This window comes from Gastrolobium bilobum, unplaced genomic scaffold, assembly GCF_033153095.1.
Source record: "Gastrolobium bilobum isolate Gb01-03AN ecotype WA unplaced genomic scaffold, APGP_CSIRO_Gbil_v1 utg45939, whole genome shotgun sequence".
Taxonomy (NCBI): domain Eukaryota; kingdom Viridiplantae; phylum Streptophyta; class Magnoliopsida; order Fabales; family Fabaceae; genus Gastrolobium; species Gastrolobium bilobum.
Window position 1 is genome coordinate 210,242 of NW_026897233.1, and position 72,089 is coordinate 282,330.

Consider the following 72,089-nt stretch of genomic DNA (forward strand, 5'->3'; position numbering starts at 1 on the left):
GCACTTTGTATTTTGGAACATCCCCCCTACAAGTTTTGATAACCAAAAATATAAAGGCCCGATACCAAAACCTTCGGTTCTTTGTTTTTATCCCCAAGTACCATATAAACAACCTCCAAGCCATGCCATGATTTGTGTGAAATGAAAAGACCAAATGCAATCGCCAAAAAACTTCTGGACTAATAGTCATTACGCACAAAGGATTTCATCTAGTTTTTCAATGTGCATTTTTTTTTCTTTGCAATCTTCTTGCCCAGACAGTATCGCCAAATCCAATTTGGACAGTGCCCAAAACAATAGCTCTTGTTTTGTCCTTGCTTTTTCAAATAGCTGCTCCCCATTGTTTATTTCTGTGTTAGCTTCCTCCAACAATTTATGAACTAATCCAGCAGTCTTTTTGCTTTATTTCTTGACTTAATCAAAGCGTTCTTGGACGCTATTTCTCTTTTCAACAAATGTGTCCTCCTTCTTCTGAAGGTCTTCAACAAAATTATTGAAGCAGCAAGGATAATGTAATTGATCTACTGCTCCTCCCACCAAATAAATATCTTGCAATTGCAGAAGCAAAGCAGGAAAGCCACTCCGTCAATTTCCTCCACCGAAGGCAACTTAATTCACCTGAACTGTAGAGATGAACATACAATAATGAATTAGAAAAATTCAACAAGTACATCATTTTTGATTCTGTATATATTGGATTTAAAGATATGGCAAAGTGTTGAGGATGTGAATATTGACTCCAATTCTATTTGGTGAAGGGTTGGTTACCGATGTGCTAATGGAAGAAATAATCTCAGAATTTGTTCATTTTCTTGCAATTCACACACTAGCCAGCTTGCAATTCTTTTTTGGATCCTTTGCACTTGTACAGTACTAGAGACAACCACAATGACCATTTCGTCAAAAAGTTCCCCTTCCTTTGCTCTCTTCCCAACTTCAATTTTTAAAGTGGTTTTACTTTTACCACAACCCCCATACCATACAATCCAATCATGTTAACCTCTTCAGCTTTCAGCATATTGTCTACTCTCAAACTTAAAACATCTTCCCCAAGAAAAATATCCTAAGCCTGGAAGTGAAGCAAGGTGTTCAGTTTTGGGTATAGTTACTCTCTGCTAACTTCTTCCCCAGACGGTATCACCTCACGCGCTCCAGCCCAGCATCATCCTTTTTTTTTATCTAATTGTTCATGACTACAATCCACACTATGTATCTAACTGGCTCCAACTAAATCATCCATGTATCCAAATCACAAGCCCCTCGTATCCAATTGCCTAAACCTTGTACTATATAATAAATGCAGGTTGTCTATAACAGTCTGAATCATTCCGCTGCTCCAGGATTTTACGTCATACTCATAAGTCATAATTCTAGCATGAACTACAATTATTTTGTGTAATGATTTTATAATTTTTATCATGCAATATCTAAACCACCCTAAGCAAGAACGAGGATAAACCCCTCAATATCAGAATGCAATTTAAGAAATCTAGCCGTTGGTTGATTACTGGTTCAGTGAGCTCCAGGACCACATAAAAGCATACAGAATAGACATATTCAACAAAATAAAATCACTGACAGAAAGAACCGCAAACACTCTGCAAGTCCAACACTAATATCCTGCTCTCTGAAAGAACGCTCCGGAAATAGGTTTTCATTTGTGAATGAATGAGATAATTTCATGTAACATGAAAGTAATATTCTTCATTAATTACTTCTTGCATGATCAAATTTTATTGAATTTGCATAGTCAGAGTAGCAATGGAAATAGAGACCATGGACGTCTGGACCATTGGATTCACCAACGGTTCTGAAAAGGAGGATCAGTCACATCAAAAAAACAATTTTCTGCATAGATTTGCATACAATCCAATAGCTCTCTTCATTTTTTTTTTTTGTCTCTATTAAAGTTGTTGAATTTAAAATTGGTTTCAGCCTTTAATTGAATCGATTCTTTCCCAGTAAAAACTGGTCAGAAATACAGTTACAAGAAGGCAGGCCCAATGCCAATCTGTCCTGAACTCTTGCAATGAGTTACCCCTCCTATGGCAAGAAGAAACTTTACTGAACAGGCAATCACTAGATCTTAAAGTCTAAACAACTGTTACAAGATAAAATTTCACCCTCTAAAACATCCGTGGTTAATGTCTCGTTGGTCTCTAACCAAGTTGACATAGTGTACTGTTAAATCTAAAATGTTGTGGGAAGAATGCTAAAAAGCAACCCAAATAATTGTTTCACCAATGCATGACCTACAAAGCGTTTGCTTCTGCAGCAGCATGAAGAAGCTCATCAGGAGTTGCAGCAGGGTCAAGGTCCCAACATCGTTCAGGCAAATTGCTTGCCTCCCCCTTCAGCAACCAAGAAGGAACTTGGTGTGAAAAACGTAACATTTCTCTTCTTGGTATCCATTTTATGGCACTTTTGTCTGTATTCCTCTTATATACTGTTTTAAATCCAGCCAATTTAATAAGGGGAGTAACACAAACACCAAGTTCCTCGGAGTAATCATCCAGCACCTCCACCATTTCATATTGATGCCTCACTTCGTCTGGAGTAGATCTGTTCCACTCCGGTGACCAATTTCGATAAACAGCCCAAATATCTCCACTTCTGGGATATATGCGAACACAACCGCCTCGACCAGCCTTCTCCTGGCTTAGAACATGAGAAAATATGTTAACTTGGTCAACAACATCAGAATTCCAAGCCCGGAAATTTCCGCAAGATTTGGTAAAACCAGAATCAAGCCAGTTTACTGAGCCAAACTCACTATCAGTTTTGGAACTCAAGTAACTTATATGAATCTTAAATGGATTAACAGATACAACCTCACGGATCAGACAATACAATCGTGGCATGCCATCTTCCTCATCATAGAGGGCCCATATCTGCTTCGGCCTGAAGCATTCCTCTGACCTATCTTTATCAAAGTCATGAAAGTCAGGATCTGGAACAGTTATTGAGATTGGACTAGTTTTCCCGTGCTCTAATTGAAGACCAGAAACATTCAGAACTGCTCTTCTACATGTCTCTCTTTTAACTTGACCAACTTCAGCTTGTGATTTTTCTCTCTTATTCACAGTTGCAACTACTGCAGCTGCAGATGAAAACTTCATCTCTTCCAGTTTCTTCCTAATTTCTGTCCTGGCTTTCTCAATCAATAATTTTCTCGCATCAAATGCTGGTGCCGTGGAGCACTGCTTGGTTTGTACTTCACTTGTGCCGGAAAGCTTTTGGTCAAGTCCAATGATATCATTTCCATTGGCCACTACTGATTCTGAAGCACATTTTGACCCCTTTTCTTCATAGCCATTTCTGAAACTGGCTCCCACAACAACTTTACGTTTCTTGTCAGGTCTACTTGGCTTAACTTCCTGTGGTTCATTACAGGACAATGATACATCTGAATTTATATTGACCACAGTCCTATCAGCTCCTGATTTAACTTTTGGTCTTCCCCTCTTCACATTTCCATTGGCCTGACAAACAGAATCAGCAGGTAAGGTAGTTGATCCATTTTGATTGACGAGCCCAGCAGAGCCCCACTGAAATGAGACATTTGAAGCATACTCATATCCATGTCCAGAATGGTATCCTGAGACCCCATTCCCATTGAAATAGGTGGCACTAGTTGGAACATATGTAACTCCATCAAATGAATGACTTCCATACCCATTTCCTGGCACATATGACCCAGGACAATATGGAAATGAACCATTTGCCGGGGCTGCCCCAGTTTCAACAGCGATGAAAGTACCACGGCAGTTCTTACAAGAGAGTCTTTTATTCACATACTTGCGCATATACTCATACTGAACCTTACAAGAGGTGCAAATTGTCCAAAAGGTGTCAAGCCTACCACGAGAGGTTGACAAATTGGAACATTTGTCATAACCTGTAGCCCCTGTGACATGGACAGATGACAAATTCATCTGATTAATCCCACCCAACTGTGCATTTCTCTTGAGATCGTAAGACCTACGCATAGCACTATCTGATAGCCAAGTCCATGCCTCGGAAACAAGCTTAAATGCCCCATCAGCTCCCACACATTTGTTCTTATCTGGATGAAGCAACACTGCCATCTTCTTGTACTGTTTCTTGACAGCCTCTTTATCTGCAGAAGGTTTTAATCCAAGAATCGAATAATAATCTAGTTCACCATTATGTTTGACCTCAGAAGCGATGTATACTTCGAAAGTGGCCACCATTTGAGATATACCCTCCAATCCCGGACAAAGCATTTTAGCCTTTACAGCATAGTTTTTTGCACTTAAGAAGTCTCTCTGAGCAAATCGCTTCTCAGCAATCTCTATTGCTTTAAGTGCTTCCTCGTTGTTTGCTTCCATGTAGGAACCAAAACACTTCACAACTGAACTCTTGAAACAAAAGCTATGACCAGCCCAACATCGTTTCCAATATTATATATAACCTCGTTTCCATGCCTGCTGACAGTTTTGAAATGAAAGAAAAAGTAAAAGTTAATATTGGTTTTAAAGCTGAAAAAACTCTCATCTGAGATCCAAGAACACAAACGCCAAGACTAACTAGAATTCATACTCTACAGTTGCTGAGAAACCAAGTGCAGCCCAAACACCCAAACTGTGGAGACAGATCATGGCATTCAGTTTATTAAAACACAATTTTCCATCTTCAACATAAAATTCATAAAACATTTAACTTTACTTTCTCTTCTTTTTCCTGAATCTTGTAATAAGCCAAACACTTCCAATTTCAAAATCAATAAACCAACTATCTCTTGAAACCACTCGAAAGCATGACCCAACTTTCAATCAGCACCCAATTCAGCTAAATTTCATAAAATCTAAAACATCTGCACAGAGATCGAAAATTTATAACCAAAAGCCCCAAGATTTATACTCATAAAAGAAATAAAAAAAGCCCCACAGATGCAATAAAAATAAGCACAACAATTAAGGAAGGAAAAAAAAAAACTTACTGAAAGGCAGACCCAGATCGACACGTGTACTTGGGAGCTGGAGCAAAATTTAGTTGAACTAACTCTGAATCTCACTGCACTAAAAACAGGGAAACACAGAACCCGATTTGTTCGGACAGAGTGGTGTTCGGTAAATGGTAAAGGTCAAGGCTTTCTTACTGGGAAAGTGGGATTTGAATGGCTCCCGGATCCGGGTTGAGAAGAATCCGAAGTGGGTCCGATCCGGGCCACGGTGGCGGCGATGAATAGGAGCTTCCGACAATCGCCGATCAGAAAGAGAAGGTAGGAAATAAAATAGGAATTATTATAAATAAAATGATTATTTTCAAGGCAAGTAAACGCTGTTATTACAGAGATGGTTGGAACAAGCTAACGTGCACCGTTGGTGCGTAATGGCTTCATAGGAAATTCCCCTTTTTCTCTCTCTATTTTTTTTTTATTTTTATTTCCCCTTGTTTTATATTTTATTCTTTATTGCTGCATAAATTTTTTATTTTTATTTTTTTGCGGCAGTTAGAAGTTATAATAAGTCTTATGCAGTTGCCTAGTTGGTGCGAAGTTAAATAATGGTTTGGGGAATTAACAGTGATAGCCACCCTGTTAAATCTCCACAATTGTCATTGAATTTCTGCCATACAATATTTGTTTCCTTTTGTTAGAATAAAAAAGAATGAAACTACCTTCTATTTTTAACCGATTATTTATTAAATGTTTCCTCTTCAAGAACCAAAGTCCATGTTATTACTATTTGAATTTGAATTCAAAATTTTAAGCGATTTTGAGCAGTTGAACTTCCAGGGTTTTTGGTTGAGTTCTACTTATGACTTAAAGTTCTGACATTGATTTGAAGTTGTCACTGTCGAATAATTTGGACTTAACTCGCAAAGCTGTGTGGGTGGATAAAGGTCCCGCCAACCATAACCAAATCTAAAACATTTATTTGGGCTAACGCGAAAGGCCCAATGACGTTTTTCTTTGAAAAGAAGCTACGACTAAAATGAATGTAACGATTGAGATTTTAGTTGAGTACTTGAATCCAACGGACAACAGTTGAAACTCGACAATTCTTGTTATGCCAAAATTTGAAGTGGTTGGGTTGGGATAATGGATAGGATTCATATTTATATATTTTGAGTCAATGGTCTCATTCACATGTTTGTCTGTCCATTGAGTTGATTTTGTTTGCTCTGTCTTAATCAATAAGAAGGGCATTGTTTTCTTTTTTCTTATTTTTATACTTGAATACTCTTGAGTATAAAAAATATATCTTATATGGAGGTGAATTGCCCAGCGAAGAAGGTGGAAGTTTTCGATTTCGACATTTGAAATTTTTATGGCCTTACCTCCTCAGCAAAATACACCATTCAGAAAAAATAAAAAATAAAAAATTCCATACATATTGATTTTCCTCCTTCTAGTTTGTAGGATTATCTTGCTCTTTGACCTGATTAGTGTTTTGTGAGTCAATAACACTAGTTTGAGTACATGGGAAACATATTTTCATGGGATAGAATTCATTTACAAATTTTTTTTTGCAAATCACACTAAGTACGACCGGTCACACACTGCATAATTAAAATATATCGTACTTAGTGTAGTATGTAAGAATTTATAAACAAAAAAGTTTCTAAATATAACATGCTCTTATTTTCATACGAGAATGGTCAATGTTGCGATCTCCTCCCATTTTCACTTTTTATTTTTTGTCCGTCGCAATCATGTGTGCTGTGTGGGAAGAGGGTCCCCGCACCCTAAAAAAAAGTCATATCCACCAATTTCTATTCCCTTCTTATATCCGCCAATTAATTCTTCTACCACTCAAAACAACAAAATTTAAAGTTCTATATTTGTGCTTGAGAAATATTTTTTATCTTTCTATATAAGGGAAAAAATATTTGTCCTTTTAAATGACGTCATTTATGTCATTTTACTCTTGCAAAGAGGTGAAATCTATACCTTTATATTTTTTTGTCAACTCTCTCTCAATATATTTGGTGTCATTTTAATCATTATGTCATTTTAATCTTTTAAATGACATAATGATTAAATAATAAGTTTGATTCCCAATAAATGATAACCATTGATTTGCGAAAATCAACGATTAATATTTGGGGTCAAATTTTAAAGTTTGACTACGGTGTCAAAGGATCCTGCCCTGTATATATATATATATATATATATATATATATATATATATATATATATATATATATATATATATATAAAGAAAAATATTTCTTTATATCCGTCTACGCCAAAACTATTTCGTTTTGTTTATATGTATATAGGGCTTATCGTTTCTCAAGTTACTTGATATAACTTTATCTCCGGTTAGTAAACTAAACCGTACAAAGATAGATCAATGGTGATAAAGGAAGAGAGAGAAAATGAGAATTATAACAATTCAAAGGTGAATCAATTAATATAAGAAAATAAATAAACAAAACGACGTAGTTTTAGATTAAATGGAGATAAATATATCTCAAGTAAATTGAAAAATATTTTTCTCATATATATAGGGTAAATGATTTTCCTAGTCAATGGAGATAAGTTATCTCCAATGAGCCCAAAACGAAGTCGTTTTGGGGCGGAAATCAATGTATTTTTGTAATTATAATATATTGCAGGGTTATATTAGTCTTTATCATTATAATTTTTTTAATCTTATAATCCTAAACGACGTCATTTTCAGCTCACTGGAGATAACTTTATCTCCGATGACTGGAGAAATAGTTTTCCAATATATATATATATATATATTATGTCGTATGAGATAAAATTATCCCCTACACACATATAAAAATGTGTAGATTTCATACTTTTTCTTTTTCTTTCTTCTCTTCACATAAAACTGCACAGGCTTTATACATTTTTATATATGTGTAGGGGATAAAATAAAATTATAAACAGGAGATAAATTTATCTCCTTCAACATGAGAAATATTAAACTCATATATATATGGGAAAAGTGTGTTTCATTTAAAAGGATGTAAAGTTTTGTCATTTTAAGTGAGAGAAATATATATATATATATAAAGGGTGAGAGAGAGTGAACAAAAAAAATTCAAGGTATGGGTCCCACCTCTCTGTGAGAGTGAAATAATATAAGTTATGTCATTTAAAAGGACAAACATTTTTCCCTATATATATATATATATATATATATATATATATATATATATATATATATATATATATATATATATATATATATATATATATATATATATATATATATACAAGGAAAAATGTTTGTCATTTTAAATAATACAACTTATGTCATTTCACTCTCACAAAGAGGTGAGACCCACTTTTTTGTTTTTGTCCACTCTCTGTCCCCTGTGATCTATCTCTTTCTCTCTCTTAAAATAACACGACTTTGCATCATTTAAAATAACATACATTTTTCCCATATATATAACCCAATAAAAATGTATTAAATATGCACCTACTCACTTAAGTGATCCGGAAACAAGAGGCAACTAATAGGATATACTATATGTGTGTGTAATATTCTCCAAAATATATATATATACATATATATATATATATATATATATGGGTAATATATTTGTTATGTAACTGGAAAACAAAAAAATTTGCAGCACATACAACAATTGAGGTGGGGCCCGTTAATTTTTGTTTCTCTCTCTTCATAATTGTTCATCTCTCTTAATTGTTGTTTGTGCAGGAAAACTATTTGTTTTCCTGTTACATAACAAATGTATTACCCTATATATATATATATATATATATATATATATATATATATATATATATATATTTACATTTCTGCAGCTGCTGTACGTGCAACAATTAAATATTTGCCATAAATACTCGAAAGCATTAAATGTGGGAAATCGTAACCATACAAATGATGAAAACATTAAATGAGAGGAATCATAACTATACATCTGTCGTTGTTGTACGTAAAACGACTGCAGAAATAATTTTACCATATATGTGTAAACATACAAGTTGCTGCTCATGTGAATTAATTCCTCCACATTCAAAAAATATTAATTTTTAGACGGTTAATTTTTAGTAATTAATTAGTAAAAATTATTGAATAATGAATGATTGATGAAATATATTTAGTTGTTAGTATTTTTAATCATTATTTACTAGTAATAATTAAATATTAATTAATAATCACAGTAGTTTGTAAATTATAATTACTCACTTTAAAGTTAATTATATAATATTTAGGTTATTAGTATTATATTTTGTAATTTTTTATTAGTAATTTATAAGTTATGAATAAATTTAGATTAATAATCGATCGGTGTTTAGACTGCATGAGCAACATATTATTGACCGCAAGATCAGGATAAAGACATCTCTCCGGAGGAACATCGGATGTCATAACTAATAAATATATCTAACAAAAACTAATAAAATTAACATAATATAACAATTAATTTTTTTCATAATTTATAAATTTTATTTATGAAAAAGTTCATTTAGGATGAGCAGCAGCTTCAGATTACTTATGCGGCCATGTGAATATTTGATATCTTCTTATTAAATTGAGGGTTATTATATGAAAAAAATGGGAATTGGATGAACACCACTATATTTTTTTTAATATTCATTTTTAGAATGTTGCGACCCCTTTCTCGCAGCAATCACCTGAATGCATCATATGACACATCCCAATCCTAGGAGTGTTCCAGTGAAGGGTCATGACACCTTTAAAATAAAATAAAAAGGTAAAAAGTGAATATGCGAGGATATCATAACAGTGGCCACCCTCAAATAAATATGTTTTTCATCCATCCAAATTAAAAACACTAGTTGGGTCAATCTATTGGCACAAGTTATATTAGATAACACTGATATTTAATAAAAAAAATATTATATTAGAAAAAACCAGATGGATTGCATTTTGGTAAATGTATTGGCACAGGATAAAATGCAACATATAAGTTTTATTTTTATTTGGTATATTTTAAAAAGAGAATATAATAGTTAAATAATAATGCAATTTTCTTTTACTAAAAGAAGATAATATAAAATAAATCAGGATTATTATATTTCATTCTATTTGGGCGTAAACAATGATTATTATAACTAAAAAAATGAGTAAATTAATTTAGAGTATAAATATAACAGCACTGCTAAAATGGTAATAAGCTCCCAGATTGCTTTGTTATCGCTAAATCTTAGATGTCGTAGTTGAACAAAATCGCGCTGTTCCAATGTTAGAAGAAGACAAGAGAAATTAAGAAAATCTTAAAAAGATGCTTACCATGTTGTATTGCTTTTGAATTTTGCTGAAAAAATGTTTTTTTTTTTTTAAAGAAGAAAGAAACGAGGGCCAAATATAATAAAAGGAAAAGGTTAAAATAAAATAAAATTGTAATAAATTAAAGAAGGGGAAGAAAGAGGAAAAGAAGGAAAGTTGCTAGGCAATATTTCAATCAGAAAATAAACTAATTCAAATATTATATATGTTAAAGAACAAGATGACAAGCGACATCAAAATGAATGCTCTGAAGATCTTAATTGATGAAGAGCTACATATAAATGAAAGATAAGAATCTATGCTATAAGATTTTATTAATATATTTGACTATAACAACAATATGAGGAGGAAAAAACAAAAAACAAAGAGATAAGAATAAACAAACAAACCGCTGAATGGTGATATTTTAATTTGGTGTATGATAGACAAATAACTACCCGGGCAGTGATTCTTATTTTGATATTAATCACTGATTTTGTATCTGAGTTCGGAAACGAATGGTAAATGCAAAAGGTCAATAAATCAAACGTTGACGGGGTTGCAGAGGAACATGAGCGACGATGCGGACGCGTCACTTGTAAGCCTTCCACTCCCAAGCCTCTCGTAGCTGTCAATGCAAAACAAGGAGAGGGAGAGCTGCACCTCGTGCCGAGTCCAAACTTGCTTCCTGACCCGCTCCGAGTCTCCGAGTCGACTCAGCACGGGTCTCACGCACACCATGTAGAGCCGCTTATACCCACCGAGGGCAACCACCACGGACCGAACGGACGGCGGCGGCGGAGTGGACACGTGGCGAAAGCAGAGGTGCTCCCAGAGGGAGTCGTCGTTGCGGGTGAGGCTGCACCAGAGACGGCACACAGAGGCGGCGACACCCAGCGAGGGACCGTCGAGTCGTTTAAGGATTTCCCTGAGAATGTCAATGTTGTCGTTTATGAAGAACTTGGGTCGTTTTTCTTGCTCTTCTGAACTGCTTCTTCTCTCCTGCATGTTTTCATGGTGATGCTGGTGCAGGTGCACCATAGTGAGAGAGAGAGACAGAGAGAGAGAGAGAGAGAGAGAAAGATTGTGTAGGGAGTTGAAATGGAAATGGTGGGTTCAAGAAAGAAATGGTATGTGTGAGCCTGTGAGGTGAAGGAACATAGGTGTGGGGTTTTAACTTTTAAGGGTGTGAGTGTGAGAAATATTGACTTTGGGGAAATATTAAGAAACGTGAACTTCTCAAAGGGTAAGTCGACCGTGCAAGAGATTTTTTATTTGTTAATTACTACATTACATTGTTAGATTAATTGTTCTTATAGTTGGACTTAATTGTGCATGTAGAGAGAGAGAGAGAGAGAGAGTGATTGTGAGTATCGAGGGGGAAGAGAAAGAGCCAAAAGAAAGGTCCAAAGCAAAGAACTGGAACCAATGCTATGCTTTTTTCCTCTTGTTGCTTTTCTATATAGGTTTCGGGGTAAGCAGATTTGGTGTTTGTTGTTTTTGTTGTTGTTTGCATTCTTTCCAATACCTTGGATGAGGACCGTTGTGAGAGAGAGAGAAGAAAGAGTTCACTAACTTTGAAGATCTAGTATGGCTGATCGCGCTGTATGTTGCATGAATTGTCACCGAGTATATGCAGAGTTTTATGGTTTTTTGTGGAGAGTTTGGACCATTTTTTTATGAAGAGACGAGAGGTTAAAGTCAAGTACTATTATTATTATTATTATTTATTATAAAAATATCTAGGGAGTGTTTGATTTTTAAAAATTAAAGAACATATTATAAAAAATTATAATTTGCTTGATTCCTTAAATAATATAACTACTCGGCAAAAAAAAATTATGGAACTATACAAATATCTAAATTTTTACTTTAGACTAGATTAAGTTATAAAATCAATCCACAATACAAAAAATAAAAAAGACCATACAAAATAATTTCCACATAATTAATTTTATTTATGATAAAATTTATTTTATTTATTAATAGATATATATATATATATATATATATATATATATCACAAAATTTGTAAACATCAGCATTAGTCATCAAAAAATTAACAACTCTAAAAATTATCCTGTAACTCAATCACTTGTGTTGTACAATGTGTAGTGTGGTATGTTTGATTTTTATTTTATTTTATTTTTGAAGAAAGCATGTTAGATTTTGGAAATTTATATAGTATGCAATAATGCAGATATTACTGCTATTTACTTATTTGCATAAATACCATTGCAAAAGTGAGGCTACTGTAACGTGTATCGACATTCATTTATACCTAACGGATAAGTTCGGCAAGTGCGCTGAGAAGGTTAGAAAACTTAACGTTAATTTCACGCGATGCTTAGTAATTCCAATATCAGGCTAGGGTTGACCCTCTATGGTCATAGTATCAGACCTCTTATCTTTTTATAACGTTTTTTTCTCTTCCAACGTTCGAAGCAAAACTTAGGATTCCATATCAGTTTACATAATTTGGTTAATTTATCGTTTTACATTTTTGACTTATGCTCTGGACTGTTTCTACCAAATCATATTTATTTAATTTAAATACGAAAACAATGTGTACACCCAAAGAAGATAACTAGTGGGCTAATTATAATGCAACAAATATATGTGGTGATGCTAACAATTTCCTTAGAAGAAAGAAAGATGCTGTATTTGCTTAAAGACAATAAGATGAGTTTTTATTTCCCATTCCAATCGAGTTGGCAATTGAGCATCAACAGTGCATTTTCAGAAACAAAAAGAGAATGCACTGAGGCAACCAGAACAACAATGAAATTTTGCTTATGAATCCTTTCAATAAATGGTAACGAAAGGAGGATGAATAATGCTGCACCAAAATTGCCTCGAAACTTTTTCCTTCCCTAGCTAGGCACACCAATAGAAAAGTCACACCACAAGCATTTTATGTTTTTCCACCTTGAAAAAAATTGATGTGAATTTGAATACCAACAAAGAAAAAGGCGGAACTTTCAGATCATGGTCAGGCAATCACTATTGAAATATCTAATGGGGTTGGATTTTCTCCCCACAAAGGAAAACCCCCAAGTCCTTTGAGACAGAAAGCATAAAATATAATATTATTTTAGTTACGGCACTTTGAAATTGACATTTGATTTATTAATTAGGCTTCTGAGGAGGGACTAGACCCCACTCTGCAATTTAGAGAGTGTGTCATAAGGTGTTGTTTTTATTGGGTTGGACTTGTTCGTTGGACACACTTGAGGGAAGCACTGTTCCCTATTCTTGCTCTTAGCAACTCGATAAGTGCAAAACTACAAGGAGATAGATACCCGTAAAGTTTGCAACCAAAAATTTCACCAATTTTTTTTTTTTTTTTTTTTTTTTTTTATCTCACTTCTTTGCTTTCTCCTCCAACAACTATCCTTTGTACTTTGTTGTTGTAAAGTTGTGCCCACATATTAATTGGTCAACTAGCTAGCATATCAGAGATTCTACCATTGTCATGACCATACGTCAACAAATACATATCCAGAGCAGAGTTCAATTATAGAGCCAATTATCTGTGCACCGTGGTCCATTATTACTGTGACCATACAATGAAATAATTTCATCTTTTCACTTAGCTTGTATTGGTTCCTTGTTTTCTTTATCATTGAGGAATTGTTCAATCGTCACATATATTAACACACCGGTGAACAAAAAATTTGAGGGAGTTATAAGAATATTTAATATAGATTAATTTATAATTTTTTTTAATAAAATTATATTTAAAGAAAAGTCATATACTCATATTATACTAAAAATATAAAAGAAAAGGTCAAAATGTGCTTTTTACATTTGAAGATCGCCAGTGGATCATGCTTATTTTGCGCAAAAATTAATTCAACTGGCATTCTTCTTCTTGTGTAGCACTCCTTAATTAAAAATATATATATTACAAAAAAAAATATTGTGCGTAAAAATGTTGTATAAATAATATACTAAATAATAAAATCTAGATAAAAGATATACTTTAATGATTTGTGATCACAATATTAGCACAAGTCCCTTGTGAAAAAAACTTTAAACAACATCCATAGAACAAACAAACAAGCAGGTAAAAGGTAAACAGAAAGAAGGATCGGAAAGCAAACAATGCAATGACAGCCAGTGTTCTAAATCAACGCTATAGATCATGACATTTTTCTCCTAACTACTCTCTTAGCTATAAGTGGGAAACAGTGGAATCTGATCCCTTATTTTGAAAAATTAGCTAATGGGTTGTATTTTTTTCCTTGTGCCTTTGCTTTTGCATGGGATTGAGGACTTTGTTGTTCATTAAATTCCTTGTTTCACGGGGAAGAAACTTCTTCAATCTGGAATTAAATTCCTAACTTCTAGCCTGCTATCAGAAATTTTAGATGAAAAGCTCTGACAAAGGCATCTTTGAACTGTGATATTTGAACATAAAAACAAATAACTAACTAGCTCATAGGATGCAAACAAATAATAACAAGCACAAGGGAAGAAGTTACTATTAGTGGATACAAAATTAAACTTTGTTAACATAAAATTATATCATTAGTCTTACATGAGAGTCAAACTTGCTATTACATACTTTATTTCAGTATGAACTTTAAGCCCAAATCATTCAAGCTGATGGAGAGTGAACTAATAACAACATATGTTAATAAAAATTGCTCGTTCAGAAGGAAGTGGTGCCAGTACATGTCCATGACATGACTCTGGTACCATACCCATAAGTGAGCCAAAGTAACTCAACCAAAAAAGTTAAAAGAGTGAAAAGCAGAAGCCTTAAGCATGTGATTGTGATTTTGAGACTTGTCGCCAGGGTTTGAAATTAATTTTTTAAAAGAATCGAACCGAATTAATTTAAATGGTTTGGTTCAGTTTGAAAACGATTTAGTTCAATTTGGATTGAACCTATTCTAAAAAAATAATTAAAGAAATAAAGTAATAAATATAAATATAAAAGAATCCACTAAATAAATAAATAAGAAAATTAGGGGAAAAAAGAGAAATAAAAAAAGAGAGATTTGATTTTTTAAAACCGATTTGGTTCATGAATTAATTTTTAAAAATCAGTTATATTAAATACAGTTCAGTTCAATTTTTTTTATCTTTTGTACACCTCTATTTGTCACATTACCCGATACATTTGAGAGTTTCATATAACCAAGGCCAACCTCCTCCTTCTTCTTTTTTGCCCCCTCTTTTTTTTGAGTTTTTTTCTCTTTGGCCTAAAAATAAAATTCTAAGTCTATTTTGAATTTCCTCTGCCTCCACATAACTAAGTCAAGTTTAATTCCTTTTAATATTTTGATCTTCTACACATAGGTGTTGCTCGTGGTAAATTTTGTAAAGTTTCGATTAATAATAAATACACATTTTATTTCTTATATGTCTAGAATTAACAATGAGTAAATTAAGTGGTAAATAGGCTTAGGAATTAAAGTGCTTTTACAATGTCAATCTTTGTGTAGAGATAGAATAAACTTCAACAGTACTCTGGTAAACAGGATCTGATACAATGGATATTAGCTCATCATAGGCTGCCAACAAGAAGCATGCTGGCCAGATTGGTTATGTCTATCCCCATCTGCCCTCTTTGTCAGCTGGAAGAAGAATCTATACTCCATATGGCTCGAGATTGTATCAAAATCAAGAGGGTTTGGATGGATTTAATTAATCCTGATTTCTTTAATTTGTTTTTTAGCGCAGATTTGGTTACCTAGCTGAAGATGAATTTGAATGATGTCTTGACGAGGTTTAATGCTCAATGGCCCGTTGTGTTTGCTATCACAGTTGCTTGTGCTTGGCAGTGGAGAAATGAAGTGGTGCATGGAGAAGATGATAATTGGTTGTCCTATAAAAGCCAATCGATAGAACAAAGTTCATGAAATTTCAAATGCTTGGTTACAGTATCATGATGGTAGGATTAATAGGAGATCGATTTACATTCCTGTGGGTTGGTATCCTGCGGAGACTGGCTGGATTAAAATCAACACAGATGGGGCAGCCAAAATTGCTGGTGGTGACACTGCGTGTGGGGGTCTCATAAGGGATGAAACCGGTTCCTGGATTCAAGGATTTGCCTATCATATAGGTAAGTGTTCTGCTTTTGTAGCTAAGCTGTGGGGAGTTCTTAAAGGTCTTGAATTGGCTTGGAATGAAGGCTGGAGACGGTGTTTGTTAGAAAGTGACGCTAGCTCAGTGAGCACTTTGCTCTCCAAGAGTGGAGGAGCAGCTCGAGAGTCCCGTTTGGTGACTCACATTCGAACTTGATTACATAGAGACTGAGAGGTTCAACTGGTGTATGTTTTTAGCAAAAGTAATGGATGTGCGGATGGGCTATCTAAATATCCTTTGGATCATCCACTGGAGAATAATTTTAGTGTGTTTCATTCCCCTCCGGTTGGGATTTTACCGTTATATTTGGCTGATTTCTCTTTAGTTTGTAATTCTCGTAGGATCTTTGTAAACTGAGTTTGTGTTTGAGGTCTTTTTCCCCTCCTTATTTACCCAAAAAAAAAAGAAAAAAAAAAAAAATTTCGACACAGAAAACGAGTATATAATCTGACATTCGCAAATATAAAGCTTATAACACCACAAAATAAAACATGCATATATGCAGTCGGAAACTTGTATACAATCAGATGGAGCAATTTTAAAACATGCTATTATATAAGTAATATTTTTTACAAATATATAGATTTAGCCTTCTTAAAATTCTTATTTTATTGGTCAATTATATGTAAGTGTAAGTAACTACACTTGCAGCCGTTTGTTTGTTAATTATGTGTAAATGCCATTCGGCTATTTCATCAAGTTTGATAGTGGCTGATATATCCTAATATTTTGATTCAAATAAAAATTATAAATTAATTTCAGAAAAAATAGATAAAAATATATACATTTCCAAAAATTGAATAAACTCGTAACACAAACATCCAATTATAACTCCAATTTAAAAAAAGAAAGAAAAAGAAGAAGAAGAATCAGATTTATTTTGTTAAAAAGTATAAAAGAAAATAAGAATGTATCACAAACTTCAGTGATAATTAATAATAATACTTACCATTCAAAACCACTGGCAGGAAAAGAATCAGAAACATTAATATTATTGGGCCACATGAAAGAGGCCCACAAGGTGTGCAATTCAGCCATAAGAAAAAGAACCATGGGTGTTGTTGGGTTGACACTTATGGGAGGACCAGTCCACTTTCCAGTACCACAAGTTAAAATTACATATGGATATGTGTCTATGTAATTTGTGAACTGTGGACCACACAATTCATAAATCGAGAATATGTTCAGTGACACATATGTACGAAATTTTTGGTGTATCTTATATTTTGTCAAATTATTTTTCACTTATTTTAAAATAAATTATTTATTAATAATTTGAGAAAAATAAAACAAATATCACGTTATGAGTGAGATTACGAGTAGAAGATGGTTGGAATATTCAGTGCATCCGTTTTACTGAAGCTGAAGAAATTTTCCTGAACATCTTAGCACGTGTGTCTGACTTTGAAGTACCCGTTGGATTCGACACGCATGGCACTGTAACGGTAAATTGAGAAAGCAAAAAAAACGGGGTTTAATGTTTTTAACGTTTGACTTCAGAAGCTTAATGGGGTTTGGTGGTTCCTCCTCCTCCTCCTCCTCAAGCTTTTGTTTGCAGCATAGACTTCGTCCGTTAACTAGAATAGCAATAGGTAACAGTACCTGTGTTTCCACTCGTGACTTGAGTAGCAAGAGAAAATCTTTCATACAAAGCTTTTCAGTGTCTTATCAGAAGTTTGTCGATTTTGCTTTGGATGAAACCAAACGCCACACCCACTTGGTCCCTTCGCCTTTACAGGTTTTTTTTTTTTTTTTTTTACTCTTTCTTTTGTTGTTGTTGTTGGATTATGTCCATTTTCTGATATATGGGTTCGTGTTGGAATGGTTGATTATGGTTAATTCCATTCTATTTAACAATTTTACAACTCGTTTTAGTGACTTAATTGTTGAAATTGAACTCCAAACCAATGTGGGCTTTCCCAGATAATAGTTTTTAGAAATTAATTCAGGGACAAATGAATAGATTATTTTTATGGATTTTTTTATTTTTAAAAATTGCTTTTTTGGTGCAATTGTGATGAAAGATGTGAGTTCCAGTTGCAGATATCTCCAACCAAATTTAGTAATGCATCCCTACATACCCATTACCAGGAGAGAGGGGAGGGGTAAGAGAAAAAGAAATTGAATGAACTGCCTTTAATTATTTAGGGTTTAGTTTTTTGAATGTTTTACTCAAAACTTGATTATAACTGGCTTTCCAATAGTTATGGTGAATAATGCTGAAAAGTGGTTATTAGAAGTATGGGAAAGTTTACTTTAGGGGTAAAAACTAAAACCTTTGAAAATCAAACTTTTGGATGGCAGCATTTAGTACACCATTCGATTCTTGATATATTGCAGCTACTTCCAATCTTGAAATAATTCGCAATTGATAACTTGACACTTCATGAAGACAGGAACATGTATAACAAGCAACTAAGACAATTATCAAACACACTTGTTGTTGAATACTTGAATTCTTCTTACCTCTGAACATAAATGAAATAAATTGTCACTTTGGTCTGGTCAATGTTTAATACACATTGTATATTTAATTTGAAAAAAAGAAAGAAGAAGATAAAAAAGAGTTTTGAAATTTTTTGTGTAACCATGTTGAGGATGTGGTGTACTGTTTTAATGTTAAAATTTCAGCTTCTGAGAATAGGAATATGTTTGTGAGCATTAGCTAGTTCTTTAATTAATAAGCCATTAAATCTTATAGTTTACATTTTCCTTGTTATTAAGTTATTTAATTTTCCATTTCTTTTATATTTTATTCTTATTATTATTTTAAATTGTTTAATTGAAGCACTAAATTGTTTTGTACATTCTTAGTTGTGATTTTTGCCCCTAGTTATTCGCTTGTCCTTTTCTTTATTTGCTTAGTATGTGTTGAAATTTTCTTAATTTGTTCTCCAGTGTTATTTGTGTGTATAGATCTGCAATTTACATTTTCTTATGTTGTCTGGCCAGGAGAAGTTTAATTCCATGAATTCTAAGGATGGTAAAGGAGGGCTTAGTATGCTATCATTCGAAGCTGCCAAGATTAGGCTTCTGCGAAGTTTGATCATTGAGACAGAAACAACGCAGGTTCTTTATGAAAATATGTCCATCAAACATCATATCAAATTTATATAGGATTGGTTTCCACTGCTGTCTAACAACTCAAGTCTTTATAGTAGCTGTTAATTTACTACAGCCAGAATGATTTCAAATTTTAAGTTTAGTTATATATATTTCTTCCAATCTTAATATTCTTTTTCCTTTATAAATGAAGGATCCTTCATCTAAAACAATGCATTTTAGCAGATTTAATAAGCATCCTTTTTTATCTGTTTTTATATGATATCTCTGATCCTCAGGAGTCAGGAGTCATAACACTGACCAACCCTAGTCCATTATGGTGATTAATAGTATGATCCATAATAGAATTATTTTCTCTAAACACGTTAACTTAACTATATCAAGTATTATTTCTAGTTCTCCAGACTCAAAGTCAAAATTCATATTACCAATTCTTACTGTGGAATTTCTAGTTTAGTTAATTGTACTATTATACCATTTCCATCCTTGACTGGGTTCCAGCTATTTTGAAGTAATAACTACACCATTGGGAGAAATAAGATGTCGAAGATTGCTTCTTTTCTTAATTATGTTATTATATCAATGGATCCTCCTCATGTGAGTACAAGGCATTGGATTTCAGTCCTGAGTCCAACTTCTTCCCATCTCGAATGTGAACGTGAACCTATTTTGCAGTTCCATTTCAAAGATAAAATAATTGAGAAGTCATTACTGAAGTATTCTGCAATCTTTCTTCCTGTCAAATGATGTAGAAGGTTGATTTTACAAGATGCTTACTGTTTTTTTTTGGATTGAACCTCTTATGCAGGTTTTGGATTTTGCTGTGTTTCCGAAAGCAGAATATGACGTCCCCATATTTTGTGCTAACTTTTTCACCTCCACTAGGACAAACATTGTTGTGTTGTAAGTTGGCATGCTTGTATAAATATATAAAGGACATTCTTCTTCCTTCTTTACATTTATTTGTGGAAAAGTCTAGCAATATTGCTTATCTTTGCAATTTTTAACTTATTCCTAAGCCACATTTCTGCTTATGGAAACTTATATTTGGCTATCATGAACTAACTATCCTAAAATCTTAAGTTGTTTGGTGAAGACACAAAAATGGTTTTATATTACATATCTAGCATAGCCTCAATGCAAGAGAAGTGTTGACAATGTAAAGGCCCACCCACCTTGTGCTGAAACTCAACCTTTCATTAGAAGAATAGGAGTGACAAGGATCAAACTTTGGACCACTTAATCATTGGGGCTCTAATACCATGTCATGAACCAACTATCCCAAAAGCTTAATAATAGGGATGATTTGAATGATATGGGGGTAATTATAACAGATTATGACGGGCCTTTACGGGGGCAAATCAACCTAATAATGTTATGATAGGAGGTAATTATAGTGAAATAAGGCTGATCTGAGTTAGTATGGAGTCAATAAGAGTTCTACAAATAGAGGAGTCAGTAAAGAGAATAGGGGTCAATTATCTAGCTATCTTTTAGTGAGTGAGAGTAATCTCATTGTAAAGGGCTTGCCCTTGGAGCGCAATGAGCTAGTGCCTCTTTTCTGAGTGTTATCATCATACATTTTATTTTTTCAAATAATAAAGTTTGTTGATTTCTACCCAAATAGAGGAGTCAGTAAAGAGAATAGGGGTCAATTATCTAGTTATCTTTTAGTGAGTGAGAGTAATCTCATTGTAAAGGGCTTTCCCTTGGAGCGCTATGAGCTAGAGCCTTTTTTCTGAGTGTTATCATCATATATTTTATTTTTCCAAATAATGAAGTTTGTTGATTGCTACCCTTGTTCTATTTAATAATCTGCCATTATTAGGTTGATTTGCTCCTTTAACAGCCCCTATCATAATTACCCCGTATCATTCAAATCATCCCCATCACTCATTGTATTAGATGAAGACATACGAGTGGTAAATCATTCAGTTTTAACTTCAGAATATAAGTCATCTTCTGATCTATGTAAATATATGCTTTCGGGATATATACAACTTTAAACTTTATGTCTTCATTTGGATGTGGTAAACATTTTATGTCTTCAGAAATGGCAATGCAACATTTTCCCATCCATGAAAAGTTTATCACTAATTATGAAAACTTACCTTGAGTTGCTTTACATTAGGAAGTTGAAGTGTAAATCATTCAGTTTTAACTTCACAATATAAGTCATCTTCTGATCTATGTAAATATATACTTTCGGGATATATACAACATAAAACTTTATGTCTTCATTTGGATGTGGTAAAAACCATTGTTTTGTTGTCTACTAATGTCACTAAAGTAGGGTGTATCTAGTATCAACTAGTCTCATTAGCAGGTGACGGGTCTTTGATTGAACTTTGGTAAAAGAAAATACCATATTTCCATAGGTTTCAATTTACTTTCCTAATCATTTTAAGGGAATGCTTCATTCTTTCATGAAATAGGCTCATGTCTATGTTCTTGTTTGAAAGATCTCAATGTTACTTTAGTTAGAAAATAGTAGCTGTTTTACTATAAGTGCCAAGCCCTTTAGTTTACTATTGTTGAACCTTGAAGAGGATGAAGTTTAGCCCTAATCAGAAGAACTAAGATCCTTACTTGCAGTGCTCATTTTCTCTTTAAAATGTGGTTTTGGAAATAGAGAACTCTGAAACCTTAGTTCAATAATTTTGCTACATCTATTATCATCTCATGATGTCATATACAAGATAAAGGAGATTTGGCATTGAGAGTGTCTTTGATTGACTGTTTAAATTTAAGTTATACGTACCAAAATCATCCTTATTGCCTGTACTTTTCATTTTCTTAATTCTTATAATTATAGCTTTAGAATCCAGTTTAGAGCTGAAGTGGATTTACCTTAATTTGAATTTATAGGCTTCTGTACGATAGGTATCCTGTTGATCTAATATTTGAAGTACATCTTAGAACAAGTATTAGATGAAGCCACTATAGATGAGAAAAAATATGCCTTTCTTGATCTGTAACTACAAACACAAGAATCTTATTTGCCGCATCTCTATTAAATTTTGTCAGCTGTGGAAGACTGCTATAGTGCCATCATTTTTTATCTATTGTCAACCTTCTCAGGTTGCATTGCTTCTCCTTCAATTTAAATGCATTTAGTCATTTCAGTGCATGTGCTTTACATAATTGACACTTCGGACTTGACCAAAATGAAGCCTAAACTGAATCCATGAAGAATGATGTGACAGGCTGCAGTGCTCACCTTTTCTCCCCCAATATTTTTTACACCATAAACGTCTTAGAAGTCTAACTTTTCTTCACTGATGTCATTGGCAATGTGATAAAGGTTTCCCACTGTGCCATTTATTGCTTCAAACATTAAGAACAAATTTCTATATGTAATGTGGATCACTAACTTTGCATTAATGATGACAGGGACCTGAACCCCTTGCATGATATCATCAATCAGCAGGACTACAAGGAAAAGTATTTTAAAAGCTTAATTCCTCTTGGCCTTAAATATGCTGAGGTAACTGCAAATATCGTAGGAAAATTACAAGAAAAGAATTGTTGGTCGAAATTATTTTCAGTTTAGGAACAGTTAACCACTGAACTGTGTAACATTGTTAAAAAGTTAGGTGAATGAGTAACTACTTCTTGACCTGATGAACCACACGAGTGATTAATTGTTCTATAACTGGATATACTTTTATCAAGAATTCCTTCTTTGCAGTTTTCCCATTATAGTAGTCTTGGTTCTTTAATTAAAGACAACAAGTGTGCGTCTCTGTTCTTGTGTTAATTATACTAGTTCTCTCTAAAAGGAATAAGTGCATTGACTGAGCACAAACTTCATGCAGATTTTTCCATGGGGAGGGAAACTCACAAGTGAGTCTATAAAGTTCTTTTCACCGATTGTCATTTGGACAAAGTTTACTTCAAGCCCACAAAAATATGATACTCTGTATTCTGCTTTCAGGGATTATTACGAGGTAATTAACCCAAGCATCATGTTCAGTTTTATGAATATGACAATTCATATTTTGCTAAGTGATATATTTAGTAACCTTTGCAACAGTTGAACCTATAAATGTATTATTTTAATCTTGATGACTGTCCCCCTTGCAGATATGGTTGGAATTGATAGATAAAGCAGTTAAGGAGACAGATGGATCTCAGATTTTCCGCAATCTTGAAGCACAACATAGATATCTAACATGGAGAGCCGAAAAGGTAGTTCAGATTTGTCTCAAATGTTTTTTAATAGTCAGTCATTCGATTGGTGATCTGGCCATAAGAATACATATGTTTGTCGTGGTGTTATGAAGCAGCTCTCTCCCAAGAGTCTCACCTATTAGATGAAAATACATGAATGATATTATATTATCATCTCTAACACTTCACTTCACGCAAGAGCCCCTTGAGCTTGAAGCGTGGGCAATGCACACATTCATAGAAGCTCTAAACCACTTGGTTATAGAAGCTTTGATATCATGTCAAAAACCAATGATCCAAAAGCTGAATAGCGCTTGTTAAGTGAAGAAAATGGATGGTTTTATATTAACATCTCCAGCACATGGAACTTGATCCTCTCATGTTAGATTATCACATAATCTTGTCATGTGAAAACTTTATGTTTATCTCTCTGAATAGATTTTCACTAATTTTGGTAGGGCTCCACCTCACCTTAATGTTCATTAAGAGAGATGTATGCATCAATTTTCACATTACAAGGTCATGTAAAAATCTAACATCAGATGATCCATTCTTGGAGGTTGTTATTGGTTTAGGATTTTCTAATTCAGCGAGAACTTCACTCATTTAGCATCAGTTGAAAATAAATAGATGATAATATTATCAAACAAGATTTTTAGGCTGGTGTCGGATGGGAACATCAATGTCCTTAAAAGATCTAGCTAACTTTTTGTTTCTAAAACAATTTATAAAAGCTATTTTCTACATACAAATCAGAACTCTTGCTTTGAATTATATAACATTTCACATAAAGTTTGAATTGAAGTTTTGAACTATATAACAGTGGAACCAATCTAACATGTACTTGAATTTAGAATGTATAGTTCATTTCTAGTTTTTTTCTTTCTTTCCCTCAAATGGGCCTGGTTCACGGAACTATTTGTGAAATAGGATCCAGGACAAGGTGTTTTGAAGAAGCTGTTAGGGGAGACTCTAGCCAAGGTAGCCCAAATTTGAGGTCGGGTTTCATTTGTCTACAATCTAGTATTACAGAGCCTTACTTCCAGTTTTATCTGATAGGATTTGTTGAGAAGCTTTCTCTTTAATGGAGTGGATGAACTAGGAAGCAAAAAGTTCAATGATTATTTTCCTCACTACTGCAGCGAGGATGGAACTCTAAATAAGAAAGCCAGTATTATTGGGAAGTCTTTTGAAAATCGCCCATGGGATGCAAGAGGAGAATTCCTTGGTAACATATTTTTAAATCGGGTTTTGTTCAATTTCTGCTTTCTTTTCATCTCTTTTCACCGTCTTTTGTTATTTTGTGCTCCCCTCTTATCATTGTGTTTATGTCCTCCCATCAAGATACTACAAATAAAAAACCATTCTGTGAATCATGGATTGTTTCCTCTACCTTATCTTCCTTGGTACAATAAATGTTCTGCATATTTATCTCAGTGGCATCATCCATGTATTTTGTTGTAAATATTGGTTATTTTATTATTATTATTTGTTGTATTGGGCCAAGTCCATTAGGTCAAATATTAGGGTTTTCATTCTCTATAAATAGAGACCCCTTTGTACAGATTATTTACACAATTCAATAATATCAGAATACCTTTTTTCAAGTTGATATCAGAGCTCTCGATCCTGAGGGCTCTGCTTCCGCACCTATTGTCTTTAGAACAAAACCTTTTATTCTTTTCGTCTCTCGCTGCCATCAGCCGCCACAGGAAATTTTTTTTCCGGGGACCTCTTGGACCGAGAAGACCTCTGTTTTTCCTCATCAAACACCTTCAGTCACGTTAAAAATCAGATCGCTGTTACTGTTCATCACCACTGTTACTGTTCATCGCGTTTTTTTTTTTTTCCCCCAAACAAGACAGAATCTGTTTCAACGCGTTTGGACCTTTTCCCGGCGGTTTTTCAACTCCGACCAGCCCCAGATAGAACCGCGCTCGCCGGACGACGCTGCCCCAGAAATCTCAGCCCGGAAGACCACCGCACGCGCCTCTCCTTCATCGGCGCGTGAAGCCCACTCGCAAACCACTCCACCGGCGCGTGGGGGTGGTTCTCGGCGGCGGACCAGTACAGTTCTTCTCGTCTCCTTGTCTTCTTTCTGGATCTGTGTTGTTTTCTCAGATCGGACATCGTTTGGTATTTTTTCCGTATTTTTTGGCTTCTTGGAGCTTTTCTTTGACCATTTTTTGTGCAGTATGGCCTCTTCTCAAAGGAGTTCCTTTACAAGGTTTTATGATGGTACATCTTCTAGACCTAAGAGAGATGATCGATGGTGTTCTTAATGTAAAAGAATAAGTCATATCAAGGATTTATGCTTTCGCCTCCATGGAAAGCAAACTGTCTTAGAAAAGATAGCAAGGATGCGTGGTCAAGCGCATTTTACTTCCTTTGAAATAACCCCTGCACCTAATGAGACCCAACCTGCATTTCGTCCAGATGAGTTGGAACGGCTCCGAACCATCCTTGATTATCTGAGTAAGCCATCTAATACTAATGCTTTGGCTATGACTAATATGAGCTCCAAAACTCATTCTTTCCCTTCTTCATGTAATGATTTTAAACATTCTTGGGTTGTTGATTCTGGTGCTACTGATCATATGGCTTGTTGTGCTGACTCCTTTACTTCTTATCATCCTACCATTGGAACTCATACAATAGCCATAGCTGATGGCTCACATACATCAGTTGCGGGTTCTGGTGACATAAACTTACAGCAGTCCTTACATCTTAAAGATGTTCTTCATGTTCCTAAACTCTCCACGAATCTTCTTTCTATTCATAAAATTACAAAAGATTTGAATTGTACTGTAACCTTCTTCCCTACCCATTGTGTTTTTCAGGATCTCGCCACGGGGAAGACGATTGGTAGTGCTAAAGAGCAAGGTGGGTTGTACTATCTGGTGTCACAATCTCCCGCAAATAAAGTAACAGATCACATCTTGATGTCTCATGGTCAATCAACTGCTGATTCTTTGATTTGGCTTCATCATAAGCGCTTGGGACATCCTCCATTTGGTTTACTCAAGTCTTTATTTCCTTCATTGTTTTTGTCTAAGCCTATTGAGTCTTTTCATTGTGATGTTTGTGAATTTGCTAAGCATCATCGTGTGTCTTTTCCTTCTAGTAGTACTAAGAGTGTTGATCATTTTGATCTTATTCATTCTGATGTTTGAGGTCCTTCTAAAGTCCCTCATGCTTCTGGAAATAGATGGTTTGTTTCTTTTATTGATGATTGCACTCGTGTAACTTGGGTTTACTTAATGCGTGAAAAGTCTGAGGTACCACAACTGTTCTTTCAATTTTATAAAATGGTTGAGACCCAATTTGGTAGGAAAATCAAGAGACTAAGAACAGATAATGGTACTGAATATGTTAATAACAGTTTTTCCCAATTTATACGAAATAACGGTATGATTCATGAACTTACTTGTGTTGACACCCCTCAACAAAATGGGGTTGCTGAAAGAAAAAATCGTCACCTTCTTGAAGTGGCTCGTGCATTAATGTTTCAGACACATGTACCCAAATACTATAGGGGAGATGCTATTCTTACTGCTGCATTCTTGATCAACCGTTTACCCACTCGGGTCCTTGACCATGTAAATCCTATTCACTCTATAACTTCTTTTTTCCCTTCTATTCCAACTATGAGTCTTCCTCCACGAGTGTTTGGGTGTGTTGCTTTTGTTCATGTTCATAAACATCATCGCAGTAAGTTGGATCCTAGGGCTATTAAATGTGTTTTTCTTGGTTATGTTCCTGATAAGAAAGGCTACAAGTGTTATCAAACTGGTAGTAGGAAATTTTTTGTTTCTATGGATGTTACATTTCAGGAATCTGAGTCATTTTTCCATGGTCCTCATCTTCAGGGGGAGAATCCTTCACCTCCCTTCTTTGAGTCTTCAGTGTCTACTCCTTTACCTGTGTCAGTTTATCCTCCTCTTGTTCCTGTTTCTCCTGTGTCTCATCCTCCTGTGAGTGATCCTCTTGTGACTGATCCTCCTGTGACTGATACATTCAGTACACCAGAGATACGGAAGATTAGGACACCTGAGTTGGTATATCAAAGAAGGAAACAACCCACATTGCCTCAGCAGCAACCTCAATCGTCTGAACCACTGGTAAGTCCTGAATCTCATATTTCTGATCATGATGTTAATACTTCTGATGACTTACCCATTACTACTGATTATGATGATTTACCCATTGCTCTTAGAAAAGGAAAAAGATCTTGTCCCAAGAAATCTTGTTCCTTTTGTCCCTCTTGTACTCAGTACCCTATCTCCTATTTTGTTTCCTCTGCTAATCTTTCTGTGCAGCACAAAAGCTTTGTTTCAGCACTAGACTCTATTGCAATCCCAAAATCAGTACATGAAGCCTTGAAAGATGGGAATTGGGCTCAAGCCATGTAAGAGGAGATGAATGCATTGGAGGAAAATAAAACATGGGAGGTTATTGATAGACCTAATGGAAAGAAAGCAGTATGGTGCAGATGGGTTTATGCCCTGAAATATAATTCTGATGGAACTCTTGAGAGATACAAGGCTCGATTAGTTGCCAAAGATTACTCTCAAACCTATGGCATTGATTATGAAGAAACATTTGCTCCAGTTGCAAAGATGAATATGGTGAGAGTCTTGTTATCCCTTGCTGCCCATCACAATTGGGATATAAATCAATTTGACGTGAAGAATGCTTTCCTCAATGGTGAGTTAGAAGAAGAAGTTTACATGTAAATCCCGCCTGGTTTTGATTGGGTGAAGGGAGAAAATAAAGTTTGTAGATTAAAAAAGGCCTTGTATGGATTGAAGCAGTCACCTCGTGCCTGGTTTGGAAAGTTTACTAAGGTTATGATGACCTTAGGATACAGACAGAGTCAAGGAGATCACACTCTTTTTTTCAAGCACTCCCAAAATGGGAAGCTTACTGTGCTCCTTGTATATGTTGATGATATTATTATCACAGGTGATGATTTTGTGGAGAGACAGATTCTGCAAACACGGCTTGCCTCTGAGTTTGAAGTCAAAGACCTTGGGAAACTGAGATATTTCCTAGGGATAGAAGTAGCTCATTCGAGCAAAGGAATTTTTATCAGCCAGAGGAAATATGTTCTTGATCTTCTCAAAGAAGCAGGAAAGCTCGGGTGTAAACCCTCTAATACTCCTATTGAGCAGAATCACAAGATAGGCTATAAAGAAGAAAGTCCTCCAGTTGATAAAGGACAATATCAACGGCTAGTTGGGAAATTAATATATCTGGCACATACTAGACCAGACCTAGCTTATGCTGTTAGTGTTGTCAGTCAGTTTATGCACGATCCAAAGGAGAAACACATGCAGGTAGTAGAGAGAATTCTTCAGTATCTTAAAGCTACTCCTGGTAAAGGATTGTTATTCCGACGTGATGGCAATCTCTCTTTAGAAGTCTACACTGATGCTGATTATGCTGGATCTGTGACTGACCGTCGATCTACTACTGGTTATTGCATGTTTCTCTGTGGTATCTTAGTGACATGGAGAAGTAAGAAACAAGATGTGGTTGCCAGATCAAGTGCAGAAGCTGAATTTCGAGCTATGGCTCAAGGCATTTGTGAGTTATTGTGGCTGAAAATTGTACTTGATGATCTCAAAATAAAATGTGAGGGACCTATGAAGCTGCTATGTGACAATAAGTTCGCTATTTGTATAGCTCATAATCCGGTTCAACATGATCGGACTAAACATATTGAGGTCGATCGCCATTTCATCAAAGAGAAACTTGATAGCGGGTTGATTACCACCCCATACATTCTCACTGGGCGTCAATTGGCTGATCTATTAACAAAGAGACTTTCTCCAGACAGATTTCAAGAACTTACTAGCAAGCTGGGAATGATAAATATCTATTCCTCAGCTTGAGGGGGAGAGTGTTGTAAATATTGGTTATTTTATTATTATTATTTGTTGTATTGGGCCAAGCCCATTAGGTCAAATATTAGGGTTTTCATTCTCTATAAATAGAGACCCCTTTGTACAGATTATTTACACAATTCAATAATATCATAATACTTTTTTTCAAGTTATTTTATGTTCATTGGTTGCTTGAAGGTGCTGAACTGGCAGTTTAATATGAGATGCCAGAGACCTTGTTGTAGTTTCACGATTAAGAATGAGATAATTTCAGTAATGAAATAGTTGTTTCGTTTTGCAAGCCAGCAAATATTATTGTAGAAGCAAGCACTTATTAGAGCATACTATCTATCAAGCAATCTTCGGAATTCTAATGGCATCTGGCATATAATTTTTAATGATCCTTCAACAGTGTTGATGTTGATCTTTAAAGGTCAACGTTATGCTTAATGTGGTGCTGACATTTGATCCTTGGAATATTTCAGGTGATTGACAATAGAAGCTTGCTCACACGTTTGAAGTCAAACTCTTACCAGGCATGTTACTGTTTAAAATTTTGGTGGTTGCGTTTCTACAAGCATGCAAAGCTCGTGTTGCCCACTGGAATGTTTGTCCATAGTTAATAGCCTTAAACAATTATCATATTGGTTATATCAATTATCAAGATGCTTGTAATTTTCTTTTCATGCTATTTCTTTTTATACAAATTCTTACACGCAAAGAACACGGCTATAAACAAATCTCAACACCATGACTGTCTACATATTTGTAATATTAAAATTCATATTGTAAGATTCGAATCTTGATTTATCTGCAGCTGTGGTGTAGGGAAATATATTCTAGTACTGAAGACTCAGTACATCATTTACTTAATTTGAAAATAATAATATATTTATTTTACCATTTTACCCTTTTTTTGTATGGTTATTTTCTCCTAAACCATTATCTTTTTTTACTTTTAGTAAAGGAGTACATACTACAGTGGTACCAAAAATATGCTCGTTGTGTAGGTGTGAGATTAATATAGTGTGTAAACTCTTATCCCTTGTGCTAAACTAAAGTTCTTTTGTTAAGCATATGATTTCATTTTGATCAGAATTCCCAACGTTAGTATGTAAATAAATTAGTTTATAGAAGCTGAAATTCACTTTTCATCATGGTTAATTCACTTGTCGCTAGAAGAAGGAATGCATGCAATAAGAGAATCGTTCCTTACTGCTTTACTTTTCTACCTTGTTGTCGTCTCCATCAAATCATTTTTTTCTTCTCACCTTCATCGTTCATTTTAGGTTATGCACTAAATATTGAGTCAGGCGGAGAGAATAAAGAAGAATCAATAAGTGGGGCTATCTTTTCCTTCTTGGTTTATTCTTGTATTGTTGCTTACAGTTACAGCCTTATAGGCTGCCATTTTATTCATTATTATTTTATATCTCAGAATTACATTAATCCTTTTTATTATTATTTACATTAATCTTTAAGGTCCCTTCTGTTGTTCAAAACTCTCTGGAGTTCATTTTTCACTCATTTCTCGTCATTTGATAAATTCATTTTTGAAATTAATAAATTAATTTCAACACGAATGATATAAAAACAGTGCAAGTCAAAGAAATAAAGAAACATCGGTTTGATTGTGTTTTGATTCTTTTTGTTTTTATAACTATTTTGTAAACGAGTTAATGAAATGTGTTTTTTTATGTTTGTTTTTTTTTTAATTAAAAGTCAAAACATGAAACAAAAATAACTCAGATATATTTTGTAAATTTGATTTAAAAAACATTTTTAATTTTTAATTTTTTTTTATAAAATAGGCTTTATCAAAATGATTTTTTTCTAAAAATTAAAAAACTCTTTTGAAACATATATCGAACATGCCAATCATCTCTTCCGCATTATTTCTCTTATTTTGACAAACCATCCCCAAAATAATAATAATAATAATTAAAAATGGAACGATTAATTCATGATACTTTAATTCATTGAATAACTATCTTTATATCAGAACATTGTGATTAAATTATTAAAAAAAAAGGTTTTTTTGTAGCATTTCTATTCATGTCCCTACACATAGGAGCCTAAGGGGGTATTTGGTAGAGGAATTTTTTTGAGATTCACGGGAAATTGATATTGAGATTCTTATTTATCCACATATGGTAGATGGATTGAGAAAAAAATTTCGGGAATCTAATTTTTCAATGATTTTGATTTGTGAACCATTTGTATGCCAAAATGTCATCCAATAATACCACCAAGGGAGGTGGTATTATTAGATTCTCAGGTGATGGAAAAATTTATTTTTAGAACAAAATACCTTGTGTTTTTCGACAAGAATGATGCCGAAAGCGTATACAAAAAATGGCTAAACAGAATGTTAGGATTTTCATAAAAGAGTAACCCTTTGGTTCTCAATTTCATTTAACAAAATAACAAAATTCAATACCCACAATAAGAGTCATAAGCACCCTTTTATAGACTAATTATAAATTGATCCAAAATTTAAAATTCAAAATCTAAAATCCTAAGAATAAGGAAAATACCTAAAATAAATATAACGGTAATTCACTTTTAAAAATAAATAAATAATTACAATTAAATCATTTAAAACACGTTCCAAATCTTATATATCAAATTATGCCAAAAGTGTTGCTTTTCTTTTCTTGCCAAACAAATCATAATCATATTTGTTGCTTCATTTGGACATAAATTTAATTGTAATTTGTTATATTTCAAATTATTGATGCTTATTGGGCCACAATTCTGGTTGACTATGGGCTTCTTGAATCAATGGTTAGGTCATACGCAATGGGTCAACTCTAAGTGCATTATTCTTCCCTACTAGAAAAAGATTCATCCTTGAATCTTCCTCATCTTCATTGATCTCGATCTATTTAGGTCAAATGATAATTCTTCCTCTATTAGATTTCATCATTTGATTCTCCATCAGAATGATCATCATAGACTCGATGATTATTATAAACTGATTTTCATCGTAAGTTGAATAATTATCATAAATTAGATAATCATCATAAATTGGATTATCATCATACATTGGATAATAATCATAATAAGGATTATAATCATAAACTTTAAAGTTAGGAATGTTGAGTTGCATCTCTATATATTGAAAAGTGAACTGATTTTCAGGTCGTGCTCTCCAATTTCGTCCCTGGTTTACAATCCCCAAAGGATTGGCGTCCTCCTCTTCATCACCAGATGTGTCCTCTAATTCCATTCCTTCTTCGGAATGAATGCCCAACTTTGTTCTTGCAAGTCGCCGCCCTAAATCTTGGATTTTCATGCTCTGCGCCTCTACAAGTTGTCGCTTAAAAATTTGGATTTTCTCACTATGTGCCTACACGAGTCGTCACTCCAAATCTTTAATATTCTTGCTTTGCGCCCGCACAAGTAGTCGCTCAAAAACATGGATCTTCTTGTCCAACGCTTACTCAAGTTGTTGCTTAAAATCCTAGATCCACCTTTTGAGCTCATCATTTTCTGTGTCTCGCAGGTAAACCTGACGCGATTGTCTATCTCCTTCATGAACGAATCCACGTCCTCTACCCTCATGACTCTGTTGTCGTCGACCTCCACAATTCTGTTCAGCCATTGGTTGAAGACAACCTAGTGCTTTGATATCAAATGATGTCGAAGCAGTACCTCATTGGCTAAGCAAAAAGAAAAACTGAACGCAAGGTTTGCGAGTAAAAACTTTTTCTCTTTTCTGAATTTTATTTAACTAAGAAAATGAAATAATAATAAGGTTCTTCAAGTCTTAAATAGGCAAACAAAATAAAATGAAAATAAAATCAAACATAATCAAAAGGAATCATGCTCAATCAAAGGAGATAACGCACACTCAAACATAATCTAATAAATAACAAAAAGTTAAATAACTAACAATTATTCAAAAACCCTCAATTATGGAAAAGCCCAAGACTACTGCTGCTCATGGAAATGCGACGAGTCTTGCGCATAAGCCCATTTAGAGTTGTATATCCAAATTTGAGCCCAATCTAAGTCAATCAGCTAAGGTGCATCATCCTCTCCCGCTAAGAAAAGATTCGCCCTCGAATATATGTCATCTTCATTTATGTCAACTTCTTCAGGTGGGAATCCAAGTGGCAACTCTTCTGCTACAATATCATCAAATTTCCTAATTAAGGGTAGATCTTTTGAATGCAATTCTTTGATATGCTTGGAATGTTCATCTACATTTGAACTAAACTGCTTGGGAACTATAAATAATGCAAGTTCTAAGGGAGTAAGTGGAAAAAACCCATAAACTATCCCAAAAGGACTATTGCCTATAGTTTGGTTGAAGGCAACCTAGTGCTCTGATACCAAATGATGCCGAAGCAGTACCCCATTGCTAAACAAAAGAAAAACTGAACACAAGGATTGCGAGAAAAAACTATTTCTCTTTTCTGAATTTTATTTAACCAAATAATAATAGGGTTCTCCTAGCCTTATATATGCAAACAAAATAAAATCAAACATAATGAAAAGGAATCATGCGCAATCAAAGTAGATAACACGCACTCAAACATAATCTAAGAAATAACAAAAAAGGTAAATAACTAACAATTATTGAGAAACCCTAAATCATGGAATAAACTATAGAAAAGCCCAAGATTGTTGAAGCACATGGCAACGCGAAGAGTCTTGCTTAGAAGTCCATTTAGATTTCGTTCTCCAAATTTGAGTCCAATCCAAGTCAATCAACTCGGGTGCATTATCCTTCCCCCATTAAGAAAAAATTCGCCCTCGAATTTGTGTCATCTTCATTGATGTCAACCTCTTCGGGTGGTAATCCAGATAACAACTCTTTTGGTACAATATTATCAAATTCCCTAATTAAGTGTAGAACTTGTGAATGTAATTCTTTGATATGCTTGGAATGTTCATCTACATTTGAACTAAACTGCTTGGGAATTAGAAATAATGCGAGTTCTAAGGGAGTAAGTGGACAAATCTGTAGACTATCCCAAAAGGACTATTGACTGTAGTTAGGTTCAGTGATCGCATCTGTGATCTGTCATAGAAAAATAATGCTTGAGATAACTTAGAGTCTCATTCCTCTTGACAATCTCAAATTAAACTTATACCAAAAGCTAAATTGTTATCTCCATGGAGCATGAGGTTGCCATGTCTGTTATGCCCAAGTTCATAATTTTGCTTGCAAACTAAAGATTTCTTGAACGAATGATCATTCGTCATAACATATTTGGATAGAATTTCAGCTTTGTCAAAGATATTAGAATTTCTAGTAATTGACTTTACACTGAAATCACTATAAAGGATTTCTTCCTTATATGGATTCTTATCGTCTGGCTCCCTATCATACTCATCATAGACATGGAATTTGTCATAGACCGGAGTATCAACAATTAGATTCTCATCATCTTCCTCTCCGTCAGATTCATCATAGATAGAGACCTCGTCATAGAGTGGGTACTTTTTGTTCTTCTCTTCATCGAATTCGTCATAGATAGGGATATCATCATAGATCGGAGCTTCAATAAGCATCACAATCTGCTGATTTGGAAAATTTGTAGTGATATGTCAATCCTATGACACTTGAAACACCTCTACACCGCAACACCAATCTTTTTTGCTTCATCATTAGTTTATCCTTCTTTGTTCGCTGGTTTAGGATTAGAAAGAGTCTTCCTCACACTAGTGTTAGTTGCTAAGCTCAATAGCTCATAGCTGTCAGAAAATGTATGTTTAAATTTTAAAGTACCTCCCTTTCTCTTACATTATCCCTCTACCTTTAATGCCAGTTGACTTACATCCTTATATGACCAATACTGATGCAGGTATACGACATCTGAGATCATAGTTCACAGTCATCTCAGGCAATGAGCAATCAATTGTTCGTCTTCCTCTATGATATCGCATCATATCCGTAGATGGTAATATTCAGAGGATGTTATTTAACTGACAGGTCTCGCTGCTTGAGATTATGGTACTCAATAAATGCCCCGTACCAGTAACAAATATATAAGATTTTGTTGCAATAGTTTCTTCATCTTATTCCAACTCTTGATCTTCGATTTCCCTTATCTGATTCGTTGCTACTTAATGTGTTCCCTCCAAATTGAGGCATACTTACTCAATTTGATAGCAACCAATTTGACCTTCTAGTCTTATGTCAAGTCTTTGATGTCAAAGACCTTTTCAATGGTGTATAACCAATCGATAAACTCATATAAATAAGTGGCGCCCTCGAATTCCGAGATTTCAATATTCATCCCAATATTGCAAAAAAAAAGATAGATTGGCAAGTCGATTTTGTCTTTGTCGCTCCTTCCTTCCTCATGAGACAATCTTTTAGACTTCATTCCTTCATTTGACTCGTCCAACTATGTTAGGGTAAACAGTTGCTCGAGCTCCTGAATTTGTCTATCTTGTTCTGCCATTGTAACGGCCAATGCAACTACAATTGTGTGTCTCGTGCATTGATGTGTGGTAGTTTGTTGTCGTCGTTAAGGGTGTTATGAAGCCCTCTACCGTCACTACCCCGACCCTGTCGTCCACAACATCGACCTCGACCGCCATTGTTTTGTTCAGCTATTTATGTGACAACCAGAACTCTGATTACCAAATAATGCCGAAACGCAAAGAAAAGATGGCTAAACAGAAAGTTAAGATTTTCACAAAAGGGTAATCTTCTGGTTCTCAATCTCAATTAACAAATAACAAAATTCAACTCTCACAATAAGGGTCACAAACCCTCTTTTATAAACTAATTATAAATTGATCCAAAATTCAAAATCTAAAATCCTAAGAATAAGGATACCTAAAATAAATATAACAGTATTTAACTTCTAAAAATAAATAAATAAATAATTATAATTAAATCATTCAAAATATGTCCTAAATGTTATTTCTCAAATTATGTCAAAAGTATTGCTTTTCTTTTCTTGATAAAAAATTCATAATCATATTCGTTGCTTTATTTGAATTTGAATTTGATTATAATTTGTTATATTTTAAATTACTGCTTCTTTTAACAATTGAGTAATACTTATTGGTTGAGCCAGATGCATTGAGCCAACTGTAACTGCGTAAAAAAAACTCCCTCCTCTCTCTCTTCTCTCTGCACCATCATCAGTTCCATGCTTTACAGAAAATACAGAAGACAAACAAAACGGAAGAAGCAAGGACTTAAACCTTCCACCAAAAAGGGAAAGAGAAGAAAACAGCAATAACAATAATAATAATAGTAATGAAGGAGAAGATGGCAGAGGAGGATATGACTCTGGTGAAACTGAAATGACAAGAAGACCTTGAGGAAGACCAGCCGGATCCAAGAACAAACCTAAGCCACTAGCTTCTTCTGGTGTTGTTGTCACTCTTCACAGAAGGTTCGAGATCTTGTCCCTTGCTGGATTATTTCAGCTGCTTCGAGTTTGACAATATATTTGGCCGGTGGTCAAGGCCAAGGTTGTAGGAGGAAGTGTTTTCTAGATTTGTAAAAATAAAAAAAAAATTGACTGAATGTTTATTTTAAATTCGAAAAAATTTGAATGAAAATATTAAGTAAGGTTAATTTTGTAAAATTATTTCATATTCCAATAATATTTGACGAAATTATCAAACATAGCATAAGTAATATTGAACCAATATTTTCAATACTATTTTCATATATTAAACAACTTTTTAATATTATTCAAGAAAAATTTACAATCATAATTTCCAAAAAAAAAATTATTCACTACCATAATTGTTATACTGAGATGGTCAAAAGTGAAATTCCATTCTCAATCAATCCTATGCCACGCGGGTAGAGCTTTAAAAGAAATTAAATGAGACAGAGAGAAACATCGAAGGTGCAGCCAGCAAAATGAGAAGCAGGTCTATGCATATAGCTATGGGATGCAGCAGTAGCAGCAGTGGCAGCATCAGAAGCACACAGTAAAACAGACACGCAGAAGAAAAGCATCGTCAAGCATAGAAGCGGGAGAGACTAGGGACTAGAGAGCAGTACTAGAGTAGAGGTATCAGACTTCCAGCATATGTCTATCCCACTTTGTCCTTCATTCATTCCATCATTTAAATATAAATAAACAAAGTACCTAATAAAGAAGTTGTCATTAATTTTTATTATAAGCTTTTTAATTATTACAACTGTTCATGGATGTACGATAATTTTAGCTTTTTTATTTATTTTACATTATAGTGATCTAACAATTACTAACTAAAATATGTTTTCCTGCATGCTCACAATTGCCGCGTCCCTTTCGTTTTTACTGACAGTGTACAATCTTTTTTCATGATTTAATAGAAATATAGTTATATCCCACAAGTCAAGTATGACACCAGAATATTTGTGTACTTTGCAACTCTTTATGTGTGTGGTAACGCCGAATTTAAAAGAACAGGTGCTTTATGTATAAAAAAACACTCACCAGTAAATTATTATGTTTTCACGACCCAGTAAATTATTATGTTCCACCCTTAAATATGATGAAAAAATATAAAAATATTTTTTTTTAAAAAAATTTAAGTTTTTTCAATTTAATTTTAGAATAGGATATTATAACAATCAATTAAAGTTACTACCAATATTACTACTATCAATCAATTTCACCGTTAGAACAATTATGCTGATTCAACGGTTATATTTATTTTCATCTTTGTATAGTTATGATTTCCTATATTTTATATTTTATATTTATTTTCATCCTTGTATAGTTATGATTTCCTATATTTAATGCTTTCACATTAAATATGGAGATCATAACCCTATAAAGATAAAAATAAATATAACCGTTGAATCAACATAATCGATCTAACGATAAAATTGATTGGTAGTAACTCTAGTTGATTATTACAATACCCTACACCTTTAATTTCCCTCATTCTAATTTATTTTTCTTTGAGTTTTTTTTTCTCCACCTTTATTATCCAAACCTAATCTAAATCTAAATCTACACTAGACTCAACCAACCCACAACTGCGCATTCAACACCAAACCGGCAGCTGCTCGTAATTTTTCAAAATTGCTATAACTAATTATTCTTACTCAGTCCCTGTATACACCCTCAACATTCAATAGGAATATGCCTTACTATTGTTTTCTCATGACTAGAACTGGAATTAAATTAATGGCGTTTCATTTTCTTTTGACGTTTCGATGTCCAATCACTACTCATTCGCATGTGTATGAATATATATATAAACGCATAAAATATCAAAACATGCTTCCAACAAGGATTTTCTATTTCAATTCCAAGAAAGGCGTGACAATGGAACAGTCATATTACTTGGTCATTAAGGGCACGTGTGAGTGGTAAAAAGCAAGCAACTAGTATTTTATCAAATCATTCTATAATACTTTTTGAGTACACCTTTTTTAGACCATATTTTTTACCATAATTTATTATAAAACATCCATAAACACAAAATCTTCCATAGAAAATATCATTACTAATTAAAGACCATGCATGGTTGATATCCCATCTATTTGGTCTCAGTAGACTTAACTACATCTACGTGCCTAGGGATACCAAAGAGAGATATAGTTAAAATGAATGTTAGAATGAATGTGAGGGTACTAATCCTCCTGTACACCAAAATCCAATAAGAGTATGGAAGTGTCATTCCAAGAGATGGCCACATGTCTTTGATTACCCACCATGCTGTTTCCATCTCCTGCTCTAACCGCAACACGCACACGCAATTGACCCACAGGGTGCTCTATGTCCCACACTCTCAACACACCCGAACCCCCAGAGTATGTTATGTAGTACCCAAGGTTCATGCACCCCAACAACCCCCTAAGCCACGAAACCCTCAACCGAAACCTGCTGAGCCGTTCCAACGTGCTGGCGCGTCGCACCGTTCCCACGCCGTTTCTCTCCACTATACCAAACGCCTCGTGGCTCACGTCTAAAGAGGTCACCACGAACCCTGTTGTGGACCCCACATCACGCAACAAAACCTCGGGGTTCCACAGGTAGAAACAAACCAGCCTCGAACTCGTGCACGCTACAACAAACTCCTGTTCCGTTACGCGGACTCTACCCACCGGTTCAACCAACTCTGTTAGCATGTGCCACCCCATAACGGTTTCCGGGTCGGTTAGTGAACCGCCAACGAACACTCGCTGTTCCGTGTGGGCGTTCCATATCTGAAAAGCCCGGCCGGGAAGGCCCGCGAACAGGCCCACCCACCAGTGGCTGCACCCGGCGAACTCCACCAACACGCCGTTGTTCACCACGTCACCAGCAATGGCCCGGCGCGTGGTTGTGGACCCGTTGATGATTGCCACGTAGACGTCGCCGTCCAGCCTGGCGAAGGTGAGAACTGAATTGGTGATGACGATGCCGGAGACGGACAGCGAGAAGGGGCCGAAGCGGTGGACGTAGATTGATCGGAAAGTGCTGACGTGGACGCGGGTGTCTAGGTCGAATAGGCGGACAGTGCCGTCGGAGAAGCCGCAGGCGAGGTAGCGGTCGGAGAGGGTGAGGCAGCGGCAGATGTGGTGATCGCCGGCGTCGGAAGGGTCGAATCGAGGGATAAAAAATGAGTTTGTTCCTGTTGTGAAGTTCCTGGCCGTCCGATGCCAGTAGATATACTCTTGGTGCCACGTGGGCCTCAAACGACAAGTGCGGCGCCAGATTTGTCTGGTGAGGTACTCCCACAGGGGATCCGAGCTCGACAACGCTCGCCAGGTAGAACAAACCTGCATGCATTTTTTGATATAATCAACCAACTAACTTAACAATATTAGTTAAAGACATATTAACTTTCCAAGCATAAAAGCTGTTTGGATATATTAAGCAAGTTCCTTGAATCATCTATCCAAAAATAGAACGCCAAAATACCTTTCAATCTTATATATATTATATATCATTTATAATCTTAGAAGCAAATACATTTTTTTGATTTTATTTTCAATTTGCTTAACCATAAGTGGACATTAATGAATTAAACTCTAGAAAGAGAGAAACATTGATGACAGCAGAAGCAGGGCTAGGTAGCTACGGAATGCAGCGTCAGGAAGCAATGGCATCGAGCAACAGAGATGCAGGAGATACTCGGGACTAGGGACTATTAGCTTCGAATGAATTACACTAGTTTCATTTATTTTTATTTATTTATATGTAGTGTACTTTTCACATATAGTTTAGATACTACAGAATCTTACACAATGATAGCTTTGGTGATGTAGTAACAGTACTAACATAGCTAACCTGTAGAATATCCATAGGAAGAACTGAATATTCGAAATAAAATAATTGACCGTGAGTAAGATCATATCTTAAAATTTTATTCCATGTCCCATTCAGAAGTCAAGTGACGATCGCGACAGATAATTTAACTTTGTAACTTGGCTAGGTATTGTATAAGAAAGTACAATCTTTACATGCATCATGGAAATTCAGATTCAGTAAGATGCGGAGAAAGATATTCTATTGATATTTCACATACACAGAGAAAGTTAAGTCAATATCAAATCGGTCAAAAGGACAAGGTTCCATTAGCCCAGCTAGACTATGAGTTATATCAACTAGCCCTATAAAAGAAAATTCAATAGAATAAATGCCCTGAAAGGTTGAGAATATAAGAGAATTTAATGAAGGAAGTTCTAACAGCAAGTGAAAAGAAGGCACATATCATGTCTGTAGGTGTGGTCCATACCACAGATATGGCTAAATAACGAAACTAGTCAATATCTTAGTTCCTATTCATGTAGGCATGTGTATGAAAATGAAAGAAAATTTAAACATGGTATCAAAAGCGTGCTTCCCCACAAACATTTCTCTTTCATTTCCAAGAAAGGTATGGCCAAGGGCCTGTCTTGTTCGAATCATCGAATCTCTAGTTCCCATCCACACACACAAAGACCAGTCCAAGAAGCCAGTGATGTATCAAAATGATGGAGAAGCCATTTTTAAATAAGATAGGATAATATAATCAGATATAAAAAAAACTACTATATACAATTTTACATATTATATATAAAGTTCAAATTTTTAATTTGCAAAAAATTTATTGAGTACTTTATTCATATTATTAATTATAAATGATATATAAGAGGCATTTGTAAACAATTTTATTCAAAAAAGACTCACTTTTGTAGAGTTGTTGACAGTTTCTAATTAAAAAAGAATATGCATGCCCCAACTCCCATGTCCCAATTATGTTGTGTGCATAAACTTATCATAACATATATAATATAATATCATACTATTAATTTATTGGGAAAGAAAGCTAAAATTGTAAAGAGTGTGAACTTCTCATATAGATAGATACAAAAGGAATGGAGTGTTGTCATGACAAGAGTTTGGACTCCATGTGCCTTTTGGCATTATACACATGCTGCTTTTTTACCCATTTATACATGCCATTATAAATTATTAAACGAACGACTAATCAGCGGTTCCTTAAAATGTTTTCAAACCCTAATTGAGAAGGTGCCAAGGATTTCTCATGCAGCTAAGATTAATACCACTAGTTAATGTAGCTTTTGAATCTCTTTTTAGCATTAACTTTAATTATTATTATTTTGGGATAAGAATGTAACCTAAAATCTAATTCTAGACTTCCATAGCTCATGAAAAACTTTAAAAATTACAATTTAAATAAATTACGCTATTAATATAATTTTCAAATAATTTATGCAATTAATACAATAAATTGTGCACAAATATAATACGCAACTCTCCTCTAGGAGAGTACGTATAATGTACGCAACTAATTGCCCACAAGAATGCAAATTCAACCAACTACAGACGATTTATTTTCATGCCATAGTCTAATTCAATCACAATATACAATATATACAAAAATGATGTGTTTTCAAGACATTCAACCAATAAAATTCATAATAATGGCTACTCTCCTTATGATAGTTTTATTTAAGAAAAGCAGCTCCTTATGAAACAAAGTAAAAAGCTACTATCTACATATTTCTAGATAGAAAGGCATGCAATGGATCTTCTAGCCTAGATAGCAGGAAAAAGCTCAGTCAAAAAGGATTCATGCCAAGAAAGGGAAACAGCAAATTCGAAGCCAATACAACCCTTTTCATTGGATATGAAAAGGAGGTCCCAAAACTAGACATTTTTAAAGAGGAAGAAAGAACAACATTGACAAGATGAAAAATACACCCCTTTTTTGAAAGGGACACACATTTAGTTTGGAAAATGACCCACGTAAAAGCAGCTTCCTTCACGTAACAGTTCCTTATAGGATGCTTTGAAAGCATCTACAACTAAAAAACCTAAATCAGCACTCATCTCGATCTCCCAGTCTATTGAGTTGAATGTATGACTCTAAAGTTCAAAGAACCCATAAAAAGGATATACCAAATAAACAAAAGAACCACATATACATAAGTTAAATTAAATTCATAATAATGTCCACTTTCAATAAAATAAAATAAAATAAAAAAATAAAATAAAAGAATCAGCATCTGCAGGTTGCAATGCTTCATGTTTGACTTGACCAATATTTTGTCCATTTTCGGAACTGAAAAAAACTATCAGTTACCCATGCTGGAGATTCAACAAATCACTAAAATTTTCATTCTTAACCAAACTATGAATCCTCCCTTGAAAGCATCAGATTAAGTATGGCAAACACAACCCATATAATCAATTGTCAAAAATAAAATAAAATTTACACTCTTTGTCACAACATAAGCAAACAAATAAAAAAAATAAAAAGATAAGGTAGGGGGTTACCTGAAACATAATGGCAAGTGCAGAAGCTGCAGCAAGACGACCATCATAGTTAGCAGCATCAATGGCAACACGAGGTGCCAATGTTTCAAGAACAAACTCAGGCCAAACCTCATTCATAGCACGTCGACGAGAAGAAGATGGTCCTTCAAATTCAGCGGTCCTCCTCGTACTAGGGCCAGGGATATCAGGAGCAACATTTGAAGTGTCATGAGGGGTTGAAGATGAAGATGGTGATAATGATGATGATGATGACGATGAAGAAGAAGAAGAAGTAGAAGACGAGGAAGACATGAGAGAGAGTGAAGTGAGGAGTGAGGGACGGTATAAAAGTAGGAAGGAGGACCAGAAAGGAACAAGAACAAAAAGGTTGGAGATAAGGACACAAAGTGAGGGACCCAAAAGGGAGGTGTCTGGGGAATTCTTGGTTATATGTGTAATAACAATAAACTGACTTTAAAATGTCTAAGACAGGGTTTTTCTTTCTTGGTTTATACTTTGTAAATGAAAATATAATTTCTTGTTTTTTTTTTTAACATTTATTATAAATTTGATTTTCTGGTGACCTTTCTGCTGTGCAAGGACGGCTGTGGGTTGTTTTTTTTTTTCAATCTAACAAGCTATAGGAACTGATGAGAAATGCTGGTTTTCTCTGAAATGCTAGTGAGTGAGTTGGTCTTCAGGTGTTTTCTAAGATTCAAAGGCTACTTGTGTAACGTTTGTGGTCCTCCTCAAACTCCCCCTCTTCAGTTTTCTTGTGTTAATGTTCTTGTTTGTCTTCCAGTGGATTTAGATAATAAATTTAATTAGTTTCACTTTCCTACCAATGAAATTTATTGCGAATGTTAATATGTTATTCAAATAGCTTATTTGAAAATATATTCAAACACCTCCTATTTGACTACCCTCTATTTTTTATAAGGAAAAAAAAGTTTCTTGATATTAGTTTAGACAACTTTTTCTAATGTTCATCGAAACGACGTCGTTTTGAGTTTGAAAAATTAAAAAAATTAGAATGATAAAAACTATTATAACGCTGAAATAAATTAAAATTACAAAAACACCATGATTTCCGTCCCAAAACGACGTTGTTTCGATGAACATTAGATAAAGTTATCTAAAGTAACTTTAGAAAAAACAAACTCTTTTTATAAACAATAAATTTGTACAAGGTTAAAGTTTGAAATAGCAGAAAATTGAAAAAGAAAAAAAAAGGACTATAGAGGAATTTTTTTATATATATTCTTATTTATAAATAAGAATTTTGATAAAATTGAAAAAAAAAAACAAAATGATAAAAAAATCAGATAAGTGATTTTAAAGTAAACCTACGTTAATTTTATCCTTTATTTAATATTTTAAATTTTTTATACTTAAAAAGTTGCTAAAAAATTAAGTTAATCTAATCACAAATCAAGCCATCATTCAAATTATAATACATCTCATTCTTAATAAGAGATATAATTTATAAGATGTAAGTCGAGTTAACGATAAGATTCTTAATGTAACTTTTATATTATATATATATATATATATATATATATATATAATTTTCCTCAATTCTAATTTATGAATTATGTGAATCATTAAATGCAAGTAGAGTAGAGTTATTGAATAAGATTTAAAGTGTAATTTACACAAATCTCAATTTTAATTTATGAGTTACGTGAACCACTAGATGCAATTGAAATTAACTACTAAGATTTAGAATATAACGTACTTTAATAAAAATAATTTTGCCCATATATATTTGATATAATGAATATTCAGAATAGTTTAAGGCAAGATTATATGTTTGACAATAAAGAAAAAAATAGAAGTTGAAAGTTAAAAAAAATGTAATTGAAAAATTATTTATAATTTTGTCCCTTCAAATTTTTGTGTGGCTCCACCGTTGAAGTCACATATACACATTGAACTAGATCTTACTCACATGAAGGTGAAACGGTGGAATTCATTCCATATCGGTATAGATTTATGAAGAAAAAAATTGTAATTTTTTTATTTGAGAATTTTTTTTCCATAAACCATAGACTGATATTTTTTTAAATCTACTTTTTAATATGGTTATATTATATAGATAGGGAAAAGTTATATTTACAAATTTTTTTGTTTATAAACTACACTAAGTAAGACCGGTCATACTTCAATCAAAAGTGTATGATAGGTCATACTTAGTGTTATTTGTAAAAAAAAATTGTAAACAGATCATTCCTCATATAGATATAATATAAAAATTATAAATGGATATTCACTTACAAGTTTAAATTTTTAGGGTTAAATGATTATTTACAACTTCATAACCTTTGGGATTATATTCGAGAGAAGTGAGGCCTAATGGAGTCAGCGTATAGCACATATTTAGCGTTGCTTTCTACATTGGACCAATCCTCATTCCAAATTTCCAATTAACTTTCGCACTGTGATCATTCAAGGAAAGCACAACATTAGTGATTGTTGCCTTTTCTTTTAATCTTTTCCAAGTAGAGAAAATCTTGGACGGTCATAAGGCCTAAAATTAAAGTAAGCGTGAATTTACTGTCCCTCATTTTTGTGCCACTATTATGACCAATACATATGATTTAAAATGATTATTATCCATCCACAAACGACTCTCTAGAGTATAGAATCTAGAGAAAAAGATAAAACTTTCTAATGATGGCTTCAATTTGTTATATTACAAATTAATTTTTCAGTTTCAGGTGTTGATGTTCGAAGCACATGCAGCGAAAAGATCAATAAATTTGCAACTCTATGGGCCAATGACCTTTATCTTTTTCCTAAATTGAATGCTTGAATTGGGAAAATCATCACTTGTGCTCCATTCCCTTTGAGTTTTATTGAGTGAAGTACACGGGCTTTGATTAAACATAGGTGTCCCAGTTTATTGTTATGCTCCTAGTTTTTCTGTACCTTGCTTTACTCATTGATCAGAAGGTTTCAATTGAATGTTACTACAACCTTTAGAAAGAAAAAAGTTTTGGACCTTTTTACTTATTCAAATCCGTTATTCGACCTGGACTCTTCACTTTTACATCATTAGAAAATATTAGTGAAGTCAAGATCCAAATCCTATCAACTTTACCTTTTCTTCTTTGAAGCTTTTAAATAGAATAATCTCTTTATCCTTTACTCTTTGTCCCCGTCTATCTGAAATTCTCCATTTATGGGCGGAATTTTTTCTTTCTAGTACCAATTTAGGATTCCATTAGTCATTGCCGTAAATTTAATTTGTTTAAGGAAAAAAAAAAAAAAAAACTATTCTACGAATCATTTTAGCAAACTAAGAAAGAAAAAAAGGCAAAGACTTGTGAGGCAGCAATTAAATCCAAATATATTTGCGTTTGATATATGATAATTCGTAAGTAGTCCTTCAAAGAATTTTAAAAAAAAATAAAAAAAAATCCTCATGCTCTTTCTCACGGTGAAAGATTTTTGGTTTCTCTAAGATGTGATGTGAAATTTAATAAATAGAGTGTAAAATTATAATCGTTGATTAAAAAGTTAAGAGAGTATATTTCAATTAATTCATAATTCGTTATGTATGTGTATATATATATATATACATATATTATTGCAATCTTAGTCTTTAACTTTTTATTAATAATTATTCTTCTTGTGTTTTACTTTCCAAAATACAACTTCATATTTTATTATACATGTATACGTATTTTATTATAAAATCAGCAGTTAAGTTTTTTAATCAATGAGTACAATATTTTGCATTTTAATTTTTAAAATACAAATTTAAAAGTTTAATAAATTATATTACAGTTATATTTATGTAAGTGTTTCTTGGGAATTATTACTCCAACCTTTTGCTTCCATCGTACTTTTAACCAAAAAAGAGAGCTTAGATATAATTAATTATGTTGAAATCGTGTCTTTTTTCTTGCCGATAAAATTCTTTTATTTTCTTTTGGAAATCAAAATGGCCGTGCCTAACAGTAAATATTAGAATCAACTGATAGAGGTTGTTTATCAAAAAAAGAATCAACTGATAGAGGGTGTTTTAATTTAATCAGGTTTCTTGAATTCGAATTCTCAATATGCAATTATATTAAATTTTCAATAAGAAGAGAAATAAAATAAAAAAGTTACACCATAGTTTATTTTATATCAAGATCAACTCGCTAATGCGACAAAGATTCTAAGTGACACATACCTTGGCAGTGGTGCTGCCAATTGTGGTGGTGACAACCTCAGCTGAAACTGAAGAGGTTCTTGGACACAAACCTTGAAAGTGAAGACGCCGATTCCCATAATGGTGTACCAGTACCACCGTGGTTAATTGTGAGTAGTGACTCTAGCAAAGCCCACATAGTCAAATGATTCGTGTCCACGAACAGAAGCACCAAGTCTTCCGAGGTTGAACCAAAAATATTCAATGGCGTAATTGACAAATGGTTGCTAATATTTCGCAGAACCAAATATTCTATATGATCACTTTGAAAAGAAACAAATATGATCATTTTCGGAGTCTTGACCAACTAAAAAATGTGCATCCCGTGAGCAGCTTCTACATGATATCCTTGTTGGAGGCAGCTCTTCATAAAAAATAAACTTGCATTACAACTTAATAGCCACACCGATAGACAAAAATAGTATTTAACTATTAAAGACTTGAGTAAAGTATTTCTTTTATTTAATCATTAAATTTTTTATTATAAATATATAAATAAATATTTTCAATTTATAAAATTGTGATTTTTTAAATATATGAAAACATACTTTAAATTTAGTTTTTTTTTCTGATAAAACATTCTTATTAGAGAAACTTCTTAAATTACTACTTTGAAAGTTAATAAAGATATGTGAAAATAAATCATATTTTAAAGGAAATTATGTTTTTTATGTTGCATAAAACACTTTTGTCTCATGCAATATGAATAACATACTCTTTTATTTTAAATTAAGGTCACAATACCAAGCTCACGAGTAATAGTTTCGTCAAGATGTGAAGTCTAAATTGGCCAATCCCATTTTAATAACCTGATACACTATTCTTTGGTTAAGTGTGCATTTATATTGGATCATTTTAAAGAAATAGTTTTTTAAAAAAAGTAAAGAAAATAATTATTTTTCATAATTAATTAGTCACGAAACATGAATTTAGTCTTTACTTTAATATGATCTAACTAATGATGAATTATTACATTTAATATTTACAACTAAGCTATTTAGATAGAGGGAAAAAAAATAAAGAAAAGATACCATTTTAATTTATGTTGTCATGTTATGTTAGTCTTTTATGATAAACTTGTATATATTTTTTGTGATTTTAAGAAAATTATGTAAAATATTTTTTTGATACACTATTATGTTTTGATGATTTCTTTGTTAAGTTTTAGACAAAGTTATTAAAAAATATAGAAACTCTCAAATCATATATGACTCACTTTAGATTAATATATATGTTACAATATTAATGAATAACTAAAATTAATATGCGCTACTGAAGATTTGTATGAGTTTATATACGAAATTTTATATTTAATTTTTAATTTATACTTAGTAGTATATAATGTTTATCAAAAGAGAGTTAACAATAATATTTAATAAAATATTTAATGATGAAATATTATTAGCGTCGTCGTTGATATCTCTGAAAATAATTTTAATTCTGACAAAAGTTATACATATAACTTTCTTTTACATTATAATTTCTTATAATGATTTTATCATCAATATTATTTTATTATCAACGATTTCATTTTGATTTAATTAACTATAACAAAAACTATCATAAAAAGTTATAAAGAAAAAAATAGATTTGTACGTTTAAAGTTTAAACTCTCTTATTATTTATATATAATATAAATGTTAAATCTTTATTATTATTTTGGTATAACTTGAATGCCCGTTCCAGAAGAGAGAAACATTTTCTGTTCCTCAATTTTTTTTAAAAATTTTACGTAAAATAGAGTTTAAATCTATTCCGGATGGCTCAGCAACACAACTGTGTAAAGGTCTAATTAAGTTCAACCTCAACCCCCTATCCATGTCAGCCCTACCAGATATCAAGACTCCCCAACTCCCAACGCGACGACTCTTCTTAGGAGAAACACCAAAATGTGCCCGTCTTGGGACCCCAAGCCCCAAAGATGACCGCCTCAGATGTCATAAGGAGAAACTGCCCTTTGTCCCACGCTGACACCGCCAGACGCAGGGGTGCAACGCTGCTATCATAGTAGCGTTGCCACGCCCAGCACTGTCACCCTTAGCAGATCCCAAGGAGGGTTGACCCCCTCCTCACCAACCCACACAAGATGCACATCACCTTCCCCTATAAATAGCCCCCTGGACACACCAAGATCTTATCTTATGTATCGTTATTCTGCCCATTTACATTTAGTCACACATACATACACCTAACTCCATTGTTGATTGTTTGCTTCATACTTGGAACAGTGCCTATTAGCTTGGACTCTATCTGTGCTAAGGGTATCATCTATATAGTGACTCCCTCCCCAAATGAAACATAGTGGGCTTATAGATCCCAACAGTTCATTGACGACGTATGTAGAAAAGTATAAACTTTTATTTCTACTTTCCTACCAAAGATCTATAAGAGGCATTTCATTTTTCGATAGTTAAAGATGGTTCTTACGACAAGAATGATACGCACGTGCAAGTCAAGACAATTTGTTTCTAATGGAACTAATTGTGTGCTAGTTATCCAAAAATAAAATAAAATTGTGTGCTAGTTACAATGACAAGTAATGAATTAAATCTCAGTCATGTGATTATTTGATGGGGAGATTATTTGTCATTAATAAAATAAATTATCTCATCTAATATGTAAAAAAATAAAGTAAAATTCACTCTTTTTTTTTCTCATTTTCTTAGTAAATCTTCTCAGATAAAATTATCTCTTGTATATACATAAAAATATATTAAACCAATATATATATAAGTAAATATTTTTACAGTCACTTTAGATAAGGTTATCTATAGCTATTCAAAAACTACGTTGTTTTGATTAATGAATGGTGTTTATGTAATATTAGGTGAATTAATGAAGGGTGTTTATGTAATTTTGTTTATTTTTTCTATCATGCATTTTACTGAAATACCCTTTATTAATTAACTACGAAGTAGTTTTTGTGATAGCTGTAAATAACTATATCTAAAGTGACTATAAAAATATTTTTTTCCACACACACACATATATATATATGAAAAATATTTCTCATGTTGCATAATAATTCAATTCTCATATTGTTATCCTTTGATTTGTGTGCAAATTTTTTTTTTCTTTTTTTTCCTAATAAATACGGATTCACCACTAGTTGAGTCGCAACATGAGAAATCAATTCTCATGTGAGAAAATCAAACTATATATATATAACTTCATATGAATCTCATATATTTATATGTATAATAAATAATTTTATTTCTTATAATATTAATATCAAATCCATTTTCTAAATGTGTTTGGATATCAAATTAATAATAAAGTTTATTGTTTTTTGTTTTCCCGAAACATAGATGTTTGCATGAAGCAGAAGACAGAAAAAGGTAACTAATAAATCTGAAGGGGTTGATTGGTGTTCTGACTAGAGAGATTTGTTGTGGGTTGTGGGAAGACGTGGAGGAGGGTCTAAAAAGGTGCAACCTCAGAGGCAATACGGATTCAAAAGAGAAAGAAAATAATAGATATCAGAAGAGCAACATTTAAGTCTAAAAATAAAAGAGCATGAGTTGCTCTTAAATTCTTAATCCCATGCCATGCGCAAACAGCCTCGGATTGAAGCCAAAATTTAAAATGAGAGAGAAAGAGAAACATCGAAGGTGGAGCCATGGATAGATAGCATAAGGAAAAGCAGAGCTAGCAACTAGCAACTAGCAACAGCAGAAGGAGCAGAGAAGCATGAGAGACTAGGGACTAGAGAGCAGTTGTAGAGCTGTCAGCTTCTGTCTCTCTCATCCTTCTTTCCACACTTTGACCTTTACACTTTTCAATTATTAAATATAAATTATTATTATTATTATTTTTTATCTATTTCAATAATAAAAATAAAATTTAAGTAACAACATTAATATTTAATTAGAACTTGTTCTAAACTTCTAATCCTTTTAACTAATTTTAAATAATATCTGTGAATAAAAATACAGGAATATTATGATAAGTTTTACTATTATATATTTAATGAGAAAAACTACTCTCATGTTACATATGATAAATTTCTTTACTACACACCTTTTGATAATTGTGTCATCTTTTTTTTTTGTGGTGAAGCCAACAAGTTTGTCTCTATCCTTTAACATAAGATTAATAAAACTCATATTTAATATAAGGGATCTAATAATTTTATGTGCATGTGATAATTATCTCATACAATATAAATAAGATAGTGGAATCCACCACTTTTTTTAAAAAAAAATAGGCGACTCACTGTTTAAAATGAGATAATTATTTCGCTTAATATAACTCATCGGATGTTTTCATACGTACCAAGTCATTTTCATCTATACTTACATAATGATCAGTTTTTGTCATATAGTGGTAGTAACATAGCCAGAACTAGAATATTGGTGTACTATGTCTTTCTATATGTTACGTAAACAACCCTCTTATTTTGTCATCAACCTATTTGTCACTTCGCTTTTTTGCGATGTTGAATAGTAATATAGCTAAGACAATAATATTGGTGTGCTACAACTACTTTTTTTATATGATACATGAAAACAAAACTCATATGTTTTGTCAATTTACATTCAGCTAAACGAATAGATTCATTTTATTTAAAACGCATCGTAAATTTGTTAAAAAACAAAGCTACTAAAACATACATGTTTTTAGTTATGACTTACGCTTTTAGTTTGTTACAACAAACCAATTAAAGACGATGATATATAGTTGTACTTAAAAATATGACTCGTAAATTAAGATAAAGAGAGTAATAATTCCAGGCACAATTTATCATACTCATCGTTTGCACGTCCAATAGAAAATGTGACAGCTACTTAAATTGTTTATATTATTCAATTCATGTTACAGAGGTAGGTACACAAAGTACAATCTTTACATACACTATGGATATTCAAAATCAGAACAGACACACACAGAGATCTTATAAGCATCATTGTACACAAGCCACACATAAAGAAAAAAAAGCAAAGTCAAAATAAAATGGTCAAAAGGAAAAAGTTTCTAGCAGTCACTGAACACGGGAAATACATATTTATTATTATTATTATTATTTGGAAATACATATTTATTATCTGATTTTTTATCATGAATTAATTGTAATTAAACGTATCATGATTAAATATTTGTTAATATTATAAATATATTAAGTGATAAACCATTATAAAATTTATAAAAAAAGAAATTAAGTCAAGTTCCAAATTAATATAAAAATTAATATTGTTTCCTATAAAATAAAAAAGTTAATAATTAAAGTTAAATAATAATTATCAAATAAATGTCATATGAAGTAAAATAAAATAAAACGTTATTATATTGTATAATACTTTTAAACTCTTATCTTAGACAGGAGTAAAACATTTTAATATATAATACATGTAGGTTATATTTACAACCTTTTACAACCATAATTTTAACCGTTGATTTTTGTCAATCAACGGTTATTATTTTCTTCAATTAAATTTATTAATTAATTATTAATTCACAATAAATGATAACCGTTGATTGACAGAAATCAAAGGTTAAGATTATGATTGTAAAAGGTTGTAAACAAAAATAGGTTATAAGTTAGTAGTAGAAAATTTTGGTAGTAAAAATATCCTTCCTCAGTATGAGGATGGATATTCTTAGTACCAAAATCTTCTACTATCAACTCACTACCTATTTAATCATCATTGGATCAACATTTTCTCTTTTTTCAAAAACTTTTTAACATTATCTCTTTTTGATTCAATGGTGATTAGATAGGTAGTGATGATGGATATTCTTACTACCAAAATCTTCTACTACCAACTCACTACCTATTTAATCATCATTGGATCAACATTTTCTCTTTTTTCAAAAACTTTTTAACATTCTCTCTTTTTGATTCAATGGTGATTAGATAGTCAGTAAAAATATCTTTTCTCTATATGTATAACCTTCCTTTATATAATACATATAAAAGTTAAAAAGTTATATACTTGTAAATCTCACATGAAATTGTTTAATAAAACATCTGAAATATATAAAAATTAAGAGAGCGATAAATCATATTACGCTTTGCCTTTTGACATAGTACTTTCATTTGATTAAAAAAATTGTAGATTGAGTTAAAAAAACCTCTTCAATTCATAGCCTTGGGAGAATATTCTCATGGTATTTTAAAGGGCATAATATTTAAGATTTATTTATTAATTACTAATTTTTTGATAAAAATTTAAAAAATATTAAATATAATTATCGGATGCTAAAATATTTGATAACTCACTTTGTAAAAAATGAGTGTAGGAATTTGCCTCTAACTTATTTGTTAATTATTATCTAGCTATTTGCTTACTAGCCTCAGATTTTTGTTTTGCATTTTCAATCATTAAGACAAAATAGAAGTGTCCACTTTCGCTCCATATATATATATATATATATATATATATATATATATATATATATATATTTTAACGAGTAAATTATTTTTTAGATTCTCAACAGAAATTATAGAGCCCAATTTAATCTTTTAAGGGATCACATTTGATTCATTTTTTAAAAGTGTAAGTCTCATCTTTTTGTGAGAGTAAAAAGACGCAAGGTATGTCAATTTAGCAATATTTAATGTCAGTTTAGCAATATTTAATATAAAAACATGAAAAGGTCAACTTGCAATAGCAACAAAACAAAAGTAGAATGTGGGCCAACTAGAACATAATTGATGGGCTATTTCTGAGAAATTAAATTCCAGAGGGAACTAGGCCCAAGTTTAATATGTATAAAACTAGTTATTTTTTCTCTCCATAATTTTTATACATTATTTTTATTTTTTGATTGTTTTGTTTTTTTTACACTTGAATTATAATATTTATTTTTCCATTTTACTTTCCAATTTTTTGTTTTAAAAATTAAAACAATTTTATTTTATATTTTATTTATTTTTATCAAATGTAAATTTTATTCCCAGCACATTTTAAAAAATTAGCAAATTCATTTTAAACCCATTTCAAATGAAATTTAATCCAAGTAAAACTTAAGTATAATCTCGACTATTGTTCTTAATTGTAAAAATGAATGTGGGTGTAGTTTATAGGATTTGATGTTTCTTATATTATAAGAGATAAAATTATATTCTACACTCACATAAAAGTATGTGGAGCCATGTGAAGATAAGAGAAAAAGAAAACATGAGCTCCACGCACTTTTAAGTATGTTTAGAAAATAAAATTATCTTTTTTTTTTTGGAGGTTGAAAATAAAATTATCTTCTACAAGACTAGACATTAAAACCATATATATATATATATATATATCAGTTTCAGAAATATTTATCAGTTTCAGAAATATTTAGCTAATACATACCACATATTGTTAAGGGATAGGATATTGTGACACCCAAATAAAGTTACGACCAATGTTACGACCAATCATCTCACCATTAAATTGGTAGTAGCGATCCGACGGTCCTCATTTAATCCCTAAATATCCTCAGTTTTCGCTGCTCTCTCTCCTCGGTTTTATAACGTCAACGCCAACAAACACACGATCGACAATAAGAGGCATGCACAGTTGATATTATTATTTCTGCATTGACGGTAAAATAAAATTCAGATCTCAAATATTCTATATGAAATTGATTCGGGCGTTGAGATTCCATGATATTTATTCCATTATGCAGAGAGGGATAAATGGCGGTAGAGAGAGGGGAGCACAACTCAGAGAGGGATAAGGGAAAAACGGCGGCGAGACGGAGGATGTGGGCAGCGACGCCGTCACGTGTCTGGCTATGGGAGGAGGCGGCGAAGGGAAGAGAGAGGAGAAGGGAAAAGAGAGAAGGGGGAGGAGAGAGAGCAGCGAAAACAGGGGATATTTAGGGATTAAATGAGGACCGTCGGATCGCTACTACCAATTTAACGGAGAGATGATTGGTCGTAACATTGGTAGTAACTTTATTTGGGTGTCACAATATCCTATCCCTATTGTTAATTCAAATTCTTAATCGTGTTTTACTTTTAGCCTTCAATTGCATTTTATTATTTTAAATTTAAATATTTTAAATTAGCTAGAACTAAGAGCGTGTACAAAGCTTCATCCATCGTTTAATTCTCAATTATAACAAAATAGCAAGAACTGATTCTGATTATTAGTTTTAGGTTGTGTTTGGTTGAGGATATCTCATAAGATTGATAGGTAAAAGCCAATTGGGAATGTAGCTTGACCATGTTTGGTTGTCCCACTTTCATCATTTGTCTATCTAAACTATTACCCCAGAAAACTGATTTGCATGTCAAACTCCCCAATAATGAAGGCAAGATATTCCTAATTGTGATGTTGTATTTCTCGTTCCCCAGGTAAATAGCACCGAAAGTAAGAATTTGGTGAGTATCATACCAAACTATTTAAAGGTAAAAGGGTATTATATGTGATTCAAAATATTTAAAAATAAGGGGTATTTTAGTAATTGCAACTTATTTTTTCATCAATATTTTAACTCAAACCAAACATAGACTTTATAATATTTACCAAATTTTCCCGGTAATTTTTTTTTCAACCAAACAACTTTTTTTAATTTTACTACCAAACTCACTTTCCAACCATTTTCTTAGTGTTCAAACAATTTCTCCTTAACGAAACGCCCTTCCAAAATTCCCCTTTTATAAATTGGGTCTTTCAACACAGAATATCGAAAAACTGTTGGATGGGGTACCGGATCAATGAATTGGGCCTTATATAAAAGCTGTTTCATACATTAAAGTTTCGTATAATAATTCAAACAAAAATAATTCCTGTTGACATTTGTACACACCTAGTATGGAGCAGATCCTAGGATCCTGAATATTTTGTTAGATGAGAGTTGAGAGACCCATCTTGTTGTGGTTGCCTCATTGTTTACATCAGCAAAAACAAACAGTGTCGTTGTGGTGCACTTCATTAAACCTTTTGACAATATAATTTCAACTCTAAATTTAACTCGTCAATTCACATTAGCTGTTACTTCTTGAAATTACAAGTTTCAATGTAGTTTAGATTTCAGTTATTTTGGCTAATTAACCATGAAATAGGCAATTGCATCTTTGATTTTGACAATATTCCAAATGACATTAGCAAAATCTAGTTAGGACATGCATGCATGCGAGTAGTGCAGAATAAAAAAACTTTTATTTAGTTGATTAATGAACTTTACAGCGTGACTACTCAAAGAAAGTCCTCTCTTCCCCTATTATTTACAAGCCACTAGCCAAAAATATATATAAAGCAGCAGAAAACCTATCTTTGACGTGGAAGCAGAACACTACTCGAACCCTCCAGCGGTGAAAATGAGCTCCACAGTCACCATTAAGGAAATAAAAGTGGGGGTTTTAGATGACAGTTCCACTAGGAATTAATGCATCCTTGATTACTGTGACAATCCCACTTTTAATGAAATACCCATCTGTTTCTCTTGCAGCTTCTTGGACATTGTCAGTGTTAATGATCTGAGCATTCAAACCACATGTTAGATTTTCAAAAGATGTAATATCATGTTACATCAATGTAAACAAAACTAATTTAGTACCTGGCCAACATGTAACGCTACATAGTATGAAAAGAAAACATGTATAGTAGAATTATTCATTAAGGCTTTTTGATATCTAGGTGTATTAAAATTTTCAGATGATAGGACAAAACCAAAAAATTGACAAGATTAATACGATAAAATGGCTTAGAATGTAAAACGAGGAATTGAAGTGCATATAATTGATGATATTATAACCTTCACATTTTCCCCAATTCTAGCATTCTTGTCAATAATTGCCCTTTTGATATGAGAGTTCCTGCCAATACCAATCGGAACACTGCCTTTAGCAGCCAGAAACCTCTTATCAGCTTCCGTCTGGAACACAACAATCAGAAAACCAATGTTGCAGTTAGAACTGGTGGTCAAACTTAATTCAATCCTATTAACCTTACTCATCTGCAGTTACAATCGATGAATCTAACCACATCTAAGCGTTTCAACCACTTTCATGAGTCAAATCTTGGGATATTAGAACTTGAAATAATAGGCACAACTTATTTAACCACATCATTACCTCATAATAATCTGCCCCCATTAACAAGGTGTCTTCAATAATTGCACCTTCTGATATGCAAGATCTCAGCCCAACCACAGAATGGTGAATTTTGCAGTTCTATGGAACAAAAATATGGAATACAAGGTTAGTTTCCTATAAATAAAATAATCCCATTATATTTGACATCTTTTGTCTAAAGAAGTATAAATCCCCCATTCATAGAATAGATCAGCAGATTGTCAAGGTTTTAAAAGGCTTACCTTAATTACACATCCTTCACCAATAACACTATCGGTGACATCAGCGTCAAGCATCTTAGATGGAGGCAAATATCGTGGTTGGGTGTAGATTGGAGATGAACGATCATAGAAACTGAAATCAATATACCAATATAAATGAACATATAAACAGCATAACGAAGATGCTATCATTGAAATACATTGACAATATGATGATTATATCAAATAGCCTATTTAGTTACCTAAAGTCAGGCACGGGCTTTTTGGTGATTCCCAGATTTGCATTATAGAAAGCCTCAATTGTACCAATGTCTTCCCAGTAACCATCGTACAAGTAAGCTTGCACCTGTGAATATTGACAAACATAAAAGTAAGCTCCAGAATTAAAGCTCTGAAAGCTTTGATAGCAAGATTATACAGATCAAATGTTGAAAACTCCAACAAATTATAAGCAATGATGTTTGTTATGACAAAGATTCAGTACAAAAAAGTTATGATGTTTCCATTAAAAAATATTTTTAACCATTGAATATGAGAACTCATAAATGATATCAATTGGGTGTATGTGCATACTTTATCCATTTAGCTAATTCTCCATTATACATATAAACATATTAGTCAGAAGGTCTTACCTTGACACAAATAAATAACAACATTAAATTCTCCATGCATTACAATATTCTCAGGAAATGCATCCTACACTCTGCCATACTGTTATGACCTGAATTAGGATGTGGTTAAGGACATTAATTAAGGCCCAGGTTAATTTTAACTGTTGTATCAGGCAGTTAGGCTTAGCATTTAGGGGAGATGTTCAGCCTAGTATATAAAAGGGATACTCAGATTATAGTGGGGTTCTTTTGACTAATTCATAGTTTGGCTGAGAATTTCTCAAAGGAAGGGGAGTGCCCCTTGAGAAGAGGTTTTCCTCCTCTATGTTCTTCAGTAATTTGTCGATAAAATCGATATCTTTCTTCCATTTTCTTCTGCTGCGATAACATTTCCTTCGCTAAGAAAACCAGAGCTGTTACACATACGTAAAATACAACAGGAAAATTTTATAAATATTAAACAATTGGAAGGAACACATACTCTCATTCCAATTGAAGTTGCGCCAGGAATTACTTCACTCCCAAAGTCATTTGCACCTGGAAACTTCTCACGCAGCAGGTCTAACATCACATTTTTGCTGACAACATATATACCCATGCTAGCAATAAAAGGCATTTCCTTTGCTCTCTCATCATCAAGGCCCAAAATAGTAGTATCAACCTAGTAGAGGAAAATGATAGTGGCATTTTAAGCAATTGTTTTTAGGTGATAACAGCTGTAAGTATAACATATTATATGCGCTTACCTTCATAGCTTTCAACTGTTCTCCTTTTGGTTTTTCTGCGAATTCGATTATACGTCCCTCTTCATCAATCTTCATTAGACCAAATGCAGTGGCACGCTTTTCATCCATTGGCAATGCAGCCACGGTGATATCAGCATCAGTTTCCCTATGTGCTTGGATAAATTTTTCATAGTCCATTCGATACAAATGGTCACCGGCCAGAACTAAGAACTCCAAAACATTGTGCTCTTCAAAAAGCCATAAATATTGCCTCACAGCATCTGCAGTACCCTGCAATCACAATATTGAATTTGTTGAAATACCACCTAAGGGATGATAAAGGCCACCAAGAAATGCCAAAAAATTGAGATAAATGAGAATTGAAAAGTACCAACTAAGATTAGCATAATACAGTTACACGAGTGATTCAATCCTCAAATATGAAGAGGGAAGAACAAGAAAACAGAGAATTAAGGCTGTGTCATTACCTGGAACCAATTAGGATTCTCAGGACTCTGCTGGGCAGCAAGAACCTCAACAAAACCCTCATTTTTGTAGCCACCCATGTTGCTTGCATAAGCACGGGAAAGGTGCCGGTTCAGAGATGCGGAATTGAATTGCGTAAGAACATAGATCTTGGATACGTTGCTATTGAGGCAGTTGCTTACAGGAATATCAATTAGCCTATAGTTAGCTCCAAGAGGAACAGCAGGTTTTGCCCGCTTCTTGGTCAGTGGATAAAGACGAGTCCCAGCACCACCTCCAAGTATAATGCCAAGCACACTCTGAACATTACCATCATAACATCTTACATTGCAGTCAAAACCAATCCACATCAAATTCAAATATAGGATAAGAAAAAAAAACGCCTAAATAAAAACAAAAGGTGAAAATTTTCTATTGTGATCTAAAAGTTCCTCACTTATCAATTTGATCTACTAGAGAAACAAAAAAAATTCTCTCCCTTTCATTCAAACTAGCATGAACTCCGTATATCAAGCGAATCAATTGACATCAAGCTCCAATCATGCACACCCTCTTTTTAGTACATTGAGACAAAAATATTTGATTGAAAATTTAGCATCTTAGATCTTACACTAGTTTTCATTTCGCTCCACGCTGTAACAGTGGAAAGGAAAGGAAAACAATGAAGAAAAGAGGCAAACTCACTCTGCTAGCGTCTGGATCAAGACAAGTCTGGGAGTTCTGGGAATCAGAAACGGCCATCGGAGTAACAATCACCGGATTGCGGGTGCAGCTTCTTCTTCCTGCAGCTGCAGAAACTGAAACTGTGGCAATCTTGTCACCAGAAAGCTGTGATGCCGAGAATGAGAGGTTGCATGGGATGGCTTTCCTTCCCACATTCGACGAAGATGGCACTTTCAAAACACCAATAGCAGTCATAGACGCCATTGCTCCCTCTCTCTCTCTCTGTGTGTGTGTGTGTGACACTGTGTGTGTGTGTTCTCTCGCTTAACAGAAACAAATAAGAGTGTGTGGTTCAGAAATAGAGTGTGCCACCTTTATTATGTGATGGAGATGGTAGAGAGTAGAGACCATAGAGTCGTAGATTATTATTATTTGATTTATGATTTAAAACTTTGTCGTTGATAATTTAAAAAAACAAAAACGACAAAGAATATTCTTTTTATTAGTAAGGTAACGACAAAGAACATTTTGATATGCAAGTGGAATGAATTATAGGTGGGAAGGGTGAACGGGTTTTGGTTTTTCCAAAACGATTTTGCAATTTGCACCGTTCTTTTTATACAAGGGACGGGATTTTTTGGTTGAATGACCACCGTTGAGAATGTCACTTGGCAAGACGCTTCCAAGTTCCAACATCATTCCCATGCGTTTGATGGTTTATTTATCTATCAAGTAAATGTAACGAATTATTTTCTTAATTTCACTTGCATCCAATTGTTCAGAGTAATATTTTTAACCGAAGGTCACATAATTAGTTCGCTGATCTGATTTTATATGTTAAAGAAATAAATATATATTCTATATAAAAAAATCAAATTATCAATCATTAAAGATTTAAGATATACTCAACATAATTCAACCAATCATATTCTCAAGTCAATATTCACAAGCTAATCAAAGTATAAAATATATTATCATCAAACTTAAGCTCTTCTTGTTCATTTCATGCGTATGTGAAAGGAAATTCCTTACCCAATAGACAATAGCAAAGGAGAGGCAGCAACACAACAAATTAATGGAGGGAAGAGAAGAACCAGCACAATGGAGGAGATCATCGGATCAGAGAGACTGGATCTGAGAGAGAAGATCGAAAGAGAAGAAGAAGAAAGATTCAGATTTCGGATCTAGTTTTAAATCTAGGCAGCAATGAGTTTTTGTTTGTTTTTTTTATATATCAAACAACGTCATTTCATATATAAATTTCTTTTAAAAAAAATGCAGTGATCCCCTCTTACCCGAAAGTCATGGATTCAACCGGAAGTTTCACACATTAAAAAGATCACGTACAAGTAGAGTCTAATTACTAATCCAAACTCCCTGAGGGATTTTAAAATACTAGTTCATGGTTGCTACATGTAAATAAACTTAAAATTGAATACAAGACTTTTTTTTTATTTGGAAATTGCTTTGAATTAATTAAAATTTTGTCCTTTATAATTTAAAAAAAAAAAAACGACAAAGAACATTTTGATATGCAAGTGGAATGAACTATACGTGGGAAAGGTGAAGGGGTTTTGGTTTTTTCAAAACGATTTTGCCATTTGCACCGTTCTTTTTATAGAAGGGAGGCAATTTTTTCTCGTTGAATGACCACCGTTGAGAATATTCCTTGGCAAGACGCTAACCGACATCATTCCCATGCATCTGTCTGGTTTATTTATCTATCAAGTAAAAGTAACGAAACTGTATTAAAAAAAAAAAGTAACGAATTATATTCTTAATTTCACTGCATCCAATTGTTCAAAGTTGTTACATGTAAATAAACTAAACAGTTAAAATTGAATACAAAACTTTTTTTTTTATTTTTACACTAACACATGTTGATTTGTCCAAATATAAGAATGTGGGAAATGTTATATATATATTTTTTTGAAATTATTTAGGTTGAGTTTTTGTTAACCTAATTTAATAAAGGGTTTTATAATTCTTATTCAACATGAGAATTAAAATTTTTCTACACACCCTTCGATTTTTGTGCTGACATGGGTCCTATATATAATTTTTCTAACACATGGGTCCCACATGCTTTTTATCTCTACAACATGAGAATTAAATTCTCATTCAACATGAGAAAATCAAATCCTTTTAATAAAATGTTATAAAATAAAACATCAGTAGCTAACAGTTTAGTATGGAAATCCATTTAAAATAAGGGTAGCTTGCGCTTGAAAAAGCTCAGGATCTTTAAAATTAAACTTGTGTCTTAACATATAAGAGCTAAAATATATTAGAGAAAAGTATTTCTCCAGTCATCGGAGATAAAGTTATCTCCAATGAACTCAAAACGATGTCGTTTTGAGTTATAAGATTAAAAAAGTATAATGACAAGGACTAATATAACCCAGCAATATATTATAATTACAAAAATACCTTGATTTCCGTCATAAAACGACGTCGTTTTGAGCTCACTGGAGATAATTTTATCTCCGGTGACCGGAGAAATCATTTACCCAATATATTAAGGGGGTGTTTGTTTCAAGTTATTAAAAAACTTTCCTATGCATTTGATGATGGTCTTTTGGGATTGGTTCAAGATATTGTATAATTTTGCCCATCTAATACATTTTCCTAGCTTTTGAAAAATAGGAAGCAAATGAGATAGAGAGCACTATTTAGAAAACCATTTCTAAGATGGTATTTTGTAGTTAGATGGGTAAATGGAAAGATACATTTCATTGAAAAGACAAAAAAGACACTCTTAGAATTTTTTTAATATTATTAACCAATTTTTATAAAGTATGATAAAGGGTTATTTTAGTATTTTTAACTGATTTTTTCATTAATATTTTACCTTCAACCAAGTATACACTCAGAAAATTTAACCCAATTTCTCCAGTAATATTTTGACATACCAAACAACTTTTTTTAAACTTTCCTACCAAAATCACTTTCTCACCATATTCCTATTATTTCTATTTCCCTGGTAATTTTTTTTTTCTCTTGAACCAAACGCTCCCTAAGACTTTTGTAAGATGGGCCTTCTGACCTATTTAGTTTAAAAATTTAAAAGTTTGACCTGAATAAGCTAATGATCAAACTATTACCTATATTAATGCATTACAACGCGTCATGTGAATTGTCGGATTAACACACGGTACAAAGCATATCGTTTTTAGAAACAATACGTACTCTCTCACGTTCTACTTGCGCAGATCACGTCATGCACACTACCATTTTTAGTGATGTCAGAATGTCAAAAAACGGTCCTGCAGCAGCCGCATTTAGAAACGGTATATTGGACAACGTCTTCCGTGTAGGACAACTCAATCTACGGACAATAATAAGTAGGGTTGTGCATGGGTCAGGTCGGGTCAGGTTTTTGTCCGACTCGACCCAACTTGGTTTTTATAGGTCGGGTATTTTGACTCAACCCGCTTTAATTTGATCCTGTAAGAACCCGCACCGTTAATTAAGGTATTTAATTAATTAATTATGCAGAATTAGGAAATGATTCTATAATTGACCCTAATAATTATTAAGAGGCTTTAATAATTATGGTTAGTGATTAAGAATGCTGAAAGTTGCTTTTCGGAAGAAAAGTGCAGATACCGGTTCTGCTAGTCGGTATAAATGCGTACCGAAAAAGTATCCCGGAAAATTAAAGTATGTGCATGATAATTACTAGAATAATATGTAGGACTTGTAAAACGAGTTTCAAGTCCAAATAATGAGAACTAGTGCTAGAAACCGGTACTGGCTTTGAAAAGCGCGTACCAGAAAGGTGCTCAAAAAATTATAAGAAAAATATGATAATTCTTGAAAAAATGTTTAGTTTCAGAATCCAAAGTTTGGGTTTAAAATGCTAAGCGTAGCAATTAAATCTAATACTGTGTGTTTAATGCTTAAGTGCCTATATATACTCTAATCTTTGGGCACAAAACCCTAGAACCACTACTCCTACGTGACTTGAGCGGCTGAGTGCACCTTGGCACTGTTTCATTGTTGTTTTCTTCTTCCTTGAGAGTCTTGGAGTCATTTCTTCCTTGTTCTTTATGGTTTCTTCTTCATAAACACTTGTGTGAGGGAGAGTCACCTTTGGGAAGGGGTTTGTGGTGCTGTTTCTGAGTAAGGAGGTCAGCTTAAGGGAGTGTTGGGGGCTGACTTTGGGTTGGTGGAGGGAGTTAACCTTGTGCTTCATTTTTGGAGGTCCAAGGAGCCACTTTTGGGAGGAAGAGCCTTGCTTGTCTTCCATTTTCGCATACCCTGTGTGGTCAGTAGTTGAGGGGCTGTTGGTGAGCTCCAAGAGCATCTCCATTCTGAGTTTTGAGCCTTGGTATGTTGTATCACCCTTTAACTTGAGTTTTAAGGCTTAAAAATGGAAGCTTGATGCATGTTAAGGTTAAAAGATGATAACTTGTTGTTGGGTAATGCTTAACACACCTAGAAATGCATGTTTAGGTGTTTAAAATCGGTAAAAACCCAACCTTGAAGGATATCTTCACGAAATGCAGAAACTGCATTCTGTCGTGAAATATCCGGATATCTGCCCGTGGAATATCCGGATATTGGATATCCGGATATGAGAATCTGTATATCCGAATATTGAATATCCGGATATGGACAGTGAGATATCCGGATATTGCATATCCGGATATGTTCCCGTGGAATATTCGGATATTCTGGGATTTCGCAGAACAATAGCTGTGTTGTGTGTACAGTAGGCTATTGAGGGTTTTTGGACCCTAGATTGATGAAGTTGAGCTTCTGTAATTAATGGACTAAGTCAGAATCATGTGATTAAGGACTTGTGGCTTTGTTATAAGCTTTAAGACATAAAACGTAATGAGAAGGCGTTGTCTTTAATTTGTATGCATGTGGTACATGTTTATTGATTTATATTTGGTCCATATCAGATTGTGATCTGCTGTGATTGGACTTTGAGCTTGTGGAATTGGATAGCTAGCTTAGAGGTAAGCTTTCGTGTCCTCGGTTTAGCCATGTTGTGGTTCCACCATGTCTCATGGGGAGATGGTATATGCATGCTGTGTTATATGCTTTTGATGTTTTGGAAATGATGTTGAGCTATTGTATGTTAGTGCCTTGTTGATATGCATGGAGGTGTTCCACCTATACGGTAAGCCTGAGTATGTAGAACATACAAGAGGGTGAGGTTGTGGGTGAGGTGCAAGCGATGTTCCTTGTACTACATGTAGGGAATAGACGTATTCCTACATTTCTCTGGCCAGTAGAATAGTGATTACACACATGCCATAGATATCTGTTGCACTACATAGTTTTGGAACTGATAATGATACAAATGCTTTTAGAACTTATATTGCACATGTAAGTGAGCTTGGGGTGGAAGATCCTTGAGAACCCCTTGTCTTACTGAGATTTCTTGTTTAGAGATCTCACCCCACGTTTGGGAAATACTTATTTCAGGGTCAGGTAATGTTGAAACCTCAGGCGGCAGGAGGCCACAACTGAGTTAGATTGCTGTTATATTATGCTGCCATGATTGGATGCTGGATTTGCATGTTGTTTATATGCTTATAGCTTCAGTTGTGTTTGTGGAGTTTTATGTTGAGACTGGTTGTTTATTATGTTTATTTGGTGAGCATGCGGATTGTTCATGACACATAGTATTGTTATGTCTTGATTATGTCTTGAGTCTTTTGGTGTTGTAATAATGTATCAGGATATTGTCCGGATTACGAAATGTAATACCGTGATGTAGATACACACTTTATTTATATATTGAGGTATTTCAGTAGATGTCTTGTTGCAATTTACATACAGGCGATATTTTATGAAATTGATTAAGTAATCAAGTTGGTAATTGATAATGACGTCATAATTGAAAAGAAAAAGAATATTCCGCATTTTTAATTAAGCACCGCTTAATACGATGTAATGTTAACATTCCGGGTATACACGGGGTGTTACAGATCCAAGTCAGGTCTGACTTGGTTTGGATTTTGTTGATCTAGTTCATAACCGGGTCGGATCTGACCTGATTTGGTTTTTGAAGTGGGTCTGACTTGGTTTCTGAAGTGGGTCAAATCTGACCTGACCCGTTTTTGACTTAGTTTCGTCGCAAAATTTTGTCGAAATTTCTACGTTGCAAACGATGAAAATTTCGTCATAAAATTATTTTTTCGTCGGAATACTTTTTGACGAAGAGCGACGAAATTTTTTATCGAAATTTTTTTTGTCAAAAATTTTTACAAAATTTTTGTACAAAAATGTGTTCCGTTGAAAATTTTGAGGCAAATATTTTTTATCAAAAAACATGACGAAAATATTTAGTCGAAAATTTTCGATGGAAATGTGTTTCGCTAAAAATTTGGACGAAATTTTTTTTTTTGTCAAAAAGTTTAACGAAAATGTTTCCGTCGAAAACTTTCGCCTAAATTTGAAATCTGTAAAGAATTTGGATGAAATTTTTTCAGTCAAAAATTTTCGATGAAAATGTGTTTCGTTGAAATTTTTGATAAATATATTTTTTTGTGAAATATTTTAATGAATTTTAGATTCCGTAAAAAAATTTGACAAAAATATTTTTCCGTCAAATTTTTTTACAGAAATATTTTGTCACAAATTTTGATGAAAATATTTTTCGTCAAATTTTTTTGCGAAAATTTTTTATGGAAAAATTTTCCGTAAAAAATTTTGACGTAATTGTTTTACGTCAAAATTTTTCTTTTAATGTAATTGTGATTTTTTTATTTTTTTCACTTAATGGGTATGAGTCAAGTTTTGGGTCAATGACTCAATATTAAAACAAGTCAGGTTTAAAACTGACCCAAATAAAAGTGAGTCAGTATTTAAACCAGTTCAAAAAAATAGGTATTTATGGGTCATGTCAAGGGCAGGGCAAGTGAACCAGTTTTTTTGCACATTCGTAATAATAAGCATGACATAAACACGTTTTTTTTATGTAACACAACAATTATATTATTAAATTTGGCAATAAGAAATTGTAATTAGTTTTATTATTAATATAATATTGGAAAAAGTTTTCACAGTTATATAAATATCGATTAATATAAATACTGCATTTTTAATATTTAAGGCCACTAATCTAATTTTTTAATATACTTAATATAACACCTTTCAAAACTTAATAATATGATTAATAAAACTGTAGAAAACTAATCTGAATATAACACAATTTTATTAATATAAATACATCATTAATATAATTTGTAGTCAGTCTGTAATAATATAACAATGTCGTTATACTATATGACAGTTTATTTGTTTGTAATATTTCTGGTTAATTTTTTTATAATCTGTAGTCAATCTGCATTCAGAATTTAGTTTTATAACATGTTAATTGTTTTGGCTATCCTATGTTAACGAAATAAATTATTTTAATTATTAAAATTACTTTATAATGTTACGAATAAAATTATTTCATATTATTTTAAGGCCAATAACCTAATTTTTTAATATACTTAATATAACACCTTTCAAAACCTAATTGCCTCTAACCTAAACTTAATAATTGAAATTAAAAAATTAACAGTGTGACGAGGGTCCATACGTACAAACAAAAATTCATAAAATATTTCAGTGACGAGTTTATTTGTTAAGTATTTTATGACAACAAAGTCCATGTCACTCAATATTTAATTAATTATAATGTTTCATACATAATTATGGCAATATATTTTCGCTGCCATTATTTCTTGTGATTAAAATTTATTTTTTATGCAGTGCGTCTAAAATCAAACACATCCTTAATGTTCGTTGTTCTTGAATATTAATATGCTGGTACAAAGATTTTGTTTAACGAAAGTCCAGTTTTCAAAATGAGCTGAGTGGAGTATCTAGATAATTCGAATGGCTCTTCAAAAAGGAACCACTGAACGCGTCTTCATGTGTATCGTTTCTTTGGTGAAAGCCATCAATGTAAAAAACGGAAGTATCCATGACGTTTTCTGTGCAAGTAGAACGCGGGAGAGTACATACCGTTTTAAAAAATGATATGCTTTGTACCGTGTCTTAATCCGGCAACATACATGACTCATTGTAATGCATTAGTATGGGCAATATTTTGACCATAAATTTATTCAGGTCAAACTTTTGAATTTTTAAATTAAATAAGTCAAAAGGCCAAGATGATGTAAGTTAAAAATAAATAAAACTTTCACATACCATCGACATAAGAATCCTGTTAAGAACAATGGGAGTAGTAAACATATCACAACCAAAAATGAAATGGCAATTTGATTGGCGAGAAAATAAAATAAAGAATTCAATATTATAAAAAAAAAAATAGAGTACTCAGAGACCAGAGTGCGTCTACATCAATGTCACCCTACTACCAGCAACCAAAAAAAAAAAAAAAAATCTCACTCTTATATCATGTAGTCTAATTTTAAAGGCATCCTACTTATCAAATTATAAATCCAACTAGGGGAGGGTGAACAAAATATAGGATAATTTATTAGCAGATAAAGCACCGAAACAAGTATAACAAAATAACGCAGCGGAAATGGAAAGCTCCACGAAGGTGAAAACCGTAAGATCAGAAACCCAACAATCAAACAAGCAATCATCACAAGCATTGTAACGGTTGGATCCTGCCAGCTCAAAGGATATTGTAGTTTCTCTCCAATAGTAGCAAAGTCCCCCATCAGTGCTGCATATTTCCCTGCGACAATTCTTAATCGATCATATCTATTCCTCCTTATAACGTTGTCTCCGAATCTTGTTGGAATTGGATCAAACTCTTCTTCTAGTTCATCTACACTTGCTGTGTGAACATTAGACAATTCCAAATTTACATGAGCCAGTTTTTTTGGCCTATTTGCATATTTCCAGCCCCAATAAATACACAAGATAAAATGCCAAAAGAGATGCTGTGGTAGAGGGGAACAAATATCCAGAACCACTGGAACCACTATAACAACTATAATTACCATAACTGTTACATTAGGATTCTCCCACTTGCATATCTCATCAAATCTAGTGTATAAGGCTACCAACCCACTCACCAAAATGTTAATCCTTTCAAAATCAGCTCTAGCTCTTCGCATGCTCCACATGATTTCGCGAGAATCCAGCACATACTCAACAACCTCTCTTCTCATCGGCGGTTCACTCTTACTCAACTTCGATGAGACAAACATAACAGATTGTTTCCTTAACCCATGTAATTGAGTCGGAGACAATGGTTTAGCATAATGTTGTTTAGGAAGCTTGGTCAATGCGTACATGAAATAGAGATTAAGCTTACTTAGGCAACAAAACTTGAAAGCCAGTTGAATTTGTCCCATCTTTATCAGCCCGCAAGGTTGAAGTTCAAAAAGTGGATAAGAATAAGAATAAATTTTATTGGTTTCCATGTCAGATAGACGGATTCTCACCTTCCCTATTCCTGTATCTTTTGCTCCTGAAGCTATATCTCCCTCGTACAGTAGACCGTTATCAAACACAGAAATTGTGATGAATGTGCATGGATCGTAGACATCAAAAGCGCACTGCTCATTCCAGTTCGGAGAAAGACTATTGACAACTGTTCTTGTCCGAATCCATTTTGGGCCATATTTAGCCACACAATATGCATCAGTACGACCCCTTGCTTTTATGGCTGGAAGCCCTCTAGCATTCAGTATCCCCATCTCAAAAACCCCAATGGGGGGTTTGTCTGGTGGACTCAGATCAGTGCCGTAGTGTGGGTCATCATCAAATATATGATAACCACCATCCAAATAGAACATCATACTAATCTTACCAGCAAATCCCCCATTCTGTTCGACAACAATAGTTCGAACAGATATAGGTGAAACCTTGTCTGCATTCTTGACAAGAAATACACACGTCCCCAAGCTTTTGTGACTTGTTAATGTTCCTTTTTCCACGCTAAAAAACAACCGTTGATTATCAAATGGCTCTGCCACGGAAATTAACAATTGCTCATTCCATTTTGGGTTTCCATTATTGTTCTCCACCAACTTGCTTGTGAAGGTCAAATTCCCCAAGGTAGCCCGAATGAAAATTGAGGATTTTTCAGATTCATCTTCAAGTAGGAGGCCATGTGCTTGAATCAAATTAACTCTGAGACACCAAATCTTAGGCATAATATACATCCGTGAACGAGTATTATCAATATTGTAAACACCAATTGATGCTGCATCAGTCTGTAAATGCCAAGCTCCATAAAATCCCTCATCAGCCTGAGTTCCTTTCCAACAAGATAGCATAAGCTCTCCCCTGAACTGTTTCCCCCTTAGATCCTCTATCTCATACCACTGCGATTGTAGTGCACAATCACTCGGAGGCCGTATTGGAATATCAGAAATATCAAACGAAATCCGACCTATGTATTCATCATAGGTAGGAATATTGTTCTTCACGAAAATCTCAAGAATTGTCTCGTGAATTTGAGTTTGACCTATCTCAAGGGCAAAGACATGGTTCCACACTGGGTCTATGCTGCTCCTGATGGAGGGAGTTGTACCCTGAAACCTCCCAACTCTCACCTCCACATAAGGGTCACAATGATTGGGGCCATTACGCACAAACAAATATCTGGCCCTAACAATCCTGACAAAAAAGAAGCTATTGATTTCAATAAGGTCAGTGGCTCCTGTGATCATATTGGCACCAATACTCGGAGAAATATCCTTCAATTTGGAATCCACTTTCTGACGTGCCATGGTTTCTAACAGCTACAACAACAACAACAACAATAGGAGGACAATTTTAAATTAAACTTGTGTCTACCCCAAATTTGTAGACCTTAACAAAAAAATTATATAAATAAAAATGAATATATAGAAGGCATCAAACAGTAAAGAAATCGTCATCTTTTAAATATAGAAGCCATGAAATAGAAAAAAAATGAAAAATAAAAAATTATAAAATAAAGATAAAGATGGGGAAGAACTCAACTGGAGTGAGTCACTAGGAAATTTAGCCACCCTTCCAACCATAATTTAGCCATTCAATAGTTCAACTAACGTACTTCATTAGGAAATTTAACCACCCTTCCAACACACAATCTACTAGATGACAAAACAGCATGGAAATGGCCTCCCATTCCCATAATTTGATTTGATTAACTATTCAATAAAAACATTGCAAAACCACATCCCCTTAGCATATATACCCCATTATAATATTACCTACTCACAAGAGGAACCATAATATTCAAAATAGAAAGAGAAGATTTCAGGGTACCGGTCTCAGTTTCTTGGGGTACCTCTTAAAAGCTTCAATTTCAGAGTTTATTGTTCTTTCAAAGAGACTCAAGAAGAAATCAACCTCCACCTGCAGCATCATCACAAATCAAAACTCAGCAAAACCAACAATTAAAACAACAGCGAAGGTAATCTTCAAAGGAAAAGACATGAACGACCTTTTGGGCGAACCAAGTTATCAGCGGAAAAGGCGAAAATGGCGAACAGAAACCTTGACCGAGGTAATGTAACCCTTGCGAACGGCAAAGGAGAAGACCCAACGAACGGAGAAGACCGAGTGAAGAGGGAGAGGGTTCTGTGAAATGGACGGTCGGTGTAGCGATGTTGTTGCTAGAGATGGGAGTGACAAAGCATAGAAAAGAGAGGGATAAAAACCGTTACCCTAGTGAGTGGTGTGGGGAGTGTGTGTGTGTGTGTAATACGTGTGTAGTAGTGAGGGATAAAGGAAGAGAACAAGAGAGATAAAAGAGACTTTGAATTAATTTATGCAAATCCCGTAACTAATAAACAGATCATTAGTTTCTAACACTAGCCCAAATAATAAGCTAGGCACATGAAGAGTCACGTGAACTTGCCTTCTGCTATCAGACATTTTTGGAAAGGAAGTTCAGCTAGGTAAGTCCAAGTGGGTGAGTTTGCGGTCCAAATTGAAAATCAATGAGAGGATGTTAGTTTAAACCTCCTATGGACTACGTTGTTTTAATTGGGCTCATCTAGAAATATAAATTGTGATTAGGCCCTTTAGGAAGACTTATGAAAGGGCCGCTTCATAATTTTAATTGGTCAATAACGATCAGCACTGATGGGGGCCCCGTACAAACTCGCTTTATTTTAGCGTTGAAAATAACAAATCGATTGTACATAACTC

At 33.5% G+C, this 72,089-nt stretch overlaps 6 protein-coding genes across 9 annotated transcripts; 1 reads left to right on the plus strand and 5 right to left on the minus strand.

Moving 5' to 3' along the window:
• Window positions 1-1,907: 1,907 nt before the first annotated feature.
• On the minus strand, window positions 1,908-5,237 carry LOC133305043 (uncharacterized). 2 transcript variants are annotated; one of them, XM_061505154.1, is made up of 2 exons: window positions 4,964-5,237; window positions 1,908-4,448 (listed from the first exon to the last, which is right to left on the minus strand). In XM_061505154.1, exon 2 carries the CDS (start codon window positions 4,350-4,352, stop codon window positions 2,253-2,255), a length of 2,100 nt encoding a protein of 699 aa, XP_061361138.1. In that variant the 5' UTR covers window positions 4,353-4,448; window positions 4,964-5,237; the 3' UTR covers window positions 1,908-2,252. The 2 variants fall into 2 exon arrangements, with proteins under 2 accessions (XP_061361138.1, XP_061361137.1); XM_061505153.1 differs by having other exon boundaries at window positions 1,908-4,451.
• A 5,496-nt stretch (window positions 5,238-10,733) lies between these two features.
• LOC133305035 (F-box protein SNE) lies at window positions 10,734-11,231 on the minus strand. Its single transcript, XM_061505142.1, has one exon. It carries the CDS (start codon window positions 11,229-11,231, stop codon window positions 10,734-10,736), a length of 498 nt encoding a protein of 165 aa, XP_061361126.1.
• Window positions 11,232-17,617: 6,386 nt separating this feature from the next.
• Window positions 17,618-30,242, plus strand: LOC133305050 (phytochromobilin:ferredoxin oxidoreductase, chloroplastic). 2 transcript variants are annotated; one of them, XM_061505170.1, is made up of 9 exons: window positions 17,618-18,030; window positions 19,245-19,361; window positions 20,164-20,258; window positions 22,749-22,842; window positions 23,174-23,305; window positions 23,442-23,546; window positions 24,459-24,509; window positions 24,588-24,756; window positions 29,902-30,040. In XM_061505170.1, the coding sequence occupies exons 1-9, from the start codon at window positions 17,770-17,772 to the stop codon at window positions 29,907-29,909; spliced, it is 1,032 nt and encodes a 343-aa protein (XP_061361154.1). In that variant the 5' UTR covers window positions 17,618-17,769; the 3' UTR covers window positions 29,910-30,040. The 2 variants fall into 2 exon arrangements, with proteins under 2 accessions (XP_061361154.1, XP_061361155.1); XM_061505171.1 differs by lacking the exons at window positions 24,459-24,509; window positions 24,588-24,756 and having other exon boundaries at window positions 29,902-30,242.
• Window positions 30,243-38,978: 8,736 nt separating this feature from the next.
• LOC133305059 (transcriptional regulator STERILE APETALA) lies at window positions 38,979-43,407 on the minus strand. Its single transcript, XM_061505184.1, has 2 exons — window positions 43,117-43,407; window positions 38,979-40,109 (listed from the first exon to the last, which is right to left on the minus strand). The coding sequence occupies exons 1-2, from the start codon at window positions 43,405-43,407 to the stop codon at window positions 38,979-38,981; spliced, it is 1,422 nt and encodes a 473-aa protein (XP_061361168.1).
• Window positions 43,408-56,369: 12,962 nt separating this feature from the next.
• On the minus strand, window positions 56,370-60,331 carry LOC133305036 (glucose-1-phosphate adenylyltransferase small subunit 1, chloroplastic). Its single transcript, XM_061505143.1, has 9 exons — window positions 60,030-60,331; window positions 59,348-59,644; window positions 58,881-59,150; window positions 58,616-58,795; window positions 57,766-57,869; window positions 57,545-57,656; window positions 57,303-57,401; window positions 56,984-57,103; window positions 56,370-56,705 (listed from the first exon to the last, which is right to left on the minus strand). The coding sequence occupies exons 1-9, from the start codon at window positions 60,270-60,272 to the stop codon at window positions 56,589-56,591; spliced, it is 1,542 nt and encodes a 513-aa protein (XP_061361127.1). The 5' UTR covers window positions 60,273-60,331; the 3' UTR covers window positions 56,370-56,588.
• A 7,873-nt stretch (window positions 60,332-68,204) lies between these two features.
• LOC133305054 (FT-interacting protein 4-like) lies at window positions 68,205-71,612 on the minus strand. Of its 2 annotated transcripts, none has more exons than XM_061505177.1 (3): window positions 71,380-71,612; window positions 71,224-71,291; window positions 68,205-70,690 (listed from the first exon to the last, which is right to left on the minus strand). In XM_061505177.1, the coding sequence occupies exon 3, from the start codon at window positions 70,676-70,678 to the stop codon at window positions 68,375-68,377; it is 2,304 nt and encodes a 767-aa protein (XP_061361161.1). In that variant the 5' UTR covers window positions 70,679-70,690; window positions 71,224-71,291; window positions 71,380-71,612; the 3' UTR covers window positions 68,205-68,374. The 2 variants fall into 2 exon arrangements, with proteins under 2 accessions (XP_061361161.1, XP_061361162.1); XM_061505178.1 differs by having other exon boundaries at window positions 71,202-71,291.
• Between the last annotated feature and the right edge of the window lie 477 nt (window positions 71,613-72,089).

What these genes read in the sequence shown, in the direction of transcription:
- LOC133305043 (XM_061505154.1), bottom strand. Translation starts at nt 4,352, where the DNA reads ATGGAAGCAAACAACGAGGAAGCACTTAAAGCAATAGAGATTGCTGAG.
- LOC133305035 (XM_061505142.1), bottom strand. Translation starts at nt 11,231, where the DNA reads ATGGTGCACCTGCACCAGCATCACCATGAAAACATGCAGGAGAGAAGA.
- LOC133305050 (XM_061505170.1), top strand. Translation starts at nt 17,770, where the DNA reads ATGTTTTTAACGTTTGACTTCAGAAGCTTAATGGGGTTTGGTGGTTCC. An exon ending in TTGAGACAGAAACAACGCAG is followed by an intron (nt 19,362 to 20,163) that starts GTTCTTTATGAA and finishes CCTCTTATGCAG; the next exon opens with GTTTTGGATTTTGCTGTGTT. An exon ending in AGGACAAACATTGTTGTGTT is followed by an intron (nt 20,259 to 22,748) that starts GTAAGTTGGCAT and finishes TAATGATGACAG; the next exon opens with GGACCTGAACCCCTTGCATG.
- LOC133305059 (XM_061505184.1), bottom strand. Translation starts at nt 43,407, where the DNA reads ATGTCTTCCTCGTCTTCTACTTCTTCTTCTTCTTCATCGTCATCATCA. An exon ending in CACTTGCCATTATGTTTCAG is followed by an intron (nt 40,110 to 43,116) that starts GTAACCCCCTAC and finishes AAATGCATGCAG; the next exon opens with GTTTGTTCTACCTGGCGAGC.
- LOC133305036 (XM_061505143.1), bottom strand. Translation starts at nt 60,272, where the DNA reads ATGGCGTCTATGACTGCTATTGGTGTTTTGAAAGTGCCATCTTCGTCG. An exon ending in AGAATCCTAATTGGTTCCAG is followed by an intron (nt 59,151 to 59,347) that starts GTAATGACACAG and finishes TTGTGATTGCAG; the next exon opens with GGTACTGCAGATGCTGTGAG. An exon ending in TGGGGGCAGATTATTATGAG is followed by an intron (nt 57,104 to 57,302) that starts GTAATGATGTGG and finishes GTTGTGTTCCAG; the next exon opens with ACGGAAGCTGATAAGAGGTT.
- LOC133305054 (XM_061505177.1), bottom strand. Translation starts at nt 70,678, where the DNA reads ATGGCACGTCAGAAAGTGGATTCCAAATTGAAGGATATTTCTCCGAGT.